Here is a 72,089-nt window from a genome sequence, read left to right on the forward strand (position 1 = left end):
GTCCGAGATTTCGTCGCAGGTCCAACGCATCGGACGTTAATCTCAAGTAGGTTATCTCTGCCCGTGTTCTTCATGTTTGTTGTTTAGTAATATGTATAGGTGTTTGTTTGAAATATAATCCTAGTTCATGCGGATAGTATGTGAATTTGCGCGAGACATATATACATGACGATTGCGAATTGCTATTTTTGATAATTAACTCCGTATGGTATTGAAATTTGGCCGTGAATGTCTTTTCCGTTGTTTCGTTATTTTAAGTAGCTATTTGCCATTTTGTTTCTTCGTGTTAAATTGTTGTTATCCAAATATTTGTCATAATAGGGGTTTGCACATATTCTGAAAGGTGTTAATTATTTAGTTTGTCTTAATAGTTGTTTATACATGTGGTAGTAATGTTGAAATTATAGTAGCAATTTTAATTCCGCGGAAAAATACTCGCTCCATCAAATAAGTTCAATTTATAACCTATGATCTCGCGAAGTAGCAAAAAACATAGTTATTTTAGCCTTGTCCTATTTCTAAAAGAAAAAAAAAGAAAAAAAATAAATAAATAAATAAAAATGAGACGAGCCTCGCCAAATAGAAAATACAAGTTGCGGGGCCCTCAAAATGTATATATTAAATACTTAGATTCCAGGACGGGCCGTTTAGCAAATTTCACGGCCCCACCCAAAATAATAATGCGCCAGTTGCTTTAGGCGCGCCTTTAATAATGTCATCTCCCTAAACTCGGGTGCACATTTATGTGACCCAAATCCAAATCTCAACGAAATCGAAATGTGTCTCTAATCACGGGTACATTGACTGTGACGTGGTCTGAGATGCATTTCCATGACGTTGCGAATTCATTTTAAAATAATAAATGGGACGAGCCTCGACAAACAAAAAATGCAAATTGCGGGACCCTCAGTAAATACTTTTTTTAAAGTTATTTAGAATTCAGGAGGGCCGCTTAGCGAATTTCGTGGCCTTCCCAAAATAATAACACGATAATCTCTTTAGGTGCGTGTTTAATAATCTACTTTCTTAAAACTTGGGGTGTGCATTTCATGCGACCCAGATCCAAATCCCAAAACATCAAATAAAATATGTTCCAGATTGTGGGTGCATTTCATGTGACGCAGTCCAAAGACATGTTTTAAGCGATGTTCGCATTCTTTTGAAATAATAACAATAAAGCGGTAAAAAGTTAAAATTGGCACATTGGTTCATAATTGTATTTAAAATCAGATAAATAAGCCGAATATGACAGTTGAGCGACCGTGCTAGAACCACGGAACTCGGGAATGCCTAACACCTTCTCCCGGGTTAACAGAATTCCTTATCCGGATTTCTGGTGCACAGACTGTAATACGGAGTTATTCTTTTCCTCGATTCGGGATTAAAATTGGTGACTTGGGACACCCTAAATCTCCCAAGTGGCGACTCTGAAATAATTAAACCAATCCCGTTTCGATTGTCCTTTAATTGGAAAAAACTCCCTTGCACCCTCTCGGGTGCGGAAAAAGGAGGTGTGACAGCTGCTGCCTAAGAATTTTATGACTTTCCATTCAAAACTGAACCGTAACCTTACACACGCAAATCTCAATCATCCACAACATACCGCATATACCATACCATCCTAGGATAATATGAGAACTTCATCTCCCTTTTGAGCGACAAACATCTACGTACTCCACTAGTCAAGGACTTTCCATTGATCCTATCTAGAAGGAAATCACTATGCATCCCATGCTCCTCATGCCCATAGAAAATATACATCTCCAACCGAGGTAGAAACCATCAAGAACTCTCTGAGTTCCCTTTGCAAAAACCAGACCTGCCAGGACTAAATTCTTCTAACTCGACCAAGCTACGCAAGCCATCAAAACCTAAGAGCATTACCGCGAAATACCTATAGGAACTCATAACCCCGTACACACCCAAGGAACTAATTATATCCTTAACATAACGATCTGGCCTACTGTCACGACCCTAACCCCGAACCCGGTCGTGATGGCACCTCTCTTGAAGACAAGGCCAGCTAGTCTAACCCAATTCATCTTTTAAAGGAGTTAATTAACACAAATATAGATAATAATGTGGAAGTCCAGCCCGACACAACCCTAACCGGGGTGTCACAAGTTACGAGCATCTATAAGAATGAAATTTCCACTTTACAGTCTAGAAATACACTGAACAAGAATAATGAATAACATAGAAAGACAGTGGTGCTGCGAACGCTGGCAGTCACCTCGCTAAAACCTCTACAACTCTACCTCCACGCAGCCAATACCCGCTACCGGGTGAATAAATACCTACAACTGCATGCGAGGTGCAGGGAGTAAAGTGAGTACTCCAACTCAGTGAGTAATAAAGGTAAATAATAACTGAGCAGCAAGAAATCATGTAAAGCAACCAACATGCTATATAGAAGCAGTGTAAAACTCCTTGAGAAAAATCAGTGAAACTGTGAATTCTTTAGAAAATACCTTAGCTCAATTTTAAACCTCTTTTGAAAATGATCTTTTCAATAGTTGTGAAATAATTTCAAAACAATTAGTGCCGCTATGCATAGAAATCCACCCCTCGGGCACAAATACCACAGTTAAACAAGTAAAAGACAAGTGAGTATGCAAAATGAACATATAAACCTCGCCCATCGGGCAATCATATAGAATAGTACCAGCCCCTTGGGCACAAATTAGTTCCTGGTCAGCCATTTTTACCTGACCTCACGGTGTTATTCCTGGTCAGTCATTGTTACCTGACCAAATTGCATCATACAGTGTCATTGTTACCACTGTCCTGGTCAGTCATTGTTACCTGACCAAATTGCATCATACAGTGTCATTGTTACCACTGTCTCAAGTCACATGGGTACCCGCGCTCACTGTGGGTGTGCAGACTCCGGAGGGGCTCCTACAGCCCAAGCGCAATAATAACATAAGGCCTGAAAGCCTTCTCACTTCACTCATAAGGCCTGAAAGCCTTCTCACATCACTCATAAGGCCTGAAAGCCTCCTCACATCACTCATAAGGCCTGAAAGCCTTCTCACATCACTCATAAGGCCTAAAAGCCTCCTCAAATCACTCAAGCCACCGCGTGGCATAAATAGTAACTCAGGCCCTCGGCCTCATATCACTCAGCATATCCTTACATATGGCCCTCGGCCTTACTCAGTCCGAAAATCATCACAAGGCCCTTGGGCATTTGTAAAACAGTAGTTCCCAGCCCAAAATATCATTTAGAAATATCATTTGAGTTTCAAATCTGTATAAAAGTGGCTGAGTTTGTAAAACAATAATCATCAACAGGACTGAGTTTAAATATAAGTCAAAACAGTGAAGAAATAGTGATAAAAATTCCCGAAGGATTCAAATAATTGGCACGAAGCCCAAATATGGCAAACAACCAAAATCATGATGATAACAAATCAGTTTCAATCAAATATGCAGTAAAATCATCAATACGAGATGGACCAAGTCACAATCCTCAGTAGTAAAGGACCCCGCGCTCTTCATCCAGCGTGTGTCTCACCTCACCTCAATATAGCATTATGATGTGCAATCCGGGGTTTCAAACTCTCAGGCATCATTTACACTCATTACTCACCTTAAACCGGCCAAAGCTCTAGCTCGTATGCCCTTACCTCTCAAATTAGCCTCCTCGTGCGACGAATCTGCTCAAAATCACAACGAATATGTCGCATTATGCTAAAGGGACAATACCCAATCGAAAACACTCGAAAAATATCAAAATTAACGAATTTGGCAAAACCTGAGCCCCGGGTCCACGTCTCGAAACTCAGAAATTTTTACATCAATGGGTTCCTTGTCTCCCCACGAGTCTAACCATACCAAAATTATCAAATTCCCATAACATTTCAACCCTTAAATCCTCAATTCTATCCGAGAGGGTTTCTAAATTTTCTCGCTAAATTCACGGATTTAATGCCAAAATTTGTAATAGATTCGAGTAATCTAACCAAAATTGAGTTAAGAATACTTACCCCGTTGTTCTCCCTGAAAATCTCTCGAAAAATTGCCTCACCCGAGCTCCAAATCATCAAAAATGGAAAAATCTCCCGAACATAACATTATGTCCGGTACTGTTCACGGGTACTGTTCACAGGTTACTGTACATGGCACTGTTCACGGGTCACTGTTCATCCTGCACGGTTACTGTTCACTGGGTACTATTTCTGCAATTTTTTTCCAAATTTTCCTAAGTCCGAAATCACTCCGAGACACCTCCGAAACACTCCCGAGCCCTCGAGGCTCCTAACCAAACATATGAACTAACTCAACAATATCCTACGAACTTAACCGTGCGATCAAATCGCCAAAATAACGTCATATACCATGAATTAAGCTTTAAAATCCAAGAATTCCTTCAAATTTCATAAAACTTCAAATTTTCCATTTTGAGTCCGAAACACGTCAAACGACGTCCGTTTTCAACCAAACTTTACAGAAAGTGCTTAAACCATATATAAGACCTGTACCGGGCACCAGAACTAAAATACGGGCCCGTTATCATCACTTTCTAATCAAATTTCATTTACATTTTCCTTAAATATTTTCAGAAAACAATTTTACTCAAAAATTCATTTCTCGGGCCTGGGACCTCAAAATTCGATGATTCTTGTTCCTATGAGTCACAAATAATGATACAAACATAGCCTTCAGTCAAAACTCAATTCGGAGCTCATTTGCTCAGTTCAATACCCATTTCACTCGTTAAACAATTAACTCATGTTTCGTGTGAAAAACCCAATCGCGACTTGATGAAATTAGACCAAACTTTCCAGATCAGTCCTATGATTCATTACCAAAATTCCAGAAGTCTCAAAATCAAATTTCGATCTCTAGAACTAAAAATAGACCTTTGGATCATTACATGCTTATGCTCAAAACGGCAAAATCTTCCAAAAACTCTTCCAAAACTTTTCTGAGCCTCATGGGACCCCGACCAAATATGCCAACACACCCCATAACATCATTCAAACTTTTTTCAATCAACAAAACACCTCAAACAACATCAAAACCATCAATTCACATCGAATTCAAGGCTAAGTTTTCCAAAAACTTCCGAAACACGCATTTGATCAAAAACCCGACTAAATCACCTCCGAATGACATGAAATTTTGCACACACATACCAAATCACATAAGATACAGAAACTCTCGGAATTCCATTCCGACCCTTGGATCAAAATCTCACCTATCAACCGGAAATCGCTAAAATACTACTTTCGCCAATTCAAGCCAAATTCCACACCGGACCTCTAAAACCAATTCCGATCGCGCTCCTAAGTCATAAATCACCTAATGGAACTATATAAATCATAAAAATTCCGATCCGAGATCATTTACACATAAGTCAACTCTTGGTCAAGCCTTTCAAATTCAAACCTTTCAACTCAGACTATTCTTCCAAATTCATTCTGAATAACCTGAAACCCAACACCAATGATTTACATAAGTCATAATACACCACACTGGGCAAGTAATGCCCAAGAACTGGCGAGCTAAGTGCAAAAGCTCAAAACGACCGGTCGGGTCGTTACACCTACTACCCAGCTATCCCATCTATCCGAGTTTCCTTCTGATTTACCTTCAACTTGGTATGCCCTCTTGATGTAGCACCATAATTCCTCAACCCAGACTTACCACACAAGACTCAAGCATAAACCACATTGTCTAAGGCTCATAAGCTGCTGAGTACTTTCTTAAATGTTTCCAAAAGCACCACGTTCAAAATACCTTCCCCGAAGGGACTTCCTGCGAATCTGGAACCATTACCTTCCTAATACTGATATATAGAATCCCATAGTTAATGTAGAAAGTACCATAAGTCTTGACATCTTCCAAATGAAAACTCAGTTCCTAACCACATATATAACTTTAAAATACCCAATTGTTACATGTAGAATCTTGAACACATTAGAACCATTCTCGAGAGTCATTCACTCCACTCAAACTGCAGTTAGTCTGATCAAATGAATCGAACAACCCGTGCCTCATTGGCACTTCGACACCGCAGAACGTAACCTCATCCCAATACAACCAAGCAACTTCCTGCTCCATGCACTGAGCATTCTTGCCAAAACAACTCAAGATATCTCGTGATTCTCACACACCTATGAAGCATAATATAATCTTCGTCAAAATTTTCCTTTACCCGAGCCATCCTCGGTCTCAACCTCTGTAGGCCATAACTGATTCACCCGAACGTCTCAAACCGGAACCAACATAGCACATAATCGTGCAATCACTTAATCAATAGCAGACTCCCCCACTTGGCTCGGAGTCGTAGACCAAAACACATACAATAACTCATAACACATATACTCTATTGCTTCCACAATACCATAGTGAGATTAAACTCAAACCTTGCTCGTGAAATACAGACCATCTTGTACCTTGAATCTTCTGCAAATCTCGCATTCATCCTTGCAACAGTCAAGCCCACTCTATTAAGCGACTCAAAATTCAAATTTCGACACTTATATTTCACTTGTAAATGAGACCTTCTAAAAGACACATAAGGATCACACAACCTCAGAACACTTCGCAGGAGATAACCCACCTGCCTTGTCTTCAACTAACATTTCTGTATACCTTCCACCGTCACAAACATTACGCAGTCACTTAGCCTTCCTAAGTCTGAACTCATACAACAACATGAAATTTACTTCACTCCCAACTAGGACATATGAAAAGACTCTTCGCACACCTATAACTCGGGGCTATACCTCAAATCAGGATGAAAATCAGGCACCTAATAATTCTTCTATCCTCCAGCAGACCCTCCTCGTCGCTTCCAATTCATAAGAATACATCTCGCAGTAACAACATACTCATCACATAGCCATGCAACCATCATTTCCATTAATAGGGACACTATCGAACATATCAGTTTGTAGACACTTGCTCACACAATCAGCACCTTGGTGCTCAATCTATAGGCAAAGATCCGGCCTCAAGTCATCCAGACTGGCCCAATATCAACTCACAAAGATCACGTCTCGCCCCTCGATCGGAGAATCACAAGCCATCTATGCACATCTGATACTGAGCTCTCATGCACGCACACGAACGCATGGAAGGAATTCAAAGAGTTACATTTCAAGCTGAATCAAAGAACGCACGATAAGAATTCAAGAATGTGAAGTTTTCCTAAAGTTTTGCAGCCTCTCGAGGATAAATACAGACGTATCTGTATCGATCCGTGAGACTCTACTAAACTTTATCATGACTCGTGAGACCTATGTAACCTAGGCTCTGATACCAACTTGTCACGACCCTAACTCCGAACCCGATCGTGATGGCGCCTCTCGTGAAGACAAGGCCAGCCAGTTCAACACAACTCAACTTATAAAGCAGTTAATCAACATGAAAATAGTCTAAACATAATTTAAACAATACTAAATAGCAAAAATATCGATAAAAATGCGGAAAGTCCAACCCGACACAGCCTTAACCGGGGTGTCACAAGTCACGAGCATCTCTAAACCATAATACTAGTCTTGTAAAGTCATAAACTAATACAGGTGTTTGAAAGGAAACAGAAATGATAGAGAAGTAGATACACGGGGCTGTGGACGCCAACAACTACCTCGTATTCTCCAAAAAACCGCCTGGAACTGGAGGAATCAGCACTCAGGAGCGGTACCAGCTATGCCTGAATCTGCACACAAGGTGCAGGGAGTAAAGTGAGTACTCCAACTCAGTGAGTAATAATCATAACTAAAGCCTGAATGGTAAGAAATCACGTAAATCATATCAAGATGTTGTATAGAAGCAGTTCAAAAACCAGTAAGAAAGCAGTAAAGCTGTAAAAATCTCTTAAAATATCTTAGCTCAGTTTAAACTTCTTTGAAAATGACTTTTTCAATAGTTACGCAAATAAATGCAAAACAGTTAGTGCAGATAAGCACAGAAATCCGCCCCTCGGGCACAAATACCATAGTTTAACAGGTAAATGACAGGTAAATATGAAATATAAACACATAAAGGTTTGCCCCTCGGGCACAATGTCAACAACTCCGCCTCTCGGCCCATATCTCAAAACAATACCAACCCCTCGGGCAATCACATAGAACGGTACCAGCCCCTTGGGCAATCACATAAAACAATACCAGCCTCTCAAGTTATGACATAGAACAATATTAGCCCTTCGGGCTATATCTCACATCACAAGGGGTATCCGCGCTCACTGGGGGTATACAGATTCTGGGAGGGCCCACTTACGGCCCAAGTGCAATATCAAGCCATCTCGTGGCATCAAATCTAGGCCCTCGACCTCATATCAATCAAGCCACCTCGTGGCATATATATGTATCTCAGGCCATCGGCCTCATAGCAGTATCAGTGTATCCTCACAACTAGGCCATCGGCCTCATAGCAGTATCAGTGTATCCTCACAACTAGGCCCTCGGCCTTACTCAGTCCGAAAAATCATTACAAGCCCCTCGGGCAATAGTAAAATAGTCTTTCACAGCCGAAAACATCATTTAAAATATCATTTAAATCTCAAAACTGAGTAAAAATGGTTGAGTAGTAAAACAATGGAAAATAACATGACTGAGTTCAAGTAATAAGTCAAAATAGTGAGGAAATAGTAATAAAAATCCCCGAAGGGTTCAAGTAGTTGGCACGAAGCCCAAATATGGCAATCAACCCAAATCATGATGATAGAAAATAAGTTTCAGTCAAATACGCGGTAAAATCATCAATCGGGACGGACCAAGTCACAATCCCCAATAGTGCACGATCCACGCTCGTCATCAAGTGTGTGCCTCACCTCAATATAGCACTACGATGTGCAATCCGGGGTTTCAAACCCTCAGAGCATCATTTACAATCATTACTCACCTCGAACCGGCTAAATCTCTAGCTCGCGACGCCTTTGCCTCTCAAATCGGCCTCCACGCGTGTCGAATCTATCCAATATCAGAACGTGGACGTCAAAATATGCTAAGGGAACAAAGACCAAGCGAAAACAATCAAAATATGACACAATTCCTAAAATTACCAAAATCCGAGCCCCGGGCCCACGTCTCAGAATCGGGTAAAATTTACATTTTCAGAATCCTCATACCCTCACGAGTCTAATCATACCAAAATTATCCAATTCTGGTACCATTTGGTCCTTCAAATTATCATTTTATATTTTTGGAAGATTCCACAAATTTTCTTCCCGAATTCCATCCCAAATCATGAATTAAATAATAAATTCAATGATAGATTCATGTATTCTAGCCAAATCTGAGTTAGAATCACTTACCCCGATGAATTTCTTGAAAAACCTTCGAAAAATCGCCAAAATTCGAGCTCTCTATGTCAAAATATTAAATAAAACCCAAAACCTCGTATTTATAGAGTACCCCACAGATTTCCACCTCTGCGGACCGCACAAAAACGATCGCAGTCCGCACAAAACCAGTGCGGTCCGCACAAAAACAACTGCGGCCGCACAGGTTTTCATCTGCAGTGACATGCTTTAGTATTTTAGCCATATCTTTCACTATAGATGTACAAATAGCGTATCTTTACCTTTCTGGAAACTAGACACTAAGGGCTATAACTTTCGCTTTTGAATCATCTCAAAATACCTTGTAGATCAAAAGATATGATCTTCCGAAATAGGACTAATGAAATGTTCCCCACCGCGACCGCACTGCATTTTGTGCAGTCCGCACAACACCTACCACGGCCGCACTTCATTTTGTGCGGACCGCTCTGGTGGGTTCCGAGGCCTGCAACCCTTCTGGACCTGCTATAGCTATGATATTCGGCCTAAAACATCCCGGAACCCCCAGAACTTCAAACCAATTGTACCAACACATCCCATGACATCGTTCAAACTTGTTCAAAACTTCGGAACGCTCACAACAACATCAAATCACCAATTTAACATAGGATTCAAGCCTAAGAACTCCAAGAACTCTTAAATTATGCTTTCGATCAAAAAGTCTATCAAATCTCGTCCGAATGACCTGAAATCTTGCACACACATCCGAAATGACACAATGAAGCTACTGTCACTCTCGGAATTCCATTCTGACCCCTATATTAAAATCTCGCCTATCAACCGGAAATCGCCAAAATATCAACTTCGCCAATTTAAGCCTAAATCTTCCCTACAACTTAAAACCCAATCCGATCGCGCTCCTAAGTCACAAATCACCTAACGGAGCTAACCCAACCATAAAAATTCCGATCCGAGATCATATACAAACAAGTCAAATCTTGGTCAAACCTTTCGAATTTCAAGCTTCAACTGAGAACTGTTTTCTTCCAAATTCATTCCGATTACCCTGAAAACCAAAACCAACGATTTACATAAGTCATAATACATCACACGAGGCAAGTCATGCCCGAAAACTGGCGAGCAAAGTGCAAAAGCTCCAAACGACCGGTCGGATACGCGCGTGGCGCGTGTTTCTTATCTTAATAAATTATTTTTTGTGAGAAAATTACATATATATATTTAAATTATATTTGAATTATAAAATAAAATATAAGCTTCTGAAATTGATGAATATTGATCTTATATAGCTAACTCAATAAAGGAAAAAGCTTTACTCATAGAAGTCCTCAATCATTATTCAATATTCACCTTAAAATTTGTTCTAATTTATAATTTTATCGGTTGAATTTTACAAATTATTGTGCTTCCTTTTTAATTTCAATAAAGCGCATAACTCTTGAAGATTTAAAAAGTTTTCTAAAAATATTTTTCATAAGTGATTCTCAAGTTCATTCATGCAAGAAGAAAAAGACATGATTAATTAGTTGTACTTTTATTATGTTTCTTTAAATATATTCAAATAACATAAATTAAAAATTGAATCTTATGTCTTCTTTGTATCCCTTCGAAGGTTTCAATGTTATCCAAGAAGTGAGGGTCTAATTGATAAGATAAGAAGAAAAAAGAATTTATGAGTTACATAACTTTGTCAAAATATGTGGGCAAAAAAAAGCATTATTAAACATGAAATAGATGAAAAAAAACATAAAATTTATTAGGGCAAACAAATTATAGTGAAAAGTTATTGAATCCATTAATTGTGTATGTACATATTAATTTAGATATTTTTTTATATATATCATCCATTTTGAAGATCTAAACACTTGCACTTTCTACATAGTTTCAAATAAAAAAAGATTTAATAAGTAAACTTTTATTTAATTTGAAGTCCTAAATATTAATAAAATCTTTAAATTATATGTTATTCAATATAAAATTTATCTATATAGGTAAAATGTCAATTAACATTTTTTTAGAGATTTTGTGTTTTTATAATATAGATTTAGGCTTGTACGGTTTAGTATAATTAAATATACTATCAAATAATTATTTTAGGTACTTAATTGAACATGGGTTAATTAATTGTATGATTAAAATAAGAATTTTTAATGCATATTTATTAATTATAAAAGAAAGATTTCGCGTCAATCAGTATAAAATATATACAAGAAAAATAAATTATTACAATATCTTCTTAACATACAAAGATGATGAATTTAGTTGAATTAGTTATATAATATTTGTAATTATAATATCTTGTGAAATAAGATAATAAATATATCATATTGTTGTATCTCGCCTAACATCTCTTTGGAATACAAGTAATACAAATTTCGACTATCAATTAGACCAATGACAATATTATACAAAATATTATAAACCTAAACTACTGGATATAAATATTTTAACTGATTGTTTATCCTGTAGATGCGTCGCTATATCTCAAACTTATATCTCTTGAAATTCTAATTTACTAAATAATATAATTTTTCATAAAACTCCAGTCACTTAATTAGGCCAGTCTTGAGGAAGTTGTTCTTTAAATAAATTTTCTTGCATCTTCATCCAATGATATTAATTGAATAGTTATTATTTTTCTTAAAATTTAAGAGCTTGAAAAGTTAAATAATAACTTAAATTTTTGAAAAGGAGATATAGTGTATTCCTAAGATCACCTTACAAGGAAATAATAACATTTTTTATTAATTATCAAATAATGAATACAAAAAATAATTAAGCTTTCAAATTAATGGCAACTTTTTCACAATTAATTTATCATCAAGATTCTAACACAAATATTTTATGTAGAAAAATGAAGGTAAGCTACTTTTTATAACAAATGAGATTATAAATTTAAAAACTTGCTCAACATAAAAAATATGTGATATATGGTAGAGAATTATATATTTAAATATTGATTTTTCTAATTCAGAGGAAGGTTTAGTAAACAATATTTATTATGATTATATATTATAAGTAAGTATAATCAGTTTTTCATTTCCATGAAGAATAAAAAAATAGAATCTAATTTAATTTGTCAAGATTCTAAAATAAATCTTTTATGTAGGAAATAAATTCAAGCTATTTTTTTTATATAACAAAGAGATTAAAAGTTTAAAACGTGTTTTGGTTTTTCTTTTTGTCTCGGATCGAGTCTTTTCCCCCTTGATATCTATATGTCTATTTTTAACATGGTGATAAAGTTCGTTTTTATTAACCAAGGTACATAATATTCGTTCATATAGACTCATAACCTTTTAAACTTTGTATCAAAATTAAAAATAAACAAAAGCAATTATCTTGTCTTACAAGATATGGCAAATAGAACATGGTTATATCCCATTGACACATAGAATATGGTAGTTGAATTTATTTTTGTTAGACAGTTAAATCAACGTATAATGGTTGATTTTAAATTTTTAGTTAATTTAAAGGTCCTAAATCTTAGGGAGATAATTAAATGACCTTTTTTTTAATCTAATGTGAGCTCTAATTTTAACAAAGTAAAAAAGACAAACATATTTTGATAAGGACCTTCGTGCTTTTAATGTAGTAAAGATATAAATTTTTATGTGTAAGATTTACATACAATAAACTCTTAATATCTTTAAAGGTTTTAAACTTTTTACATAATTTAAATAAAAAAAATTAATAACTAAAATTTTAATTAATTTTAAACTCATAAACATAGATTTGTATAAAGTAAACTCTTAACAGTTTTAAAGTTCTAAATGGTAAGACTTTCTGCATAATTCAAATAAGAAAGATTTTTAATGCGTAAAATTTTAATTCATTTAAACTGTTTAATATTAAAAAATAATTAACTGACTATTCAGTAAATTATTACTTATAGTACTTGACTACATTCCAAGGACGACTGATTTTCTTTATTTATAAATGAGACAAAAAACCGTTAGTTTAAGTTCCAATCTTCTATTCTAGGTAATATTAATTCATTGGTAGTAGTATTTTATTGGTACTATAAAATTAAATAAATATATAATAGGTAATGTATTTCTTGTTAATGAAAGGATAGGGGAGAAAACGTGGTAAAAGTATATTAAGTTAGTGGTTTTTTTTAAAGTGATTGATATAAGGTAAAAGTTTAATTGATTTTAAAGTTCTAAATATTAGGATTTTCTATCTAGTTTAAATAAGGAAGGATTTAATGCATAAAATATAGCAATTAATTTTCAAGTCCTAAATATTAGGAAAATGATTTAAATGACTATTTTGTCTAGTACAAAACTAATTCTTAAAGGGTAAAAAAGGCGAACGACATTTTGCTAAGGGCCTTCGTACTTTTAATATAGTATAGATATAGATAGATATAGATATAGATAGATAAAAAATTGTCCTTAAAATCTTAGTTAATTTAACATTTTAAATATTAAGCAAGCGATTTATAATTTAGATTTCTTAATTAGGAGCTCTTACCTAAATCAAATAATTAGAAAATATTTAGTTGCCAAAACACTTTAGCTAATCCCTAAATAAAGGATGATACTTTTTTTTAAAAATTACAAATTAGAGACGTAAGTTATGCATAGTTCTTCCATTTCAATTTGTTTTACAAAACAAATCATAATAAGCGTCTAAGAGAAAGTCATATTTCATTAAACGGATATTAAAAAAGAGTCGAAATTCAGTTCCTAAATAAAGGAGTTAGAAGGATATCTTTCCACACACAAAAAAAAAAAAAAAAAAAAAAAAAAAAGAGCAAAAAGGGATGCTTTTTTTTTTTTTTTTTTTTTTTACTTCGGAGACTAAGTTGTGCATATCTTGCATTTAATTTGCTAATAAATAAATCTTAATAAGGGTCCAAAAAGAAAGAATATTTCATTGATTTTCTATAGAAAAAATAATTTAAAATTGGTTAAATACCTCTTCCTTTGTTTTTTACTTCTTTGATTCATAGCCCGTTTGGCCAAGCTGCAAAAATCAGCTTATTTTGAGAAGTGTTTTTCTCAAAAGTACTTTTGGTGAGAAGCAGTTTGTGTTTGGCTAATTAGTTTGAAAAACACTTCTGAGCAGCAATTAGTGTTTGGCCAAGCTGCAATCAGCTTATTTTGAGAAGTGTTTTTTTTCAAAAGTGCTTTTCTCAAAAGTACTTTTGGTGAGAACAGTTTGTGTTTGGTTAATTAGTTTGAAAAGTACTTCTGAGCATCAATTAGTATTTGGTCAAGCTTTAAAAAATTGCTTCTAAGTGTATTTTTCTCAAAAATGTTTATCAAAAAAGTGCTTTTGGAGAGAAACTATTTTTTTCTGCTTCTCCAAAACTGCTTCTGCTCCTCCTCAAAAACACTTTTTTTCCTTCCAAAAGCTTGATCAAACACCTCAATTTTTGGCCAAACAGGCTATCAATGTGTCTTTTCCTTATAAAGACTCCTATGCCCAAACAGAGTTCGAAATACTGTTTCTTACCTAAACTTAAAAGAAGGAATTCTAGAATTGGAAGGAGTTAGAAATAGCTCTACATATTAGGAGAATAAGTAAATGACTACTCTTAAATATAAGAAAAATAATTAAATGACTATTCCTGCATATTAGGAAAATAATCAAATGACTATTTTGCTTAGTATAAATTTCATTTTAAAGGAGTAAGAAGAACGAACGACATTTCGCTAAGGACTTTTGTGCTTTTAATATAGTATAAATATAGATAGATAAATATAGATTATTTTAATATCTCTGGGATGATTTGCTTCTTTAAACAATGAAAGCCATCAATAACTTAAGTTTGTGTACATATCAATATAAAATATCGTAGCCAAATCTTCTACCATAAAGGAGAATTGTTCCTTAAGCAATATGCGAGACGCCTTCAAAAGCAATTCGTTTGTCGTCTTTTATTTATTTATGTTTATTAGAAATAGGAACCTTACACAAGAAGCCAATTATCCGAACGGTGGCTTTTAAAGTTTGACCTTTGAAGCGTCACTTTGTTTAGCTATGTGGGTTATATCAATTATAAGCTAATCGACACCAATTAATTAATTTCAAGTTGAAATTCAATTAATTATTTAAAAGGAAAATTTAATAATTTAACTTTTAATTTAAGTACTTCCGCTTTTAATATAGTATATACATAAATATAGATAGATGTGGTTTAAATTATGGCCCCGGTCACTGCTCTCTGGCTCGTTCCCCATGAGATGGTTGATAAAGACATTTGTTGAGAAATTACAAAGAAATTTGATAAGTTTGTCTTTTTAGTTCCATTAAAATTTCAACTTGGTATTAAATTATAAAAAATAATAATAATTAAAAAAAAAGAAGTTGGCAAATAGAAGACAATGTGACAGTATCTATTGAGTATCTCACTCGTGACTTATCTTTACTTTCTTCTTACCAACCCATGCTTTTCCTTGTAGTTTCCAGGCAAAAGTGTTAGACTTTCCAAAACAAAAAACAAGAAACAAATTGGAGCTCATCTTCACTCTACCTTCCATTTTGTTCAGAAAGCACATCAATTTCACCAAAGCAACGGACGTGATGGTTGGTTTTAATGAAGAAACTGAAATGCTTATAGAGCAACTTGTGAGAGGACATCGACAATTAGATGTGATCTCAATATTTGGAATGCCAGGACTCGGAAAAACAACCTTGGCTAAGAAATTGTATGATCATGAAACAATTTCCAATCGTTTCGATATTCGCTTGTGGTGTTGTTCTTCTCAATCTTATAATAATAGAGTTCTCTTGTTTGAATTATTAGGTCATATTTGTGAGCTTGATGATATTACTAAAGAAAAAAGTGATGATGAGTTAGCTGAGAAGCTTTATAGATATTTGAAAGGAAAGAGATACCTTATTGTAGTGGATGATGTGTGGAGTCCTAATGCATGGGATGATATAAAGAGACCGTTTCCCGATGATAATAAAGGAAGTCGAATTATTTTAACAACTAGACTTGAATCAATCACCACGTATGCCATGATCAATTCGAGTCCTCATCATCTTCGCTTGTTCACAGAAGAAGAAAGTTGGATGCTACTGAAGGAGAAGGTATTCAAAGAAGACAATTGTTATTGTCCTCAACAACTCGAGGATATAGGTAAGCAAATAGCGACAAAGTGTGGAGGATTACCCCTTGCAATTGTATTGGTAGCTGGTGTTCTTGCAAAAAATGATAAGGAAATAGTTCATTGGCAACAAGTAAGGGAACGTTTGAAGTTAAAAATGCAAGGTTGTATGGATATAGTTGAATCGAGTTATCAACACTTACCCGTTCATTTGCAAAATTGTTTTCTCTATTTTGCTTCATTTCTAGAGGGTAAAAAAGTTCCTGTTCAAAAATTGATACGACTATGGATCGCAGAAAATTTTGTTGAAGCTAGTAGTACTACATTAAAGAGCTTAGAGATGGTTGCAATGGATTATTTGATGGATTTAATTAGGAGCAACCTAGTGATGGTGGCTAATATAAATTCCTCGGGGGAGCTCAAAGCTGTCTATATTCATGATGTAATACATGAATTTAGCTTGAGGAAAGCTAAAGTTGGCAACTTTTTGCTGAGGATAAATGACCAGCTGTAAGTGAATTCAATTTAATTATGTATCTAGCTTTTTGAAGGAGAGCCTTGGCGTAACTGATAAAGCTGTTGCCGTGTGACCAGGAGGTCAAGGGTTCGAGCCGTGGAAACAGCCTCTTGCAGAAATACAGTGTAAGACTGCGTACAATAGACCATTATGGTCCGGCCCTTCCTCAGACCCTGCCCTATTTTTATGTGTCTAGTTTTTTGTTGTTTATTAGATATCAATTTACTTATGTATCTCCTTCTTGAACCAGTGTTTATATACTTCCATCTTCCAAAGGTCGCTCTGGACGCATATATATCTTAGCACCTTCTGGACGAAATATCAACACCTTACGATTCCTTCCCAGTGTAAATTCTCCTTGGGTTGATTTAGATTTGGCTAAATCCTGGAAAAACCTGAGAGTATTAGATTTGAGTTCCGTAAAGCTGCATAAGACTCATGCAGATGCATTGAGATATCTGATTCATTTGAAGTATTTGGAGCTGCAGTTGCCTTCTGATTACACTTCATATACAATATGCAACCTGAAGGAGCTAGAGACATTTATAGCGACCGGAGTCTATCATAAATCCTGCATTCCAAATTCCATTTGGGGTATGACAAGCTTGAGGCATCTGCATATAAGTACTCTATACACCTCTCAAATATTAGAGGATCTTGACAACTTAAAAACATGTTCGAATTTGGTTATTGATGCTGGGGTGTATTATCAGAGTTTTATGAAAAGATTACCCAATCTTGAAAAGCTCAGTTGTCGATTATGTGGCTCAGGAACCCGTTTTTACAAATACTTTCCTGCTTTCGGATCTCTTGGTCAACTCAAATCTCTCAAGATCGATGTCACTAGGTTATTGACATATCCCTATGGTTTTGAAGACTTTACATATCCGTCAAGCCTCAAGAAATTAACTTTGGCATATCTTGAGCTCCCTTGGAGTAAAATGTCCTACATTGGTAGTTTGTCCAACCTTGAATTTCTTAAATTAGAAGGTAATGGTTTTAAAGGGAGGTGGGACGTTAAGGACGGGGAGTTTTCTAACCTTAAAGTTTTGAAATTAAAGAAACTAGGACTCTCGGAATGGACTGCCTCTGATGACTCATATCCCAACCTACAGCGAGTACTGGTGCACGGGTGTTGGAAACTAGAGGAAATTCCTTATAGTTTTGGGAGTAGTTGCTCAATGCAACTTATTGAGGTAAGATCATGTTGTGACTCTGCGGTAAATGCTGCCCTCAAAATTAAAGAAACACAAATTGAGGAGATGGGGAATTCTGAATTCAAGGTTATTATTTGTAAGTAAAGTCACAAGTCTGATTCAGAAGGATTGTTTAATTAGGTTTCTTTGTCATATTTTTTAATTAAATATATGTAAATGAAATGCTACACATGTTATGTAAGGCCATCCTATAATTGCTTGATCTAAGAGTCTAATAAAAGAGTGTTTCTTATCAGACAATGAATAACTTCCAATTTGTCTTTAAATTATGTATTTGATTTTAGTAGTTTGAGCTTTGTCTGCAATTCCCCAGTTTTATGTTCCAGCTTGGACATTTCTTGGTTCATCTGTTTTGCAGCAAGCTCGAGACGTCTCAACGTCTAGCAGACACCATACATAGTGTGGCCAGGTATACTAAGTCCCCAAATAGATTGAGTGGCCTCCTTAAAGGATTCTTGCTGCAGTAGGACAGTTAGTAATCTGAAAGGTATTGGGAGTGATTGACTGTCCCCAATTAATTAGGGACAGTTACTAAAAAGGAGAGTCCGGTGCACTAAGCTCCCGCTATGAGCGGGGTCCGGGGAAGGGCCGGACTATAAGGGTCTTTCTGTTGTATCACCAAACTTGACCAACTAGCTCGTACTAGTTGATAACTTTTGAGGGTAATTAAAGAAGAGAAAAAGAAGTCGATAAAGTGATAAGTTTTTTTTCTTATGCAGAAAAAATAGAAGGAAGAATAGGTAGTGAATTAAGGCATTTGAGAAGCAAAGTAGAGCATAGGTGGATCTGAAGTAGTTTATAAAAACACAAAAGAAGCTTAAGGCTACAACGACTAATTGGTGAAGTAAAAAAGGTAACAGTTGCCGACTGCTACTGAGAACCTAACAGAACTTTTCACTTAGATGGCGCCTGGAATGGACTTTTATAATTGAATGAAACAAAAGAATATCCAATCCCTGCAAAAAGTTGGGATGGATATAATCCCTCTATAGAACAGAAGTCATCAGAGGTTTCTGCAGAATTTCTTCTCTATATAGCAAGCGCCTTTTTGTTGAACCATAGCACGTGTAGATAATGCTCTCAAGGCAATGCCTTATGCATGAAACATCATAAGTCTCAAGAAACCTCAGGTCTGTTTCCCTCCACTTCGCGCCAGCAAAATGCTTGTACTCCTCCATCACAGAAGACAAACACCAACTCTGCCATTTCCTTAGGCAACCGACAATGCAACCAGTTCGATGCTGCAGGAGAAAATGAAGTATGTGTTATGTCTTATAACCATAGCGCAGTGATTGGTAATTGAAGCAGCAATGTCTAGATCCAGGAGGACCAGCAAATCCAGAATTTAAACTTGACGATTCAACCTTTAAGGTTCTTAGAACTGAACACATTATATTTTTTAAATAATGAGCTCAAAATTTAATATCTGTCAAAATTTTCGTGGTCTTATACACACGCATATATGTTCTGTGTCGAACTATTGAACACATTGATAACAAGCTGCATCCTCATATAAGGAGGACGAAGTAAAGAAAGCATTCAGTTCATCAGTACTCGAAAGGAAATACAAATAAGACTCAATTGTAAACATCCAAGCGGAGTCCATGGTCCATCTGTAAACTCTACAACAAGGAAAGCATATGTTTACTACTACTGAAAGCCAAGAAATCCAGACTATAAAGAGAAACCAAATGTTTCAAGCTCCACCAGATACAGAAAGCTGGATAATAGGATGCTGGAAATAGAGAACGAAAGGGAATGATATTTCAGTTTTGCAAACAAATTAGACAATGAATCAGTACAAATTCAAATGAAACTCGAGAGAGACAAATGAACACCTACTGGAATATAAGTTCAACATTGTGCAGCAAAAAATATGAGGATTGTATTAGCAAATCAGCAGGCACAAATTGAACTACATAGAAAGGTACCAAAACAGATAAGCATAGACAACAAAACCAAAAACTGCAGAAAAAATGCACATCTAAAAGCTGCCCAAGTTAAATCGAATCAAGTTAATGCACCTTTCCGCGCTTGCAGTGGATAAGAACTGGATGATTTCTGACATCTAAAGACAAAAAGGAAAGAATGTCAACATTTATGTACTGAGATTATAGGCCTAAAAAAACTGATAGAGAGAATGCTAGAGATTTATACCAGTTAGCACTTTCACAGCCTCTGTTATAGCACTCCTGGACATAGCTGATGCCTCCTGGAAGGGGAAAAAACTAATTGAGGTAACTAATGTATATCATTTCAGTTACCACCATTTCTCCCATTTCCATCATATCATAATCAGAAGCCGGATTATCGAGACCAAACATCTATCAGTCAACTACTCTCAGTCGCAAGATAGTTGGAGTCGGCTATATTAATTCGTATCTTTATAGGATTCTTCAAAATTAGATTATTTTACTATACTCGTTAACTTACCGTAACCTTCCTCCTCAATACCAACCTTGGAATCTGCTATATACGCAGACTTTTCTATAACAACTATCTTTTATAACAACATTTTGCTGTAACGGCCGAGTTTTCTTTGGAACCAATTTTTCTTTTCATGTTATGTTATATTATATGTTTTCTACAACAACATTTCGTTATAGCAGCCAAAGAATTTCCAGACGAGCACACTATTATAGAGATGTTTGACTATACTTGCAAATCTCACATAGAGAGACTTGATAGAACCCAATATAATAGCTAAATTTGCATATTATTTGCTAATCTGCCTCAAACAGAAAAACGAACAAGAAAAGGTGAAATATTCTTTGAGAAAACAAAGAAGCATTCACATAATTTTGGTTATATGTGAAGTGGTTTTACATTTTTTTTTTCAACCAAGAAAATGTAAAATCATTCATGAAACAATAGCTAGACCTAGGATTAAATTCTACAGAATAATCCAGAGTGATATGCTTAAAAAACAAAAACTTGAGTTAATTGATTATAGCAAAGTTTTACAAATAAAAGAAAAAACTGATAGAAGAACAAGAAACTACCTTAGTGCCATCCATTCCAAATTGGAAAAGCTTTATTTTGTTAAATCGAAGAAACTCCAAATTCTCTTCAGGATAAGGCTCTGGACACAAACATCTGCAGACAAAAAAAATCTCAGTTCCCCACAATAAGAAGGACAAACTCAGAGAATCTTGAAAAAAATTATGAGAAATTAATATTCAAAAGGACCCTTTCTTTTTTCCTTTCTTCCTCTTTTCTTGAGAAATTTATCAGACTTGATACAGAAAGTTGGCTATTGTTATAGGTCAACTTAAATTGACAGTGCAAAAAAACTTTTTCCAGTGTCACTAAACTCAACAACAACGTTAAACTGCAGTACCAAACAAGTTAGAGTTAGCTATATGAATCCCCACCGACTATATTTCCATTTAAATACATCTCACGTCAACATAATATGAAATAAAAAAAATTTTAAAAGCACTAGAAGTTCTCTTATGTTTCCTACTGAAATAAGAATCTCTAATAGCTAACAATAGAACATAAGCTCAATGAAAAAAATAAAAATAAAGAGACTAACATGATAGAGCTCAGATTGAGTGTCTTCAAAAATGGGAAATTGGAAGGCTGAGGGAAGCCACTTCTGTAAATGCAGTTATCTTCCACTAGTGAGAAATTTGTAGGTGGCACTAAAATACCATCATCTTCTTGCAAAATCAACTCCATTTGTATTCTTTCTTTTTTTGTTGCTATTTAATCTCGAATTTACAGAAAAAATAAATATAATAACAATTACGTCTTAATTTCAAGAAAGTTGGAGTAGACTATAGGAATCTTCACATGAATAATGTTTCAACTGAAAATCAAGAAAAGGTTTCAGTAGTCAATGTTGGATTCTTGGATAAAGATTTTTCTAATAATTCAGCTAAAAAGGCAAAAAGGTTCATGTTTGTTGGGAATCTAGTGGATTTTGTCCAGGTTTATATAGATGATTATTAATATGTCTATTTACATACGTTAAAGGGCGGCCCTTACACTATCCAAATGTTTTTGACCTTTCAAACTGCTAAAATTATGTTTAATTTCTTTAGGAATTTTCATGTCCAAGAGAAAATGTAATGTATATGATGTGTAATTTTTGTTTCCAGATATGTATCAAAAATGAAACAAAAAATAATTGAGCAGTCACAATCTGCACTTTTTGCTTGAATTATTTAATTATTTAGTTTTATTTTGTATGAGAATTTGATTTTTCTGAGGTCACATTTATCAGAGAAAATATTCAACAAAAAGTTCTTTTTGAGTAAGATACTGAACAAGTCAAATTAGATGTAATATGCTGGTATTGCTTGAACTTGTCAACCTCGAGTGTATGCAATTTTCTTTTTGGTTTTGATTTTCAATTAGGTGTGCGATATCCGCTTTAGGACCTCAATTAATCTGAATTTGCACCGCGTAGCATCACTAAAGAGAGAAGTATTTTATACCATAATATTTTTCATTTCCAGAACTCGAATCTGAAATCTCTGATTAAAAATGAAGAGATTCTATCTATCATCACAACTCTTGAGGGTGTCTATGCAATTATTAAGGCCGTATGCTATTGTTGTTGAATTTGGCAAAGTCCCACATCGGTGGGTTAGCCATTGGGAAATTTTCCCTATAAAAAAAGGCCTAATGTTTAGTATTTAAACACACCTCTCATTTGCCTTCTCATCTGTTTAAGGCATTTGTATCTTCTCTCTTTAGTATTATTTCACTTGTATTTTTGGAGTGGAATAAAATATTGGTTGTATCCGAGGAGTAGGCAAAATTAGCCGAACCTCGTAAATTCTGGTGTTCCCTTTATTGTTGCTTTATTGTCTTATTTATTATTTGGTGGCTGTCATAATTTTTTTGGTATAGTAGTTGTGACTTATTCACACTATATACATTTGGCTTCCGCAACAATTGGTATCAGAGCCAAGGTACTGTCTAAGTATGCTCTGTGGTTGCAGCATAGTCTGATCTTCCACATCAGAAAAGATTTATCTTGGTAACTGAGTCAAGGTTCTGTCTGAGTATGCTCTGTGGTTGCAGCTTAGTCTGATCTTCTACATCAGAAAGGAAATAATCTTGATTTGTGTCGTCAGCTATTAAATAATATTTGTGTCAAATATGGGAGACAATAAACAAGAAGAATCTACATCAAGTGTCAACAATACGTCATCATTGGCATCTTCGCTTATGACAAGAATTGTGTCAAATGCGAAATTTGCGGTAGAAATTTTTGACGGGTCCGGGCATTTTGGGATGTGGCAAGGCGAGGTTCTAGATGTCCTTTTTCAACAAGGGCTAGATCTGGCCATTGAAGAAAAGAAACCAGATGTTATTGGAGAAGAAGATTGGAAGATTCTCAACCGTGTTGCTTGCGGTACCATTCGATCCTTCCTTGCTAGAGAGCAGAAATATCCATACACAAAGGAAACTTCTGCAAGTAAATTATGGAAAGCACTGGAGGATAAATTTTTGAAGAAAAATAGTCAAAATAAATTGTACATGAAGAAGAGACTGTTTCACTTCACCTATGTTCCTGGTACCACGATGAATGAACATATCACCAGTTTCAATAAGTTGGTCACAGATTTGCAAAATATGGATGCAACTTATGATGATGGTGACTTGGCCTTGATGTTGTTGGCGTCACTTCCTGATGAGTACGAGCACCTTGAAACTACTCTACTCCATGGAAATGACGAAGTTTCTCTTAGAGAAGTTTGTTCGGCTTTGTACAACTATGAACAAAGAAAGCGAGAAAAACAGAAGGGCGGAGAAGGAGAAGCACTATTTGTGAGGGGTCGTCCTCAAAGTCAAACGAGGACAAAGAAGGGAAGATCCAAGTCAAGATCCAGACCCAGCAAAGATGAATGTGCCTTTTGTCGAGAAAAAGGGCACTGGAAGAAAGACTGTCCGAAGTTGAAGAATAAGGCCAAACATAACAATGGAAAGGCCATTATGGATTCAAATGTAGCTGATTGTGATGATTCAGATTTCTCATTAGTTACAACAGAGTCATCAACATCATCAGACATATGGTTGATGGACTCGGCTTGTAGCTATCATATGTGTCCCAACAGGGACTGGTTCGTGGAATTTCAAGAAGGAGAATATGGAGTCGTCCACACAGCGGATAACAGCCCTCTTACCTCATATGGCATTGGTTCAATACGATTAAGGAACCATGATGGAATGATCAGAACATTAACAGATGTTCGATATGTACCGGATTTGAAGAAGAATCTCATCTCTGTGGGAGCCCTGGAATCAAAAGGGTTTAAAATCATTGCAGAAAATGGAGTGATGAGAGTATGTTCCGGTGCACTAGTGGTAATGAAGGCTAATCGGAAGAATAATAATATGTACCGCTATTGTGGCAGTACAGTTATTGGGACAGCGACAGTGACATCCAGTGACGACAAAGAGGCAGAAGCAACCAAGCTATGGCACATGCGCTTGGGACATGCTGGAGGAAAATCCTTGAAAACTCTATCAGATCAAGGATTGTTAAAAGGAGTCAAGGCTTGCAACTTGGAGTTTTGTGAGCATTGTGTTAAAGGGAAACAGACAAGGGTTAAATTTGGTACAGCGATCCATAATACTAAAGGCATTTTGGATTATGTACACTCTGATGTTTGGAGTCCTTCCAAAACACCTTCATTGGGTGGAAAGCACTATTTTGTAACTTTTGTTGATGATTTTTCCCGAAGAGTATGGATGTATACAATGAAGAGCAAAGATGAAGTGTTGGGAATTTTTCTCAAATGGAAGACGATGGTGGAGAATCAGACAGGCAGGAGGATCAAGTGTATTCGCACAGACAATGGAGGTGAATACAAAAATGATCATTTCAATAAGGTCTGTGAAAATGATGGCATCGTCCGACACTTCACTGTTAGACATACACCACAACAGAATGGAGTGGCAGAACGTATGAACCGGACCTTGCTGGAGAAGGTACGGTGTATGTTGTCCAATGCTGGCTTGGGCAAAGAATTTTGGGTTGAGGCAGTTACATATGCATGCCACCTCATTAATCGCTTACCATCTACTGCTATTGATGGCAAGACACCATTTGAAAAATGGTATGGAAAGCCTGCTGTAGATTATGACTCTTTGCACGTGTTTGGCTCAACTGCATATTATCATGTGACAGAGTCAAAATTGGATCCAAGGGCAAAGAAGACTATATTTATGGGAATTACTTCTGGAGTCAAAGGATATCGCTTATGGTGTCCTATGACAAAGAAAGTAATATTCAGCAGGGATGTTACCTTTGATGAATCTGCTATGGTAAATAAGGTAACAGAAGATACCAAACAAAATAAAGGTGTTTCTAAGCAGGTGGAGTTTGAGGGAAAATTTATTTTTCCTACACAAGAAGCAGAGGAGGAAACAAATGAAGATTATCCTCTAGAAGGAGAGTCAGTAGAAGAGATTCCAACTCAGGAACCTCAACAACAACTTGAATCAATAGCAACCAGCAGGCCAAAAAGAACAATAACGAAACCTGTTCGTCTCATAGAGACGGTTGCTTGTGCAACCTCAATTGTAGCTGATGATGTTCCTACTACTTATAAAGACGTTGTCCAAAGTTCAGAAGAAGATAAGTGGAGGATTTCCATGAATGATGAAATACAGTCCCTTCATCAGAATCATACATGAAGATTGGCCAATCTCCCAAAGGGAAAGAAAGCAATTGGGTGCAAATGGGTATTTGCAAAGAAGGAAGGATTTCCTAACCAAGTAGATGTTCGCTACAAAGCAAGATTGGTGGCCAAAGGATATGTTCAAAAGGAGGGAATTGATTACAATGAAGTGTTTTCTCCAGTTGTAAAACATTCCTCAATTAGAATTATGTTGGCTTTGGTAGCACAATTGGATTTGGAACTAGTTCAGATGGATGTAAAAACTGCGTTTTTACATGGAAACTTGGAAGAGGAAATCTACATGACTCAGCCAGAAAGATTCAAAGTTGCTGGAAAAGAAAATATGGTGTGCAAACTTGAAAAATTATTGTACGGATTGAAACAATCTTCTAGACAATGGTACAAGTGATTTGACGAGTTTATGTTGCGGCAAGGGTACAAGAGAAGCAAATACGATCATTGTGTGTATTTGCGCAAGCTTAAAGATGGTTCCTTTGTATATCTTCTTCTATATGTTGATGATATGTTGATAGCTTCCAAGAATTCGGAAGAAATTGATAAGTTGAAGATTCAACTGAAGAAGGAGTTCGAGATGAAGGATCTAGGTGAGGCAAACAAAATTCTTGGCATGGAGATAATAAGAGATAGACGTTCAAAGAAACTCTGTTTATCTCAAAAGGAATATTTGAAGAGAGTACTTCAACGTTTTGGCATAGATGACAAGACTAAACCAGTTAGTACTCCACTTGCTCCCCATTTTAAGCTGAGTACTACTATGTCGCCAAAGGATGAAGTTGAACGAGAGTATATGTCAAAGGTACCATACGCAAATGTTGTTGGTAGCTTGATGTATGCAATGGTCTGTACGAGACCTGACATTTCACAAGCTGTTGGAGTTATTAGCAGATATATGCATAATCCAGGAAAGGAGCATTGGCAAGTTGTGAAGTGGATTCTACGGTATATTCATAATACTGTAGATTTCGGGTTAGTTTTTGAGCAGGAAGATAATCAGTCTTAATTGGATATTGTGACTCAGATTTTGCGGGTGATCTGGACAAACGAAGATCAACTACTGGTTATGTGTTTACTTTTGCAAAGGCACCAGTTAGTTGGAAGTCTACTTTGCAGTCAACAGTTGCTTTGTCTACAACAGAGGCAGAGTATATGGCTATTACAGAGGCTGTGAAGGAGGTAATTTGGCTTCAAGGATTGCTAAAGGAGCTTGGTGTTAAACAAAAAGGTATCACAATTTTTTGTGATAGTCAAAGTGCTATTCAATTAGCGAAGAACCAAGTTTATCATGCAAGGACGAAGCACATTGATGTTCGGTATCATTTTGTACGAGAAATCATAGAAGAAGGTGGAGTCACGGTGAAGAAAATTCATACTACAGAGAATCCTGCTGATATGCTGACAAAAGTGGTGACTGCGGTCAAGTTTCAACATTGTTTGGATTTGATCAACATTGTTGAACACTGAAGATTGAAGATGAAGACACAACCAAAATTTGTTATTGAGAGAAGATTGAAGATGTGGAATTTTGCCAAGGTGGAGATTTGTTGAATTTGGCAAAGTCCCACATCGGTGGGTTAGCCATTTGGTTGGGAAATTTTCCCTATAAAAGAAGGCCTAATGTTTAGTATTTAAACACACCTCTCATTTGCCTTCTCATCTGTTTAAAACATTTGTATCTTCTCTCTTTAGTATTATTTCACTTGTATTTTTGGAGTGGAATAAAATATTGGTTATGTCCGTGGAGTAGGCAAAATTAGCCGAACCTCGTAAATTCTGGTATTCCCTTTATTGTTGCTTTATTGTCTTATTTATTATTTGGTGACTGTCATAATTTTTTTGGTATAGTAGTTGTGACTTATTCACACTATATACATTTGGCTTCCGCAACAATTGTAATATTTGAAAGTGACAATCACTTCAAAATTTGAAACTTGAATAATTAAAGTTAGATGTAAGATAATACTCCATAAAAGATATTACTAGTATATTTTTAGAATCTTATAATAACATACAAAAAATCATGATCAAATTAAAAGGTAAAACTGTGAAAACTGAAAAGTATGAATGCCTTATATAATTTGGAGTAGACTCAGCAGCTTTATTTCTAAATGTCATCCCCATTTAAAAGAATTCATTTTTATTGTCAAAGAAATAACTGGGAGCATACGACATTTTGATTTTTGTGGACGCAGTACGACGTACACATGTAGTTCTAGTGATTTTTTATTTTTTTATTTTAAGAAAAATGGTTATCCTTTTTCTAAACTGGTAACAAGTAAAAGAACTGAGGTCCCATTGGTATACTTCCTTCGTCTCAATTTATGTCATCTTAATTTATGTAACGATATTTGACTGAACATGAAATTAATTCAAGAAGATTTTTAATTATTTATGATTAACTCAACCTAAGAAACTGAGACGAATGTGAAATGATAAGCAATGTGACTAGGTTAACTCAACCTAAACTGAGACGAAGTTAGAGTATTGCTGAAATAGTCTCACATTGTGAAATGAGTTGCCTTATGGTTAACTCAACCTAATAATTAATGATAAGCATTGTCCTAAGAAACTATTTCAGTAATGTGAAATGTTTCCCCAGAATTAAACAAGTTGATCTCTAATTTATTTAGAGGATATATGAATCAGCAAAATATTAAATTGCAAACCCAGCTAGCTAGTAGGAAAAGTAAATAAGAAAGGAAACAACTAATATTTAATATTGGACAACAAAGGAAGAAGAGAGGCCTGAAAGGAAGTGAGAGAAATGATGTTTTTCGCTGTGTGTAATTAGCTTAAGGAAAGACCCTTTTATAAGCAAAAAAAACTTAAGGCTTTTCTTGCCATTTGTCAAGTCTCTTGCCATTTGTCAAGTATGATTGTCATGACTTGCATGCATCTTGCCACATGAATAGACATTTGTCCACTTTACTTGCATGCATCTTGCCACATGGATAAACATTTGTCCACCTTTTTGAAAATATTACAACAGTTCCCCCACATATTTTAAAAAAATTCATAAAAGAGGAGTCAAATTTGTTGGATTTGTATGGTCCAAATGCAATAGATTTGGAGTGTTCTGGACTATGAACCAAACTTAGATAAAAAAAAAATTTAACTCACAGAATTACTGGTAAAATATAATATTTCTATGAACCAACAACTCTTATTGTAAGTCAGATATTGTATCAATCACATTTCGACCCCCGGTAATTTTGTTGTTCAACATGGTTTTGCGCCCAATAGGCCATGTGCATGCCTGGTTATTCATGAGAGCTCTAGAGGCTAGGCCAAAATCTCATAGGAGCGGCCCACTCCACTCTCTTATAAGTGAATTCATCAAGTGTATACTGCTTTTAAATACATCATTCATAAGGACTATGAATTTCATTAAGAGTTATAACTCAGCCTCTCAATTAGTAGCAGTCAAGCACTCTCTTTTTGTGTATCAGTGCCAATATTGACTTGTTATTACCCATATGAACCTACTTCATGGGATATCCAATCACATAGGTTGAGTTACCATCTGTATTGACAACATTTCGGCCTTAACCCCATCTCTTTTGAGGTTTGAATAATTAATTTTCTTCTCACGGGTTTAGTTAGAGGATCGGCCAAATTTATCTCTGACTTCACATAATCAATGGAAATTATTCCATCTCTCAACAGTTGTTTTATGATATCATGTCTCAATTTTATGTGTCTACTTTTACAATTATAAGATTTATTCTTTGCAATAGCTATTGTCGCTTGACAATCACAATGCATAGACACAGGAGGCAATACGTCCTTTATTAAAGAGATATTAGCTAAGAAGCTTCTTAGCCACTCAGCCTCAGAACCAGCTAACTCCTGAGCTACAAACTCTGATTCAATAGTCGATCTAGCAATGATCGTCTGTTTAGCTGATTTCCACAATATTGCACCACTACCAAGGGTGAATACATAACCATTAGTGGATTTTGTCTCATCTGAATCAGAGATCCAGTTTGCATCGTTGTACTCTTCTCAAGTAGAAGGAAATCCACTATATAGGATACCATAATTCATGGTTCCTCTCAAATATTTTATTAGTCTATCTAATGCAGACCAATGCTCTCTGTTGGGATTATGAGTATATCTTCTCAGTCTACACATAGCATAGGCTATATCAGACCTTGTAAAATTTATTAAATGCATCAGACTCCCAATAATTTGAGCATATTTAGACTGAGTAACTGGGTCACCATTATTCATTTTCAACTGAGAGTTAGCATCAAAAGAAGTGCTTACTGGTGTGACATTAAAATATTCAAACTTCTTAAGTAGTCTCTCAACATAATGTTCTTGTGACAGCATTATGCCATTTTCACTCCTTATAACTTTAACTCCCAATATCATGTTTACTTCGCCCAGATCTTTCATATCAAAATTAGCAGACAGAAATAATTGTGTACTTTACACAATATTTAAATTTGTACCAAATATAAGCATGTCATCAACATATAGACATATTATCACATAATCATTGTCTACCACTTTAGTATAAACATATTTATACACCTCCACTAAAAAAAATATTTCTTAGTAAGACTTGTTCAAATTTCTCATACCATTGCTTAGGAGCTTGTTTAAGGCCATAAAGAGATTTAATTAATTTACAAACTTTATTTTCTTGTTCAAGAATGACACAACCTTTAGGTTGAACCATATAAATCTCTTCTTGTAAGTCACCATTTAGAAAAGCAGTTTTCACATCCATATGGTGGATAAAAAGCTAACGGATTGAAGTTAAGGCAATTAAAACTCGAATAGAAGAAATTCTAGTCACTAGTGCAAATGTATCAAAATAATCTATATTTTGTTTTTGAGAAAATCCTTTTGCTACTAACCGAGCTTTATATTTATCTAAAGATCCATCGGGATTAAATTTCTTTTTGAAAATTCATTTACAACCAATAGGCTTTGCACCAGGAGGTAAATCAGTTAAAATTCATGTATTATTTTTCTTAATAGAATTAATTTCAACTTTTATTGCCTCTTTAAAATATTTAGCATCTTAAGAAGATATAGCTTCAAAATAATTTGATGGTTCATTATCAACAAGAAAAGTTTGAAAATTATTTCCATATGAAAAATATTTTTTTCCTAGGCCTTTTGCTCCTTCTCAGTTCCTCATTAGAGGTAATTTAATTATTTGTTTCAACAGGTGTATGAGAAATTTTTCAGACGGTGGATAAATATATTCAAAGAACTCAGCTTTCTTTGCCTCAATTATAGTAGTGTAATCAAGCACATCACTTTTTAAAACAATAAATCTATATGCAATACTATGTTCAGCATATCCAATAAGCATACAATCAATAGTTTTAGAACCTATTTTCCTCTTTTTAGGTTCAGGTAAAAGAACTTTAGCAAGGCACCCCCACACTTTTAAATATTTCAAGTTAGGTTTATAACCCTTCCACAATTCATACAATGTTTTGCCAGTTCTTCTATGTGGTATTCTATTTTATAAGTGACATGCAGATAAAATAGTTTCACCCCACAAATTATCAGGAGCATTAGAACTAACTAATATAGAGTTCATCATCTCTTTCAATGTTCTATATTTTCTTTCAGCTACTCCATTTGACTCAGGTGAATAAGGCGAAGTTACTTCATGAATAATTCCATTATTTTCACAAAATTCATTGAAAGATAAATATTCTCCACCTCTATCAGATCTAATTATCTTGATTTTTCTACTAAGTTGATTTTCAACCTCAGTTTTATAAGAAATAAAAGCATTAAAAGCAGCATCTTTATTTCTAAAGCAAATACAACTTAGTATATTTAGAAAAATCATCAATAAAAATCACATAATATCTTTTACCACCTCTAGGCATAATCTGTTTTAAATCGCCTAAATCAGTGTAAATCAAGGATAATAATTTAGTTTCTATATTTGTCACGAACCAAATCGATGGGCCGCGATAGGCACCCGACACCTTACTCAACCGAGCACCAACGTAACGTATCTTTCTTATCACATCATCATATACACGTGAAATACAAGCCTAATAGGCCAACATAATCATTTATAAACTCAAGACATAGGCCGACAAGGCCATACAATCTTTCACGTACACGACATATGTCTACAAGCCTCTAAGAATACATAAATGCCATAAGGGTCGGGACAGAGTCCCGCCACACTAAACAATACACGTCTAAATAATACTAACCAGACGAGCAACTCCGAAGTAAATGGAGCGCACCAACATCTTCCGTTGAGCAGATAGCGTACTTGGAGGGCTCTCGATCTGTCTATCAGGACCTGCGGGCATGAAACGCAGCGTCCCCAGGCAAAAGGGACGTCAGTACGAATAATGTACCAAGTATGTGAGGCATGGAAGCATAAACAAGAACAGTAATGTAAAGAGAGACAGATGAGATACAACCTGTAACATTTGAGTGCCTCTGGGGGCTACTGATATGAAATGCATAATACATATATATACATAAACTTTTTTTTAAACATTCGCCTCTATGGGCATCATCATCATCATATCGTACCCGGCCTCAAAGAGGACTCGGTAAAAATGTACCCGGCCATCAAAAGGCTCGGTAGAATCATACCCGGCCACGTGGAGCTCGGTAAATCCAACTGATCAGTGGTTGCACAATAGGTGCCGTATCCGGCCGACTATAGCGTGGCTCGGTAGAGTAAAATATATACATATATATTCTGAACCTTTCGGAGTGATGTAAGGTCGATATTTTCCGTACACATTATTATGAATAACTCTTGATCAAGAATCTTATAAGAATTAGAAGTACCAACAACATTGATAACATAAGGATAAGAGAAGCAACATCAACATTAATCGCTCCATAAGAAGGGAAACAATGTAAGTACTGCTAGCTTCTAAGAGTAGAGTATCTTTGGGAGCTCGTTCATTACGTTATGTACAATCGGAGTTGTGTAAAATAAGGAAATGAATAGTAGTAGGAGATAATAGACGATGAAGCATAAGTTAATGACCTAAATTTTCAAAAATATATTAGATACCTTAGTATCTGATCATTGTCATGGTTAAGTTGTGATCCTAAATAGATGGGAACACACAGATTGCTATTAAACTATGTCCATGAGACAAGCATAATAGATGCTATGGAAATATCTTACAACAAATCATGTACCAAAGGCCATAAGATATAGTGGAACTCCAAGAGAAAACGAACAGAATAAATTTCAAAGCCAATGTCTTCATACGTACAAGTAGATAACCTTTATTAAAAATGCAGTACGGATGGAAATGGACTATGTTGCTCGTTTAGTTTGTATCGTACAGATCATGCCAGAATGAAGAAAGGACATAGCCTTAACATACCTGGAGTAGGAACAATTCCGTATATTTATCCCGTTGGAAACCTTCGTGGAGTGAACTTAGACCCAAAAATTAGATTTAGGCTTCTGCGTTTTCAAACTTGTGGAACGAAATTGGCCTGATTTTTCTGAAAATTTGGACGAAAATTGCTTCAATTGAAGCTTTTGTTTGAAAATGGAAATGCTTCTGCTTTTTAATTATTCTTGGCATCTAAAGTCAAAAGCAGATTGATAAAGAGACCAAAGAAAATGATTTTGTCTTGCTTTTCAATTTTCAAGATTTGTACGTGTAGATAGGGAATCTCATGCCTAATGACTCATCAAGATTTTGTTTCCACTTTGGCTTAGATTAGTGCCAAGCGACAGCCCAAAAAGGATATTTATCCACTTAATACTAATTAATTAGATAATGTCTCGTTACCCGGTAGTTAATCAATTACCCGCAAAATTTGAAAATTATTCCCACTTACTTAAAAGATTACTCTCTTTTAACATACCTTGTACACCTTAGTAGCATGGCCATGTAGTACCTTGTATGGTACTAGTTCATAAATATCGGGTATTTTAGCTCGGGCCGTATTTTATTCCAAAATACCAAACTTTGACAAAATTTGTTTTCTTAGACTTGCTCTCCCTTTCCCCTTCATGAATTTACTAATAACTTGTAAAATAGCATAATCCTTATAATTCCCAAATAATCTTTTCCTTGGACTGATGTCAATTATCTTACAACAAATTCAATGTAAAATATTGTAGGGTGCAACACCGTCGTAACTTATTACCACATAGCATAACATTGTCGTAATATAATATTGCGGGACATAATATTGACGTAATATTGCAGGATGTAACATCATTCCCCCATTTGGAACATTCGTCCTCGAATGTTGACTGACGTTCTTATCATTTTCGTAACGTACAGCTCTTGTGAATACATTAATACTCTTCTTGTCGTTCAAGCAGTTGCTCTGTGAATAAATTCCAAGTTTAGGGTATTCACCCCTTTAGTCCTTTTTGCTCGATACTTTGTAGAACTTGCGAATATGGCCATATCTTATTTCATATATCTAGTTACCCATTCACATGACTTTACTGCATTTACGTAGGTTATACTATGCCATAATTTTCACTTCAACCTACCTTTACTGAGGTACGCTTACCAAGCTCCCAGTTACTTTTGTTGCATATCTCTTAGGTATAAATATCAGTCCTTTAATGCTCCTTCATTACCGTCCGTCTTAAGAACGGCGGCCTAATCTCATCTCATACTTGTGAATTTTGTCCATCCATTATTTATTTGCCTCAATATTAATCTACAATATACCACTATACCACTAATAACTTGACCTTTTAGGTGTAACACTATCGTTAGGGCCCATGTCTCATCAGGACATCTGAAATGATTAGACTGATCCACATGGGGTTATACCAGGCATTTATAACTGTATCTCATATCATCCCAACGTGATTCATCTTATGTGGGTATTTTAATCCCGTATAATTCATGAAATCCTCTTCAAATCTTTACTCAATCGAAGGCCCAAACTTCATCCTTTATCTTTCGCAAATATACCTTCATTCTGTTACCAGGGCAGCATTCTATCTCGTCTAAATGCTATTAGTCTTAGACTCTTTTGAGTTCATTCGGGTTATACTGAGCTTTCTATAACTTAGAGAAACCATTATCTCTCTTGTTTCCATGGACTTAATCCTGAGGACTTTATCCATTCTCATCACCTTCTCACTTGCCTTTTCTTATCCTTATTCTTGTCTTCCAGAACTCTGTCTCTTTACTATTCCTTATCTTGCGACCTACACATATCTGTTTATACTACTCGCAACTTTTATTCAACTTGCTTGCACCATCGATTTCCTTATGTTATTCTGAGTATCAGGCAAAACATTACATCATTTCTCACTCTTCTTTACTCTCTTAATTAGGTTTCTCGATACCGAGAAACCATAGGCTGTGAGATATGCCACTATCATTCCTGGATATTGAATCCCAACACATCTAGCCTTTTATCCGATGTATGGACTATTCACATATTCTGCCTTTGAGTATCTCACACGCTGTTCACCTCTACCTTCTTACCTTAAAATCTCACATTGTATCTTCTATCTCTTTCATGACCTCCCTTCCACATAGGTACAATTCACGTCTATACTTGAAGCTCTATTATAATTTTTACACCTTTGGTGCATACACAATCCGGTGGGAGCTTCGTACCGACTTCTGATGAGGCTAGTACTCTTCAGTTGGCTTCATCATAGAGCAATTATAAAATGTCACTATTGTACTATCTTTCTTATACTTCTGCTACTTAAGAGTGATCCGGAGGTCTATAATTCGTTTGGTCCTCCTATTTTGCTTAGTCGATGTAACTCTTTCATCTCCTCTTTTTTCTGATCAGCCTCTATGTAGGCTTAAGATATCTTCTAACATGCTGCTTCTAGTATTAGTTATTTTGTTTATCCTTTCATGGGCATTGAGGAATATGCATGATACAATCCTTTAACAATTTAATCCTTTGTTTATGACCTAGGCTCTTTTAACGTATACCAAAATCTTCTACGGCTGTATATGCTGCATATATAAAACTCCAAACCCTTAAGTGAGTTTGTAATGTAACTAACTCTGGATCATTGATCGAGTAATTCCCCCTTTTTTCCCATCTTAGCTCTCCTTAAACATAAGCTATTGTTTTTCCTGATCTTTCTGCCCCGTTGTTGCGTCCATACTTAGCTTATCCTAGTGCCCATATATATTGAAATTCCATACAACGCATATGATCCTGAATATCACTTCTGATTTTACTCCTTGTTCATTAGCCACTGTAGGTGCCACTTTCTTAGGGAGTACATATAATTTTATTTTGAGACTGTTGTCACACGACCATTTTCTCTTTAGGTCGTTGTACTGAGGTTGAAATCTCCTTCCTTATTTCAGCTAGTCTTTCGTCGTAGTACTTAGGGAAGACCCTCTAACGCTTGTAAAGATGTGAGCTTATTATATCGTATTCCCGATAGATTTTTTTTTTGATGTTCATGCTCACTTGTAATTATCCTTAGTTACTTACCTCCATACTCATCTGCTCGTACGGCTACTTCTAAACTGAAGTTTTGACTGTCTTCCTAGTGTAACTGTCTTTTACTTCTGTAACACTCATACGGTACCTTTAACTACCCCAACTCCTATTTGAATATTTCTCAAGTATTATAATAATATTCCCCGAGGCTGAATTCTCCATGTTGGGTTCTGCTATGTTTATTTTACACGATCTGATGACTGTCTGTAACTTCATGTTTAGCCATAACTGGGATCCTAACCAATTACTAACTACTCGTTGGCCCATTCTCATGTCAATATTCCTCGTAATCTTTCTTGTGTTATTTCCTTTGTCTTAACTTGCGTCTCGCACTGGCTCCAGATTTACTAATAACAGCTCGGATATGAACCTTTACTCCCTCTCTTTGACGTCATGCTTGCACAATATTCTTGAATCGTAGTGTATCTATAAGATTTGAATAAGTGTCATCTTATTCATGTTTCATTTATCACATTTTTCCTTTACCATTCCATAGTCACTAGAACTACTTAATGCTGACTTAATGCCACATCACTCCATATTCCCCCCTTTAGGGGTGTACTAAAAGTTGAAGCCACGAGGATCTACCTATAGATGTTTTACCTCTTCATCTTTGGTGTCGTTTCTCAATATCAATGATCCTTACTCGCCTTACGGCAATTCTTCTGTACCAAGGATGACAAATTCCCTTACTCGCGAGGGTGGCACTTAGCGTAACTGGCACATACAGTCTCTTAAACTTAACTTTGCTTACATTGCTTGCTCTAGGGAAGCGTCTCCCTGAATGACTATTCTCTGAATTCATTATGAATCTTCTTCTGTGGTCCCTTCTATTATCGCCGGAACGAAATCCAAAATTCCCATGACGCTTAGTATTTTCCAATCATTCAGTCCCTAATTCATATTTAGTTTATCTTGTTTACCAGTCCATACTAATTTCTGTTACTCTAGAGATTAACTCTCCCCTCTGGTAGTCGTGTTGGAGTCTCGAACTTATTTCTTGATATGAGGATATAACCTTATGGCCTATACTCTTTCCTTGTCTTAAGGACCATCACCTTTCGTCTCTTTCTTCATTTGACTATAGGTTCTGTAACACTCTACCGTTTGCATCCATGTATCACACCTTATTTATAATGCTTCCTTATCTCTCTTCTCATTATTCTACTAATATTTCTGCATATCCCTTTTCTTGTGAAAACTTCAATACGACATTCTCAAGTTACTTCACGTTCTCGCTTTACTAGGGACACGAGCCACACTAAGGTAATATTTATTCCATCAAGGCTTAAAGTGCATGTCTTTGTATTACTCATATCTGGCTGCGCTATTTTGGAGTGGACCATCTAGGTGTCTCATAAAGAGATCTATTAGCACATTTGCAATATTCTTCGAAAATGTCAACTGACACAATCAATTCATCCATCATATCTTCTTATACTACTTTTGTTAACCCCCATAGGGCATGACTGAGATAGGTGTGGCCAATTGTACGTACATCTGTTATTGTTGAAGGTAACTCAAAATGCTTATATCTTCCTTCCTGAATGATAGTCTTTATTAACTGGGTGCCTCGTACCCTTCTTCACCTTTCTTATTTTTCTTGCTGAAACTTGTGTCTAACTTCCGATTCCGTTATTCTTTTTTTACCGTAAGAGTGGATAAGTATTCTTGCCATAAAGCTCCTCATCAAGAACCTTATACGTCTTAGCACATACATGATCTACTAAAGATAGTACATTTACTTATCATATGCATCATGAAAAATCGACTTCCTTTTACTCAACTCTTCCACAACTATTTCTCTTCCCAACCTTCTTTCTGGATGTAGGTATCGTCTTATTACAAATAATAAATAAAAAATAATAATTTTGGAATTTGACTTCTTATAAGTGAGCTCTACCACACGATCTAGAGTAAGAAGAAAGAGTGACAACCCTAAATGCCTTGTAGACTCCTGCTTATAAGTGTGGTGCACGACACACCCATAAACAAGACTCTACTAGACACGGCTTGTAGACGTTCCTAAGAAAGAACTGCTCTGATACCACTTTTGTCACGACCCAAATCGATGGGCCGCGACGGGCACCCGACACCTTACTCAACCGACCACCAACGTAACGTATCTTTCTTATCACATCATCATATACACGTGAAATACAAGCCTAATATGCCAACATAATCATTTATAAACTCAAGACATAGGCCGACAAGGCCATACAATCTTTCACGTACACGACATATGTCTACAAGCCTCTAAAAATACATAAATGTCATAAGGGTCAGGACAGAGTCCCGCCACACTAAACAATACACGTCTAAATAATACTAACCAGACGAGCAACTCCGAAGTAAATGGAGCGCACCAACATCTTCCGTTGAGCTGATAGCGTACTTGGAGGGCTCTCGATATGTCTATCAGGACATGCAGGCATGAAACGCAGCGTCCTCAGGCAAAAGGAACGTCAGTACGAATAATGTACCAAGTATGTGAGGCATGGAAGCATAAACAAGAACAGTAATGTAAAGAGAGACAGATGAGATACAACCTGTAACATTTGAGTGCCTCTGGGGGCTACTGATATGAAATGCATAATACATATATATACATAAACTTTTTTTTAAACATTCGCCTCTATGGGCATCATCATCATCATATCGTACCCGGCCTCAAAGAGGACTCGGTAAAAATGTACCCGGCCATCAAAAGGCTCGGTAGAATCATACCCGGCCACGTGGAGCTCGGTAAATCCAACTGATCAGTGGTTGCACAATAGGTGCCGTACCCGGCCGACTATAGCGCGGCTCGGTAGAGTAAAATATATACATATATATTCTGAACCTTTCGGAGTGATGTAAGGTCGAAATTTTCCGTACACATTATTATGAATAACTCTTGATCAAGAATCGTATAAGAATTAGAAGTACCAACAACATTGATAACATAAGGATAAGAGAAGCAACATCAACATTAATCACTCCATAAGAAGGGAAACAATGTAAGTACTGCTAGCTTCTAAGAGTAGAGTATCTTTGGGAGCTCGTTCATTACGTTATGTACAATCGGAGTTGTGCAAAATAAGGAAATGAATAGTAGTAGGAGATAATAGACGATGAAGCATAAGTTAATGACCTAAATTTTCAAAAATATATTAGATACCTTAGTATCTGATCATTGTCATGGCTAAGTTGTGATCCTAAATAGATGGGAACACACAGATTGCTATTAAACTATGTCCATGAGACAAGCATAATAGATGCTATGGAAATGTCTTACAACAAATCATGTACCAAAGGCCATAAGACATAGTGGAACTCCAAGAGAAAACGAACAGAATAAATTTCAAAGCCAATGTCTTCATATGTACAAGTAGATAACCTTTATTAAAAATGCAGTACGGATGGAAATGGACTATGTTGCTCGTTTAGTTTGTATCGTACAGATGTACAGATCATGCCAGAATGAAGAAAGGACATGGCCTTAACATACCTGGAGTAGGAACAATTCCGTATATTTATTCTGTTGGAAACCTTCGTGGAGTGAACTTAGACCCAAAAATTAGATTTAGGCTTCTGCGTTTTCAAACTTGTGGAACGAAATTGGCCTGATTTTTCTGAAAATTTGGACGAAAATTGCTTCAATTGAAGCTTTTGTTTGAAAATGGAAATGCTTCTGCTTTTTAATTATTCTTGGCATATAAAGTCAAAAGCAGATTGATAAAGAGACCAAAGAAAATGATTTTGTCTTGCTTTTCAATTTTCAAGATTTGTACGTGTAGATAGGGAATCTCATGCCTAATGACTCATCAAGATTTTGTTTCCACTTTGGCTTAGATTAGTGCCAAACGGCAGCCCAAAAAGGATATTTATCCACTTAATACTAATTAATTAGATAATATCTCGTTACTCGATAGTTAATCAATTACCCGCAAAATTTGAAAATTATTCCCACTTACTTAAAAGATTACTCTCTTTAACATACCTTGTACACCTTAGTAGCATGGCCATGTAGTGCCTTGTATGATACTAGTTCATAAATATCGGGTATTTTAGCTCGGGCCGTATTTTATTCCAAAATACCAAACTTTGACAAAATTTGTTTTCTTAGACTTGCTCCCCCTTTCACCTTCATGAATTTACTAATCACTTGTAAAATAGCATAATCCTTATAATTCCCAAATAATCTTTTCCTTGGACTGATGTCAATTATCTTACAACAAATTCAATGTAAAATATTGTAGGGTGCAACACCGTCGTAACTTATTACCACATAGCATAACATTGTCGTAATATAATATTGCGGGACATAATATTGATGTAATATTGCAGGATGTAACAATATTTATAGGAAAACAAGTCTTTCTAGTACTTTTAGCTTCAACACATATTTCACACTTGTTAATATTATTTGAGTTTAAACTAAATATTAATCCTAGCGACTGCATTTTCTTTATATACGCGACATTAACATGTCCTAGTCTAGCATGCCACAAGGAAATTGACTCAACCATATAATCAGAAGAAGATACATTTTTATTGCTAGTATCAGAAGTATTAAGTATAAATAAACCATGGTTACAATATCCATTGCCCACAAAAATATCATTTTTGGTCAATACGACCTCATTATTTTCAAATAAAACATTCACTCCAACTTTTCTTAATAACCCCACAGAAACCAAATTGGTTTGGATATTAGGAACATGCAATATATCACTCAATGCTAGAGTTTTACCAGATGTGAGTTTGAGAAGAATTTTTCCTTTCCCAAGAACACGAGTTGTTTTTGAGTCACCAAGAAAAATAGTTTCTTCTCCTTCCTCAACTTGGGTGTAAGACAAAAATTCATTTTTGTTTGCGCAAATGTGCCTAGCAGCACCAGAGTCTATCACTCAATTTCTCATATTGGTCACATTATTTATTTAGAAAATATCCGCAACAATTATATTATTCGCTTTAGTCAAATTTAATTTTGACTTATCGGGATTGTCATTTATCCCAACTCTTCTATCACATTTAGGTGCATTTTTCTTGAAGGTTTTAATATTAGCATTGGATATGTAATCATGCCCATTCACATACCTGTGTTTTGACATTAGTGTTTCCCAAAGCTGTGGATGCAATAACGTATTTGCAACACCATGGATATCTGGCAGGACAGTTGGAACAGTAGCAGCAGAGAAAATACCAAAATTGGTAGCATCATAAAAAATTTCCGTAGTAGTATTACTTGCCATAGTTTCTTAGATTGTAGGGAAACTACATAGGAAAATAACAATAATAATACTGCAATAATATTATTTGTAAGCAGATACACGAGTTGGCTTGAGTCGTGCTAGGCATTGTCTTAAGAAACTATTTCAGCAATGTGAAATGTTTCCCCAAGATTAAACAAGCTCATCTCTAATTTATTTAGAGGATACAGGAATCAACAAGATATTAAATTGCAAACTTAGCTAGCTAGTAAGAAAAGTAAATAAGAAAGGAAACAACTAATATTTAATATAGGACAACGAAGGAAAAAGAGAGGCGTGAAAAGAAGTGAGAGAAATGATGTTTTTCGCTGTGTGTAATTGGCTTAAGGGAAAACCCTTTTATAGGCAAAAAAGCTTAGTGCTTTTCTTGCAATTTGTCAAGTATGATTGTCAAGACTTGCATGCATCTTGCCACATGGATTGACATTTATCCATTTTACTTGCATGCATCTTGCCACATGGATGGACATTTGTCAGAGGCGGACCCAAAATTTGAAAATAACGGGGGCACCATTAAAAAAATTATAGCAAGCGGGTTTTGAATAGTGATTTCGATCACTTTTCCACCCTTATTACCTCGGCCACCCTTATCACCACAACCCACACCTTATTACTTCGTGTTGCGGCGCGCAACTCGATCCCACCGAACAATCACAATTCACAAACAACACAACAACAACAACAACAACAATTCATAAAGAACAACAACAACAACAATTCTCAAAGAATTTCTAGAGCCATCAATACTATTTCCATCATATTTAACAACTCATATGTATTTTATGTCACCGCGATAATTGCCAATACAAGCCATATATGTTATTACCACAGTTGTTCCAACTTCATCATTTACGATTTCCTTCCATCATTTGTTTCTCAACTCTTACCACATAACACATTCACAATCACACATTTGGTTTGTTGCCAATTACGTACACAATTATATCAGGAGACTTAACCACGAACAATCAAATCATACCATTCACAAGAATTCCACAAATAATCCACGTAGATATCACATACCAAATATTCGTACACCAAACAAAGTGACTTTACAAAGGTCAAAGTTAGCCATACATACCTCGTTTGAGCTTTCCTTAAGTTACTACGGCGTTTCGAAAATTCTAGCAATCCCAATCTACTTGAGACATAACAAAATTAACACAAATTAAGAAGGTATTCATGGTTTCAGCTCATTTGAGCATTTTATCAAACACTAGTTGAGCATCTTGATTTTAAATTCCTTTTACAAGATTTTCTTCTTTCCCCAACCCAATCTTTACTTATTTATATTCATCAATCTTCCCACAAACCTAATTTGTACATGCATGTATACATAATACTATTACCCCAAGAATCATACCCCAATAACCCACCTCACAATCTCTACAATACCAACACAACCTAGGTTAGGCACCTATGACTTCCAATCCCCATCCCATGAGTTACAATACTTAATCCATACTCATATTTCCATAATAACTCCATATATGTAAGTCTAAGGTGTAGGATTACCTCTTGTAGACCAAATCTTGAAAGACAAATTTGGGGTGTTCTTGAGATTTTGAAGAAACCCTATGAAACCCAATCAAAATCATGTTGTAACTAGTGATTGAGAAGTGAAATCACCATGAAAACACACTTAAAAACTCACCTTAGGTGTGCAATTGGATGCCTTGGTCGAGTTGGGGGTGTAGAGGAAGCCCTAATCTTGAGAAATGACTCAAATCTCTTATTTCCGGTCTTTAGGATATTTAAAAACCTTTCAGGCGCACGAGCTCGCGCTATGTTCGCGCACGGGAGGCAGAATACTAATGCGCGACTTCGCGCTAATGTTCGCACTAGAGACACCTGCCCAGTACAATGGTCATAACTTTCCGTATACACTTCCAAATGACGAACGATTTGTTGAGTTGGAAACTAGACTCAAAGGGCTTTAATTTGATAGGTTATGAATCACACAAATCCTTATAGAACTGGAGATATGATCGTTCAAAGTGAGGTCCTGTGCGCACTCATTTACAGATTTCGTCTAATATGAAACTTTCCTAACTTGGCTTAGACTTAGGCCTCTCCTTTGACCACAATTCACCTCTAATATGACTTATACACTTCTTAACATATCCAATTGATATCCATAATATCCTTAATCCTCATTTGCACGCAAGATAAAATATTTGGCCTACCTTGGCACCACGAAATCTTAAATTACTAAGCAATTTTTTTCTGGGGATTTACAATATGGTCCTGCAACAACAGTACAGAGAGAAAGGTTTCAAGAAGTACTTCTGAGTTGATTTCTCTTCTCCTTGTGGCTGAACAAAGCAGCGATTTGCTCATGAGAAATCACGATAATCGACCCACTGGGTCTACACCATTGCCTGAAGTGGATGAGGTGTATTCCCATTATGCTAAGCGTGGAAAAGGCCGTGACTCTAGTCGTGGTAATTGTTGTGGTCGTGGCCGTAGACAAGGAAGAAATTTTTCTGGTGTTAATCATCCTCTAAAGAGAAATAACCACCGAAAGTGGAAAGGGAAAGATGAGAAGCCAAAAGCAAATGGTTTAGAAACTGAATGTTATTGTTGCGGTGGAAAAGGGCATTGGGAAAATATTTGTCGTGTATCAAGACATTTGGTGAGCTTTATCAAGCATTTCTAAAGAATAAAGGCCCTGCAGACAATTTTGTCTCTGACAATGATTTTGACCTTACCCAGTTGGATGTGGCAGACTTCTTTGAGCATCCTGATGGAAAAATAGACCATTTAATCGGTGATGGATATGTGGTTAAAGATAATTGAGTAGTTTTATTTTTTATTTTTGCCTATTCGTAGTAATGAATATATAAAGATCATGTAATCGTAGTCTTTACATGAGTATTGGTTTTTCGATAAGTATTAATTAGTTTAGTTATAGTCGTTTATATAATAAAACTTTCGTTCTGTTTGATTTTATTTTGATTAATCATTGTATGTTATTGGTTTTGGTTTACTTAGCATTTCTGTTGAATTGGTTAAGTACTAATCAGACAAATGAGGCTAGTAGAAGTGACGAACATCAACACCAAAAAAAAAAAAAAAGAGCTTAATGTTCTTTAGTAACGTTTTGTTTGTTATTGAAACGTTTTGTTTCTGGGAACGTAAAAGCATCAATTTATAATTATTTTTTTCAGCCTTATTTGTTTGTATGACACCTTTTAAAATTTTATTAGATAATAAGTATATTGTGTCATTGATTTTTACTTTATTTTCGTTTTCTGGACACTAATAATATTTATTGTGTCATTTTTATGTTGTATTAGTCATATGTATTGTACTTATGATTGTATTACTTTTAGCTACATAATTATTTGTATCATAATTAGAGCTCTTTCGAAATTGCATTAAAAGTCAATATTGAGTTATTCATTTAACTTTGTTTCTTTTCCTTTTTCTCTGAAAATACTAATTTTTATTCGTATATTTCTTTTGTATGTCAAATTATGGGAAGCAAATATGGATACTTCACAAAGCAAACTTGGATCAATGTTTAATTGTAAAAATATTTGTTTAGTTGATTCATGTACGACACATACAATATTTAAAGAGAAGAAATATTTCTCTCATTTAAGTATATGTAAGGCAGATGTTACTACAATTTCTGATAGTAGTTGTCACATCAAAATGAACTGGGTCGTTTGGGAAGATTGGGTATTTTTTGGGCTTATAGCTTGAATTTGAAGAAGAGGCCCAATTCCGACATTCTTTATTTTTTGCTCTCTTTTCTTCTTTTATTTTTCTAAAACTAAATTATAAAAATACTTAAACTATTATTAAGAACTAAATTAAGTTAAAAAAATGCAAATTAACTCCCAATAACAATTAACGCATAATTAAGTAATAATTAAGCATAAAATTGTATATTTGGACATTAAATGCTAAAAATGCAAATGATGCCTATTTTTTGTAATTTTTTGTTTTTTTGTAAAACAAACTTAGTTACTAACAATTGTATAATTAAATCCTACATGTGAAATGCGACATATTTTTGTATTTTTAATAATTTAACAAATAAACATGCACAGACAAACATACAAATAATTACACAAAATAAAATATCACAAAAATTGCACACCATGAAAAATTATTTTATTTTTGAATTTTTTGGGAGTAATTCTCAGTATAGGGCAAAAATCACGTGCTTACAGCTGCCCCTCTTTGCCCGAAGACACGAAGGGTTTTCGTGCAAAGATAAAGCGAGCGATTTTTGCCCATCCGAGTACTCCGTATGAAGCATTTTTTCTGAAAAAGATTTGACCGAACCTTTGCTTCAGAGGTTTCCTACATATCCTGGGCTAAACAGGAACCAGGTCAATGTAGTTTGGGAAATTTTGGTAGCTGGGACTATCGTGGGACTGCATTGTTACTGTTGTTGCATGCTATTACTACTGCTTACCGATCTCCTTGTTACACCGTTGCTTAAAAGAAAACAAGAAGCTAGATAGACTGCAATTTGTTCTTGTTGTCTTGCTTTCTTGTCTGCTTGCATTTTTTCCGGTGCTTTTCTTCTTTTTGACACATGCACTTGAGTTTTTGCTGGGACCTCTTGTTGCAACCTTCTGCTTCCCGGTGCCGGGGAATTTTATTGTTTTCTGCTGGGGATTCCTATTGTAACCCTCTGTTTTATTGTCCTCTGACTTGATCTTGAAATGTATGCCTCTGTTGTATGGGCGGGCTCCCAACTTCAATACTTGAAAATTAAAGACTGAAATATATGCCTCTGTTATCTGGGCGGGCTCCAACTTCAATGCTTGAAATGTAAAGACTGAAATGTATGCCTCTGTTATCTGGGCTGGCTCCCAACTTCAATGCTTGAAATGTAAAGACTGAAATGTATGCCTCTGTTATCTGGGCGGGCTCCCAACTTCAATGCTTGAAATATAAAGACTGAAATGTATGCCTCTGTTATCTGGGCGGGCTCCCAACTTCAACAACAACTTTAAAAATAAACGTCATTCCTCTCTTCAGGCGGGCTCCTGACTTCAACAACAACTTATAAAATAAAATGCCTTTCCTCTCTTCAGGCGGGCTCCTGACTTCAACCAATCAATCGCCATTCTATTCTTCAGGGGGGCTCCTGACTTCAACCGATAAATCGCCATTCTATTCTTCAAGGGGGCTCCTGACTACTTAAAACTTGAATTGTATTCCCTTATTCTCCAGGTGGGCTCCTGACTGCTGATACTTCAACTGTTTTCCCTTATTCTCCATGTGGGCGCCTGACTGCTGATACTTCAACTGTATTCCCTTATTCTCCAGGTGGGCGCCTGACTGCTGAGACTTCAACTGTATTCCCTTATTCTCCAGGTGGGCGTCTGAGTGCTGATACTTCAACTGTATTCCCTTATTCTCCAGGTGGGCGCCTGACTGCTGATACTTCAACTGTATTCCCTTATTTTCCATGTGGGCGCCTGACTGCCGAGACTTCATCTGTATTCCCTTATTCTCTAGGTGGGTGCCTGACTGCCGATACTTCAACTGTATTCCCTTATTCTCCAGGTGGGCGCCTGACTGCCGAGACTTCATCTGTATTCCCTTATTCTCCAGGTGGACGCCTGACTGCTGACATTTCAACTGTATTCCCTTATTCTCCAGGTGGGCGCCTGACTGCTGATACTTCAACTGTATTCCCTTATTCTCCAGGTGGGCGCCTGACTGCTGATACTTCAACTGTATTCCCTTATTCTCCAGGTGGGCGCCTGACTGCCGAGACTTCATCTATATTCCCTTTTTCTCCAGGTGGGCGCCTGACTGCTGACATTTCAATTGTATTCCCTTATTCTCCAGGTGGGCGTCTGACTGCTGATACTTCAATTGTATTCCCTTATTCTCCAGGTGGGCGCCTGACTGTTGATACTTCAACTGCATTCCCTTATTCTCCAGGTGGGCGCCTGACTGCTGATACTTCAACTGTATTCCCTTATTCTCCAGGTGGGCGCCTGACTGCCAAGACTTCAACTGTATTCCCTTATTCTCCAGGTGGGCGCCTGACTGCCGATACTTCAACTGTGTTCCCTTATTTTCCAGGTGGGCGCCTGACTGCCGATATTTCAACTGTGTTCCCTTATTTTCCAGGTGGGCGCCTGATTGCTAACATTTCAATTTTTCATCCTTGTTCTCTAGGTGGACGCCTGATTGCTATTTCCTTTCTTCATTCTTGTTCTCCAGGTGGACGCCTGATTTCCATTTCAATTCTTCATCCTTGTTCTCCAAGTGGACGCCTGATTGCCATTTCAATTCTTCATCCTTGTTCTCCAGGTGGACGCCTGATTGCTATTTCCTTTCTTCATCCTTGTTCACTAGGTGGACGCCTGATTGCTGTTTCCATTCTTCATTCTTGTTCTCCAGGTGGACGCCTGATTGCTATTTCCTTTCCTCATCCTTGTTCTCCAGGTGGACGCCTGATTGCTATTTCCTTTCTTCATCCTTGTTCTCCAGGTGGACGCCTGATTGCTATTTCCTTTCTTCATCCTTGTTCTCCAGGTGGACACCTGATTTCTTCTATTTTCGTTCTTCTTTCTTTGCGCTGCTTTGGGGATAATACCACTGTGGGAGTCTTCTTTTTTCCCCTCCTTCAAATTCAATTTTTTTAAATTTTTTTTTCTCTCAACACTGCTGGGGATAGAAGTGTTATCTTCTTGGGATAACGTTGTTGAGGATAACGCTGCTGGAGAATTTTATCCCTTCAAATCGATGCTTCATTCTTCTGGAAGCTGCTGGGGACGATAATGACTCTTTGCTTTTCTAAGCACAAGTGTCATCCCTTTGTTCTATCTGTTGGGGATAACTTCCTTCATTGAAACTTATTATGTTGGGGGCAACATTGGTTCTAAGACCATTTCCCTTGAGATTGGTGTTATCTTTATTCTTCCCCGAATGGGTACCTGACTTCCAGAAAATTTTCTAAATGAAAGGAAAATTTTCTGCCCCAGTTTGACAATCTTTCTTGTGGCATGCCCTTCCGTTATAAATGCCATTTCTTTTACCTGTTTCAAATCAAACAAAATTCGTTAGTTTAAAATGCGGTGGTTGGTTGTGATACTTCTACCGGGGATGGCTTTCCCTTTCTCCTTCCTTGCTCTGTGTTCCAAAACTTGTTGGGGATGATTTTATTTGCTGGGGATAATCCCTTTCTACTGGGGATATCCCTCATCTTTTGTGGCATAGCTCGGAAACTGGCATTTCCCCGACCCTTTAGTCTTGCATGAGTTTTCCAAATCATGCTCATTGCTCTCCTTAATTTGTCCACAGGCCTTGGCCTTGAGGTTTATAACCTTTGATTTCGGCAAGGGTATCCCTCTTGACACTCGTCAATCCTTTTGTCAATTCCCTTTTGCTGGGGATATCTTTCTTGACATTGGCCTTGCACTTGTTTCTTGCTGACTATACCGCTTGGATGTACTAGCCAGATCTCATCTTGCATAATTGGAAAGCTGATGGCCTATTTTGAAGTCATTTCCCACTAGTTTTGACCAAACAGACTCTACTGGGGAATTTTCTATGAAAGGAGAAAGATAAAAAGGAACAGAATAAAAGACAAAGGAAAAAGATGACTCTTTAACAAAAGAAACTATAAATAAAAAAACTATCACACGCAGACACCGACTCTAATGGTCATGACATGCATATGTGGCCTATCCTCCGTCATCAATCATCTTTCAATATCTTCAATTGGCAATTCCCCATCTGATTCTTAATCTTATTCGACTTGTAGTGCTCGAAGAATTTTCACTATCAAGCCTCTCTCATTTTGGGTTTTTCTCTCAGCTTTCATCGCCTTATGGTGTCCGTGAAGATTTTCACCGATAAGACTCTCTCATTTATATCACTTTCCAGCTGGGGATTTGGAGTGTTGCCGGTATGACTTTCTGTGCTGGAGATTAGAGTCCATTCTGCTGTGGAACAGAATGTTATGTTCGCCGGTAAGACTCTCATTTGTCTGACTTGACATCTTTTGCAGACTGATCAGAAGGTCTTTCTTTGGACCGTAATGTGGGATTTTGGATAGCTTTAGAAAGAAAGGGTATTAAAGGCTCAAAAACAAAATAAATTTGGGGTTTAAAATTACAACCTTCGGAATCATATTTGTTTACAACGAGCACAACTCTTGCCCCAGTTCATTGCTTGGGGATTATTTATTTACTTAATTTTTTTTAATTAATACCATGCACACCATGCACACTATGCACTCTATGACCGAGCCGTGAAGCGCCTACGTATCCTCTTTGAGGAATCAGGTCAAATGTAGTTCCCAACTCCTCTTTGTCATTTGACTTTCTTTTGTTTTATTATTTTTTTTGTTATCATTTTTCTTTTCTTTTCTTTTTTTTTTCGTTTTTTTTTCTTGATTTTTTCTTTACCTTCCAGGCTCGTATTTCCTAGTCGTTGCTATTGATTCCGAATGAGGGGTATGAAAGAAAATAAATAAGGCTCAAAAGGGGTAACGAAGGATAAAGTGTTTAGGTAGCAGAACAAAATGCCTTCGTCATTCCAGTCTTTAAAACATGCCAAGTGCAAACAACACAATTGAACATAGATTTATAGTCTCTTCCGATGGTGTTGGACTTGACAATTATGTTAAACACTTGCTTTTTCAATTGTCATTTCTAAAGCACTGCTGGGCGACACTCTCATTCTCATGAACGATCCTCATGCCAATTTGGCGAATCTTGCATTTAACGGTTTTCTTTAAGTTTTACTTGCCCCAGTTCCACATGACTCGGGCTTCAAATAATCTCAAACTGTTCTTATTTCCCTTAAATGCTTTGATCACCTCTCCAGGGTTTTATGATTAACTTTAAAGACCAGGCCCAAACTGTGTGCACATGTCATGTCACTAGAATCGGCGTTGAATAAAAATGATAAAAGTACTAAACAAAAAAATGACTGGAAACAATAAAAGACCGGCTTTTGTATTAGACTACCGGCGAAATGGTTTGAATAATAAAACAAACAAAACAACCAGAATAAAATCCTAACACAGCCTTGACAAAACTTAAACAAATTGATATGACAAACTGGAAAGATAAGAAGGTTTGACAGAAGACAATATTCAGATTACAACCCTAAGAATAATCTGGACAACAGAAATGACAACAAAATAAGACACCACCAGCTTCTCTTTTGCTAACCAAGGAACGGAGCGTCCTCCCACTTTATCAAAATTGGCATCTTTAGCCACTGAGCTTTGCATCAGTACTGTCCAGACCATTTCCAACTTCGATATCATCAACCTTAGTCAACAAGTCCCAATAGGATTCGAGTGCTTCTGCTATCAGGCCTGATCCCCGCAAAGTGTGCTTCTAGGTCTTGTATTTCCGGCTTACCACAAACCAACCACCTAACTTTCTTTGTGATTCAAAGCAAAACAGGTTAGAATGGACTCAGGCGGTCCTCATTATTAACAACATCTTTCCCTTTTTTTTCTTCATTTTTTTTTTATTTTTTTTTTGTTGTGGTCGAATCTTATGGAGATTGCCTACGTGTCATGACCCCGCATGAATCTGACCTTGCGTAGTTCGAACCAATAAAAGATAAACAATACTAATCATTTTTTCAATTTTCATATTAAAATAAACTGGGAAATCAAACAACCCACATATTCTAATTAAAGATTTATAACCTCGAAACAAAAAGGCCAGCTTCCTTTCCCCGTTTGACAAATGCAACCAAACGGCTATTTTTGCAAATGTGGCCCCTTCCAAATCTCACATGAATTTTGAGGCCGGGGAGGATTATTTTGACACTTTACAAACTTATCCGTTCTTTTATGAAAATAGCCTTTCGACAACTGAAAGATACTCTAAGGCTATTTCGGCAAGAACGGTTTAAGACGCGCCCGAAGCTGGCTCGGCTTATTTTGACCAAATATCCAAACGATATTCACCTGACCGTTGACTCTTTGTTTTTTTTTAAAATTGCAATAAAAATCGGGTGTTGCAAACACGATCCTTCAGCGCCTCGGGGCGAAGATTTGTTTAAGGCTGTGTGGGTCAACTGGACCAAAAGCCTAAACATGACCCAAAAGGTGGCTGTTTATGCAAAGTCAGCCTTCCGGCGTCCCTTTCGGGAACATTTGGCTATGTCTTGATAAAACAGCGTCACCCGACTTCTTTATGACTCTTTTTAACATTTTTCAAATATAGAAAACTCGACATTGCAAACACGGCCTTTCAACGCCTCGGGAACGAAGATTTTTAAGGCTGTGTGGGTCAACTGGACAAAATCTTAAAAAAAAATGACCCAAAGGTGGCTGTTTGTGCAAAGTCAGCCTTCCGGCGTCCCTTTCGGGAACATTCGGCTATGTCTTGATAAAATAGCGTCACCCGACTTCTTTATGACAAAATTAAAATTTGACATATTTTTTTTGGCTATTTTTTAGCAAAAGAGGAGGTTGGACACCGCCCGACTTATTTATGACAAAATTAAAATTTTGACATATTTTTTATTTATTTATTGATTTTTGGCTATTTTAGCAAAAAAGGGGGGTTGGACCCGATGAGGGTTGCCTACGTATCTCACATCCGGTGAGAATCAAACCCGCGTAGTTCGGGCCAATTAACCGAACTATTTTAAAACAGAATTTTTTTTCTTTTTCAGCAACAAATAACAAAACCACTTTCAAAGCACGACTCTTTTCATTTTCATTTTGGCATTTTCAGAAACAAATAAAAAACTATTTTAAAATATAAAACTCTTTTTTTCATTGTCATTTTTCAGGGGAAGACAAACTATTTTCCTTTTTATATTTTTTTTATTGATGTTTTTTAAAAATAAGACAGAACGACGACTTTTTTTTCTTCTATTTTTCCTTTGATTTTTAGTAAAACAACCTAATAAAACAATTTTTTATTTTATTTTCTCGAAATTTCGGTAGAGTTTTGACAATATTTGGGCATTGGGGTTTTTTTTTTCAAAAATAAACAATCAATTCCCTAACCGCTATTTTTTTTCCAATTTCAAAATATTATTCCTGATATTCAAAAGTCAGTCAACATACAAGTCCGTATCAAATAAATGCGCATGTAGCAGCAAGTAAGATGCATCAGGATGGTCATTTTCATTTTTGGGTACACCTGTCCTAGATAGACCCAACCCCAGTGTTGAGCCTCCAAAGTCAAATGCACGTGATGCAAACAAACGTTCCTACTAGGGATCCGGCATGTAGTTGAGTTATTCTAAGTGAAAAACCTGAGGCATATTATTCTAGCCCTGGCTTTACCCAAGTGGACAGCTTGAGCCGAAGTGGGGGCAACGTACCGGGAGCACGAAAGTCTACCCGGCCTAGTTACTTGTCCCAACTTCGTCTTATTTGGTATGACTTCTAACAGAAAGGTGGGCCACGCGCACGTGTACACCATAAATTCAGAAGACTCAGAAAGAAGAAGGGTTTCGTAGCAGTTTTATATGCACAATTCAGATAATATTAAAGCGGTAAAAGCAACATTTAGCACATTAAGCATAAACATGTAAAAATCAGATAAAAGCCAACTATAACAGTTATTTTAAGCTCGAATTCTTAAACCCTGAACCAGTGGTTCTGGGCCAAATCCCCAGCAGAGTCGCCAGAGCTGTCACACCTCCTTTTTCCGCCCCTGCGGGGGGCCAGTGAGTTTTTCCAATTAAAGGACAATCGAAACGGGATTTGTTTATTTATTTTAGAGTCGCCACTTGGGAGATTTAGGGTGTCCCAAGTCACCAATTTAATCCCGAATCGAGGAACATATTCGACTTTCCAAATGAAGTCTGCGAACCAGAAATTTTAAGTAAGGAATTCTGTTGACCCGAGGGAAGGTGTTAGGCACCCCCGAATCCCGTGGTTCTAGCACGGTCGCTTAAACTGTTGTAATGGTTAAAATATCTGATTTTAATACATGTTCAAAAACTATAGTGCAATTTTGACTTTTAACCGCTTTTATTGTTATTATTATTATTTTTACAAGAATGTGGACATTGTTTAAAACATGTCTTTGGATTACGTCACATGAAATACACCCACAATCCGGAACACATTTTATTCAATGTTTTGGGATTTGGATTTGGGTCGCAAAAATGCGCACCCGTGTTTAAGAATGTATTATTATTAATATCGTGCCTAAAGCAATTAACGTATTATTATTTATGGGTAAGACCATGGAATTCACTAAACAGTCCATCCCGAATTCTAAATACTCAATTAAACATTTATTGAGGGCCCCGCAATTGGTGCATTTTATTGGGCGAGGCTCATCTCATTTATTTTTAAAAGACAATCCTAAAATGCCTACATTATTTTCTATTAAATCTGTCTCTACAAAATAAAATAAAAAAAAAATGTCTTAATTTATTTACATGCTGAAATTAACCAATAATATTTACTCTAAACAATATTTCTACCAAGTTCCTACTAGATGGCCTATTCATTTGATTTTTGACTCGACGAAGTTACTACACCATTTATTTATTTAGGCAATATATGCAGATAGTTCAACTGTTAAGCTATCGTCGAATGTTCCACTATGTGTATTAAATAGCTACATGATTCTGATTTTTTGCAAGCTAAATAATTTGTACATACAAATAAAAATCAGAATATAATTAAAGCTAATTCAGAATTTCAACTCTTCATTTTTCGTATTCATGCTTCATATTCGGATTACAATAACCAGCTTTTCAGTTGTGTACCTGATATTGGAAGCAAAAGAAAATGAAGATGAGAATCAGCAGCAGTAATAACAGTACAACACAGCAACAACAACCCAGCAATAGTAACAACCCAGTAACAGACCGGTGGAGTAGTAATCCCAAAACAAATGCTTCCAACTTTTATGAAACAACAACAATTAATGCTGATTTCAAACAATGAAAGAAAGCAGAATATTTTTTTGTTTTTTGTTTTTTTTTATTTGAAGGTTTGAATATTTTTCGGAATTTTTCTCTCTCTTAAATATTCAGCTCTTTTTTTTTCTCTCTTTGTGTTTTTCTGCTCTGTCTCTTTTTATTCTCTTATTTCAGATTCGTCCCTCTATCTGTTATTCTCTCTATCTGTGTGTCTTTGTTTTGTGTTCAAGACTTCCTATAAATAATCCCAACCCTTTAATCAATTAAAATCAATCCCTTTCCCCTACCAAACCCATTATCTTCCCACTCATCCCCATTACATTAAATAAATATATCATCACCACCCCATTATATTTTGTCCCCCATGCTTCACTAAACAAATACAAGATTCCTCCCCACTAAATTTTGTCTTGTCCCCCCTTTATATTAAACAACTATATCACAACCTACCCCAATACATTTTGTCCCCCATGCTTCACATAAAGAATTCCAAAATGTTTTATTACCAAACTACCCCTCCGACCTTATTGCAATTACCATTTTACCCCTGAACGTACTACAAATTACCAAACTACCCCATCAGCTATAACAATCAATTAATCAAACTTAACCAAAATATAGACAATATGATCAATTTCTAACAATGTTCAAACAACAAATCACATGAACATGATTTCTTCAATATTTAACAACAAATCACATGAACATGATTTCTTCAACATTTCAACAACAAATCACATGAACACAAATTGAACAACAAAGAACAACTAAAATTTGATTGAACAATATTTTAGCAACAAACAATACTAATTTCGGATTCAACAACAACAACAACAAGCTTTATTCAAACTTCGAATTAAACTTAAACAAAACAAATAAACATATTCAAATCACTAATCTTCAAATAATCAATAAAATCAAATCCAACAAAATTATAACAAAGATACATGATCCAAAAATTAAAACTAAAACATAACTTCACATTAAATTACTAAATTAAAAGCGAACTTCAATCAAAGATGAACATGATTTAAATCTATTTTAAACAACAAAACATGACGGATTCACATGATTTAAACCTAATTTAACAATATTGAACTTAAACTAATAATTCTCTTTTTACAACTAAATTCTTTTAGACAAATAACAAAACAAAACCTAAGAAGAAACAATTATGAATTTAAACTTGAACTTAACAATATTAACAATTTCTGAAAAATACATAAAATACATGAAACAAATTGAAGAAATAATTAATTAAACTTCAATTTGTATCTAACCAACATTAAACTAACAACTTTTACCTAAACAATAAACAAGAACGATAAAACAAACATGAAACAAACTAAAAAATTCACAAAATAATGAGCGAAACAAACATTTAACGATTTCGGATCCGAAAAATATCAAACAAAATTACGGACAATAAATGAGATTCAAAAACCAACTAACCGGAAATGAAACGACGAACAACGAAGAAGATGAAGCAACCACAACTGGGCTTCTTTGTCCATAGAAGAAGCAGCAAGAAAACAAAAGCGTGAAGGCGACGCGGCAAGCCGAAGCAAAAACGTGAGCAGCTGTGCGTGCTCGTCCATGGCGGAGAAGCAGCAGCTCGGAGGAGAAGAAACAGCAGCGACGCAGCAGAAGCTTCGACGAGCAGCAGCAGCAGTCTTGAAGTGAGGAAGAAGAAGCTTCATGAAGCAGTAGGGGAGGTCGACAGACAACGAACCAAAATCAGCAGTTGGACGCAGCTGAAACAAGCTGCGAATGGAGATGCATCAACGTTATTTGGAGCAGCCATGGCTGCTCGTAGCAGCTGGACGCGACAAAGAAAACTGAAGCAATAGCAGCTGCTTAGCAACAGTAGCAGCTGCGTGAGCGGACAACAACATGGTGGAAACAGTGATGGCGATGAGCATCGTGACGAGGAAGATGAAACAAAAACAAGAGCAGTAGCGGCTATGGATGTCGAGCTCAAGCTTGAGCTCGAAAAAGAGGACGAAGGAAGACGCGGCGAGAAGCAGCTGAAGCAGAAATGTGACCAGCAGCAGCAATGGTGAAGCTGAAGACGCAGCGACGCAGCAGCACGACAGAGCAACGATGGTGGACATGAGGCTACTCCAATGGTCGTTTGGTTTCGACAACGGGAAACGAGGGGGGGAAAGCAGCCATGGCTGCTCGTGTTGGGGTCGATGGGACGATGGAGAATGTCGTGTGTGTGTGTGCAGTGAGGAGGATGGAGGGGCAGCCATGGATGGAGCTTTGAGGGGGAGCTTGAGGAAGATGAAAGAAAAGAGGGGGGGTGGCAGATAGCTTAGTCTTTTAGGGTTTTTCTTTGGTTTTTTTTTTGTTTTGTTTTGTTTTTTATGAAAAATGAAAGACAAAAGGGGGTTTGGGTCTTTTGGGTTATGGACTGGGTCGACCCAGTTCAAAATGGACTGGGTCGTTTGGGAAGATTGAGCCATTTTTTGGGCCTGTGGCTTGAAATCGAAGAAGAGGCCTAATTCCGACTTTCTTTATTTTTTTGCTCTCTTTTCTTCTTTTATTTTTCTAAAACTAAATTATAAAAATACTTAAACTATTATTAAGAACTAAATTAAGTTAAAAAAAATGCAAATTAACTCCCAATAACAATTAATGCATAATTAAGTAATAATTAAGCATAAAATTGTATATTTGGACATTAAATGCTAAAAATGCAAACGATGCCTATTTTTTGTAATTTTTTATTTTTGGTAAAACAAACTTAGTTACTAACAATTGTATAATTAAATCCTACATGCGAAATGTGACATATTTTTGTATTTTTAATAATTTAACAAATAAACATGCACAGACAAACATACAAATAGTTACACAAAATAAAATATCACAAAAATTGCACACCAAGAAAAATTATTTTATTTTTGAATTTTTTGGGAGTAATTCTCATATAGGGCAAAAATCACGTGCTTACAGTAGTAAATTAATTGAAGGCTCTGGAACAGTTACTATACCTCCGCCTAAGGAAACAATACTTATCATAGAGAATGCAATGTTCTCCTCCATGTCCAAGAGGAACTTGTTGAGTTTTAAAGATATCGGCCAAAATGGATATCATATTGAGACAATAGATGAGAATAATCTTGAATATCTCATCATTACCAAGAATGTCTCTGGCAAAAAGAGGGTTATTGAGATTGTAATTTATCCCAAAATTCAATAAGAATTTCTCTCTCTCTTTCCCTGTATTGGACAAGAATTAGTGCAATTGAGGCACATTCTATAGTAAACCAAAAGGTTATTGATTCCAATACTTTTGTACTTTAGCATGATCGATAGGGACACCCTGGATCAATTATGATAAGACGAATTATAGAAAATTCAAATGGGCATCCATTGAAGAATTTAAAGATTCTTTTAAATAATGAATTTTCTTGCACTTCTTGTTATCAAGGTGTGTATGGTGAAATCGGGGGAACCCATCTCCCACCCTTGAGGTATATTCGGAATGTCGTGATAGCACCAAAAGGCTGTGGGATCGTGATCGGGCCTCTTATCTCGAGGATCATCAGCGGTCCCGCAGTGGCTCCGAGGTTGAAGGATCCGTCCGCGACCCAGCAAAGGTTACAAAGACGGGGGACTACCGAGGCAAGCAGCTAGAATCAATAGGTCCTGGTGTCTTGTTTAGCCGTCTCATCCTCGTATCTTTACATTTAATGCACTATGTACCATGTCGGGTTCCCTCGCCTATATAAGAGGAGACCATACCGTTTTGTAAAGGGCTGATGTTGCTCCATTTCTCCACAATTGCAATAATCTCTCTCTCTCTCTCTCGCTCTCTCTCTCTCTCTCTCTCTCTTTTCTTCTAAGTGGTTCATCCTCGCAGGTTCGAGACCTCCTTAGTATTTATCATTTTCTTACTTGTTCTTCACCATATCATTTAGTATTGGCAATATAGAACTTGCTTAATCATACCTCTAACTGTTATCCCATCCCCGACCATCCCCGATAGTCCGAGATCGATACCAACGCCGACCCCGAGGTCCCATAGACCATCATGCGAGCTCGGGCAACAGGCCCCTTTGGTTAGATTACTGCCTCGCCTTAACTCGCAATTTATCTTTATACTTCACGCTCTTAGCATTAGCTGCTTTAACAACTAGCTCGGGAATAAATCACGTATTTTTAGAGTCTTATTTACAAATTTAATTATAGCTACCATTTTTGCGGTAAACAGTTTAGTGCCTACTGTGGAGCTAAAAATAATAGTGATTAATTTCTTGTTGGTTTCGTCACACAAACGCACATTATCTTTCACACCTTTTCTTGTCCAAGATCCTTTGATTTCAGGCCAAAATGTCCGGCTTGGTAAACGGAGTTGAGAACGACAACCTCGAAAATCATGGGCAAAATGGCGTGGCTATCCCAGCCGTTGGAGCACCACCGTGTAGTACTGATATCGCTCCCGGACCAATCCTAGTAAACACAGATTCACAAGACGCATAACGAGTCGACGAACCTTCTCACACCAAAAGGAAGCACAAAAAAACCCGGCCTGGTAGAACAGGAAGTTAGTCTTCATGTTATTTTTGAAATGTTGCTGGCACGACAGTTGGCTATCGCTCAGCTGCAAAGCTGCCCAGAGACACCCCCTTACAATGATCTAGTACCCAAGGGATCAAGTAACGATGGGTCAGCAACCGACCCCACCGCAGTGAGGATGCTTGGGAATCAGGTTCGTGGAAGCTCTTACAGCAACCGTCTCCTGAGGAAACAGTCCCAGAACTCGCTTCGCAAAAACTCGGAACACCGAAACTCCCTAGGTACGAAAGGACCTTGGATCCCTACGGGTGCACCACCGCTTGCGCATGCTCGTTCAGAGGCAGCGATACCCGAGGCAGAGAAAGTTCGATGGAACTCTTTCGAGAGGAACCGTGATGCAACACCATTGCCTAGCACCTGACCTCACAGACTCGCTTACTATACCAGCGTGGTCCTTTGCGGAATCGCACGCCAGTGCCACCAAAGCATTACCGAGAAGGCCCGATACACTTGAGGCCGAACAAAGAAGAAATGAAATGCCGCGGGAAGCCGCACCCTATCCCCTGATAAGACATATAAAATCGCTCCCGGTCTCGGATAACTGGCCAACACAGGCCCTCACCCGAAGCCCAACGACTCTGGGACATTTCGACCGGAGCCCGATCAGGTACCCAACCGAGGTCCGGTTGGATACCCACACCCGGTGTTGCGACCAAAACACTCACGCAAGTGTATGCTATCGACAAGTAATATAGTAGTAAGTAAAGTATCGTTCCCACGAGAAATTATAATTAACTTCTTGACTGATATTAACTCAAATAATTATCAATTTATGCTATATTATTACAAAATATTTAAAGAACCAATTTACAACTTACTTAATAATTGCACAATAATTCAACACGAAATTACTACACCAATTTCACAATATGTTTATAACAATTTGGATAAATATATTCCCGGGTCATGGACTTGCTAGAAATTATGCTACTATTTTAGCTTAAAATGGATTTATTGAATTATCCGGGTTATTGATTATAGGGTTAATAATATTCATAAGAATCTTTCGAGTTCTTATGCATCTATTCAAGTTAAACTAATACCTATATGCCTATGGTATTAATATTAGCAAGAATGCATTTACAACTCCTATTTTTCAACCAAACAAGGCAATTAAGTATATGTCTATCTTAATTGCGAATTCTTCACCCGATGCCCGAGATTCAAAACTTGTTCTATTTGATTCTATATGCAACCAAGAATTTTCTTTGTCAAGTTTAATTCAAGATTCGTAAATAATATTTCACTGTTAGCTACGCAGTAAAATAATTAGAAGCAGAATCAAATAAACAACTCATAACAATAAATTCAATATCTTCAATCTAAGCTTCAAATAACATAATTATCTAACATCCATGACCCAAGAATACTAGAGTTTTTAGCTACTCATAATCATACAAAAATCAACAATAAAAGTTTTAAACATAATATTAACAAGCAACAAGAAGAAAGTTTGAAAGAACTCTTGATCCAAAATGATGTTTGTCCTTCTCTTTCTTAGCTCCAAGCTTGATCTTCAATGGCTTTTCTCTCAAGGATGAATAGTATTTTTGCACTTACTCCCCTCAAAATCTGATTATCCTCCATAATGGAACTTTTACTTTATGGTAGTTTAGTGGATTACTCCCAAATTGACCAATTTACCCCTCAATAATTGCTTTTTCCGGACAGGACTAGCGCGGGAGCGCATGACCAGCGCACATCCCGCACATATCAAGTTTCTTTCTGTCCAAATCACTGAATTAGCGCGGGAGCGCATGACCAGTGCATGACCCGCGCTAGTGGGGTTTTCTCTTGTTAAGATGTTGCTGCTCAACTTTTCGTCATTTGACTCCATTTTTCACTTGATTACCATCATAAATCCTCATTTGTTTATTGAACTCCTGTGAGACATTAAAGTCATGATTAGAGCCAATTTTTGCATTATTTGAACATTTACAATAGTAAATCATCCTTAAGTTGAGCTAAAACATAGGCTATATTAAACAATTTAGCCTATTATCAACACCCCACACTTAGCTTATTGCTAGTCCTCGAGCAATCCACTATATTCTTTTTAGAGAATTCTTCACTCAACCATTTCCCCTCACGCATTACACCTAGAACATTGTACATACTTAACACCTAGCAGTGAACAATCCTAGCCTTAAAGTTGTCTCTCAAGTGCTATGCAATATTCAAACTTTCTCAACTTACTCTTCACAGAAGTCAAGATTTGCTTTTCTGTCACAAGTCATATGCCCTCACCATCATGCCAACAAGAAATATTTGGTAATTACTCTGCACATTCAAGTCATATACTTATAATAATCAATTAAAGCACTCACTCTCACAAAAGAGGTCACATGCATGCAATTGGTACCATAAGCTTGCCCTTAATGTAAATCTCTACTAAGGTAGGCTAGCTCGATTCAAAATCAATTAGGAATTTTTCATGGTTGTAATGTGGGCTAAGGGACGGGTAGGATGTATTTAGGCATAGTGACTCAACCCCTAAGCACTTTAACACATCACACGAGCAATTTTCAACGCAAATTCTTTAACCCATTTCTCATTAATACGCAATATCATCCCACAAATACGCCCTTCTTCTTTAAGCACTCTATTAATTCATTTTCACTAGCTAGAGCATGACACAATGTAATCATCTCCCTTTTTTTCAGTTTATTTTGCTTGTCACTCAATTTCTGTTAGTGGTGTATTCGTTTACAACATAAGTGCACCTTTCATCCTTTTATTGGTTCCACTCAAAGGCCACCCCACACTTATTTCCTTCTTACTTCTTTTAGCGCTCTTCTCACAATTAAAGTGCTTTAAGAGGTAAAAGGATCAAAACAATATCAATTAAGAACAAACGGGTATAGACTTGTAATGCGGGTGCCAAACAAAAAGTCTGAAGGCTCAAAAGGGTTAACTAGGGACAAATTTTATTTTTAATAAGCAATTAAGCTCAAAAAGGTCAAAGAAAGCCTAACATCATTTTTCAAACCGAGCATCACCTCAAATTCCCCTTCAACTCACATACCGGACAAGTTCTAGACACAAGTACAATACATGGACTACACAAATACTCACCACACATGGCATATGACTCATTCCAGATCAGCTCATCAAGACACTCTATTACGAGCAGTCAATTCAGTAACAAACATACAATTTAAGGCACTTTCCATGAGATTCAACAATTAGGACTAAGTGTTACACTTTAGGGTCTATTGTGTTCAGGTGTGTCAACGCTATGGGTTCACTTTTCTATAGCTTATAACTCCTTATTTTAGTCTACAAATAAAAATATAAAAACAGAAATTAAAAACTACCTATGCCCGGTTCAAGATAAACCCTTGGAAAGAACCACGGTTTAAAGAAAAACCAAGGGGGAATTGCTACACTACCTTAAAAAATAAAAAAATAAAATATTTTTGTCATTTTCTTTAGACTCACTTCCCTCAAGAAAATTCGTCTAAAAGATCCACCGTAGGGAAAAGTCTAATTTTTCTACAATTTTAAATTTTTTTTTAAAAATCTCCTCTTTTTTTATATATATATAAAAAATTAATCTTCTAAGATACTACACAACTACGAAGAAAAGAAATAAGAAGCTAAAATACTAAAAAGCTAATTATCCAAAGGAATTCTCCCACCCCACACTTAAAAGAGTGCAATGTCCCCAATGCACAAATAAAGCAAAAATAACAAGGGTGGACAAGAAACTCCCTGAAAGGCCAAAGACCGAAGCACTGACAGCTCACGGGGTACTCAAACTTCTCCCAAGGATGGTTCTTTGTGCGGGTACCTCACACTAGTTCCAACCAGCTGGCTCGCATTTGCACACTTTCAGTGGCTTTTCTTCTATCCTCATAATCCTACAACAAATGCTACAAAGGTAGAAAACTAAAATAAACAAAATAAATAAAAATAAAAGAAAGCAGTAAAGTTGGGTTGCCTCCCAACAAGCGCCTAATTTAACATCGCGGCACGACGTGAACCACTTTTTGCCTCCACCTTGAACTTATAAATTGAGCCCCCAATTTGGCTTCAAGCTTTTTGCTATGCTCTAGGGGTGGTGAGACAAATTTAACATGGTCGAGCAACCAATATCGTGTTCTACACTTTTTGGCTTTCAAATGAGGTATGTAATTATGTCTCTCTGGCATGATAATTCCAGAATATAAGCACCCAGGTCCTCGTACATTGGTTCCCCCAAAGGCTCAGATGACTCGATTTCCATGTCATCATCCAAACACAATGTTGAAAAATGTATGGAATGAGGAGCAGTACGCCCCAACTCTAGAATTGTATCACTAGTTACATCGTCATATGTACACTCACTAGAGTCTTCAAATATAACATTATCTACTTCTTCACATGGCTCTAGAGTGCTTTCCTCAACATGGACATCATTAATAAAAGTACGCTCGAATGATTGACTCTCCAATTTTAGCTCCTCGAATTGGCGTATAAGCTCCTTTTCAGTTTCACACAACTCAGAACTATTTTGTTGGGCATTGGACGCATCAACCTTTGCAATCAATTGAGCTCCCAAGTCATGAATAACAGTGCCAAATTTTTCGATCTCTTGTCCTATTTTAGCTCTTCCTTCTATTAGGCCTTATATCCCATCTGTAATTTTCTCACGTTGAGCCTCATATATCTCCAATCTTTCAGCTTGTTCCACCAGCCAGGTTTGACTCAAAATCTCCTCTTTTTCAAAATTTTCCTCTTGTTGGTACTCACTATCTTCATTCAATTCTTCTATATTGGCCTTCATTCTTGTGATTGTTGCCCTCATTCTTTTCATATCTTTTTTGAATTCATCCTGTTGCTCTGCTACTTGCTTTAAAATATCCCCAATATATGCATCAGGTTCCATATCTTGTACTTCATTGCCCCTATCAAACTCACAAACATTATTAGAATGATCATAATAAGGGCTCACAGAAGGATGAAAAGAATTAGGACAACCATCCCAGTGACCATCTTGACCACCACACATATTACAAATATTCCACTCAAAGGGTTGAGATTGTGTTCACAACTCATTTCCGGGAACATTCTGACAATTTTTCCACCAGTGCGGTCCTCCACAATATGGACAAGGATCATCAAAATAAGAATAACCATCATTCGAATAACTTTCATTCCAAGAATCCATGTTAAAATAAATAACAAATATTAACTAAACTAAACTAAAAAAAATGAATAAATAAAAACAATTCAATGTCTCATCTAGAAGAATAGTTAATTTCCAAGTCCCCGGAAATGGCGCCAAAAACTTGTTGCGACCAAAACACTCACGCAAGTGTACGCGATCGACAAGTAATATAGTAGTAAGTAAAGTATCGTTCCCACGAGAAATTATAATCAACTTCTTGACTGATATTAACTCAAATAATTATCAATTTATGCTATATTATTACAAAATATTTAAAGAACCAATTTACAACTTACTTAATAATTGCACAATAATTCAACACGAAATTACTACACCAATTTCACAATATGTTTATAACAATTTGGATAAATATATTCCCGGGTCATGGACTTGCTAGAAATTATGCTACTATTTTAGCTTAAAATGGATTTATTGAATTATCCGGGTTATTGATTATAGGGTTAATAATATTCATAAGAATCTTTCGAGTTCTTATGCATCTATTCAAGTTAAACTAATACCTATATGTCTATGGTATTAATATTAGCAAGAATGCATTTACAACTCCTATTTTTCAACCAAACAAGGCAATTAAGTATATGTCTATCTTAATTGCGAATTCTTCACCCGATTCCCGAGATTCAAAACTTGTTCTATTTGATTCTATATGCAACCAAGAATTTTCTTTGTCAAGTTTAATTCAAGATTCGTAAATAATATTTCACTGTTAGCTACGCAGTAAAATAATTCGAAGCAGAATCAAATAAACAACCCATAACAATAAATTCAATATCTTCAATCTAAGCTTCAAATAACATAATTATCTAACATCCATGACCCAAAAATACTAGAGTTTTTAGCTACTCATAATCATACAAAAATCAACAATAAAAGTTTTAAACATAATATTAACAAGCAACAAGAAGAAAGTTTAAAATAACTCTTTAAACTCTTGATCCAAAATGATGTTTGTCCTTCTCTTTCTTAGCTCCAAGCTTGATCTTCAATGGCTTTTCTCTCAAGGATGAATAGTATTTTTGCACTTACTCCCCTCAAAATCTGATTATCCTCCATAATGGAACTTTTACTTTATGGTAGTTTAGTGGATTACTCCCAAATTGACCAATTTACCCCTCAATAATTGCTTTTCCGGATAGGACTAGCGCGGGAGCGCATGACCAGCGCACATCCCGCGCATATCGAGTTTCTTTCTGTCCAAATCACTGAACTAGCGCAGGAGCGCATGACCAGCGCATGACCCGCGCTAGTGGGGTTTTCTCTTGTTAAGATGTTGCTGCTCAACTTTTCGTTATTTGACTCCATTTTTCACCTTATTACCATCATAAATCCTCATTTGTTTATTGAACTCCTGTGAGACATTAAAGTCATGATTAGAGTCAATTTTTGCATTATTTGAACATTTACAATAGTAAACCATCTTTAAGTTGAGCTAAAACATAGGCTATATTAAACAATTTAGCCTATTATCACCCGGCACCAGTCCCGAATCGGGGCCATGGACAACCCTACAGGAACCCCCTCGGGTTTGGTATATCTAAGCAAACCCCCGACGAAGGAGCTGATACAAAGCAGATGGAGGTATCATCCATGCACGACGAATGGAAAGAATGACTTGAGAAGAAACTTACCTCGTAACAGCTGGGGGATGGCCCGAGGACAGTACCCTCGAGGAACCTCCAAAGGAACCAGATTCAACAAGGCACAACTGGTAGGGAAACCCCGCCCAACCGAGCGTGATTTCAGATTTGATGTACCGAACATCGTGATCACCATAAATGAATCCGAAAATGCCAAGCGGCTCAGACCTGTTCAACCAAGACTCCTTCAAGAGAACTATGGCCCAACGCAAGAACCACAGGGAGTGCGAGATCACCAGCCTAAAAGAACAATAACCATGCTATTCAATAGAGGTCTCCACCAAGTATCATCGAGCAGTCAGGATCGAATCCAACTCCAAGGGAGGAAGGATATTGGGAAAAATGATGCCGACAAGCCACAGCGTATTGCCACGACAGTAGAGGGGCGGCGACACCCTTCAAAGATACGTAAAATGCAGAGAAAAAGCGCTCATCGCCAGGAAAAGGCAGGTCCGGGGAATATACCCAAAGGATACCCTTGCATCCAGGGAAAGGGACGCTGACACTTCGCCTCGGCCTCATATTCACACGTTGGTAACCCCTCCCTCATTTAACCTATTCCAAGTAAAGCATGTGTTTCAACCAACTACACCGACGGCGTCAGGCCAAAGCCAATAAGGTAGTTCGGACTAACGAACCAAATCACTTCCACACCTCAAATCCTTGATGGATTCCAGACGCCGATCGCCACAACAATCAGGAAGGCTGCTCCCTCTACACAGCTCGCTTGAGCTCGGACTGGAACGTCGAGTCCGCGAAGCACGGACGTTTTTATTCGGACGATAATGGGCACAATTCCTAGAGGCGATTTCGACCCCACTCTACAAAAAAGGTGAAATTCCCCGACAAAGGTGGGACTAAGGCATTCGACAAAAAGCTACACGCGACGAGAGGAAATCCCTCACCATGAAACCCATCGCCGGCATCAATGATTCCGCCCTCGAAGTGATCAGAGGGTAAGCAGAATCGCATCTTCGGCCGAGCCTAGTTTAATGCGGCAGAAGGTTGCGTTAGTGCTCGTACCTCGAAACGGTAGGAACATACCTGACCTAAAAAACATGTCCTACACACCCGCAACAGGGAAGAACTACTCTGCTCCTTTGTTGCTTCTTTCCTTTTACTAACCTACATGCAGGCAGGCAGCCAAGGCATTCAGAAATCCTAAACTCCACTCGGAGAACCGAGGCCTCCACGGGACCCGCCGAGCTCTCTCTCCTCGACAGGGTTTTTCAGCCTAAAGGTCTCGCCAGCAAGATTATTAGCGAAGCAACATATAAAAGGATTCGACAAGATTGCAGTCCTTTCTTCTACAGTCGGACGATGCACGGTGACCTCCTCTTAAGGGCACCATCTCCTCAGAAGGGCCAACAATTGGCAAGCTAAGTTCCAAAAATGGAATCATGTAAATGGATCAGATAATCAGAGGAGCCACACCCATGCGGGCCGAGCTCACGACAACGGGACAATATGTATTTACAACATATATTTACGCCAAGCAATAAAGAATACCCTTTTGACATTTCTTATTTCGGGAAGATTTTGACATATTCGCAACAAATGCTTCTCCTTTAAATGAGCCCGATATACTTGGAGACTCAGCATCAGCAATTTGACAACTTACATGACCTCAGGGTCGAAACTCCGGGCTCGTCAAGCCCCTGGAAGGCAACTTCGAGCTCACGAGAAGCTGTCTTCAAGCTCAAACAAACTCGATGACTCGGAGATTGCTGTTAATCGCCATACAACTGGAAAACCCGAAACTATAAGACCCCTAGCGGGCAGCCTCGGCGTAACCAGATCTATTCTACAAACTATAAAATCTCAATAGGCATGGCAAACTGTAAGGCCTCAACAGGCATGAAAAATCCCGAAGTTTAGGCTATACATCACATTTGTAAGAATCCCTAAAGGGCATACCCTCGATGTAGACGCCTAAACTATCACTTGGAATCAAAAATAGCTACGGCCAAACGCATATGACTACGGTCAAAATGGCTGATAAAGCCAAAATAACGCAACTCGGGGATGCCCGGCTATCGCTAAAAAATCACAGGCCACTACTCTGAATATACTTCGGAAAGAACTAGTTAAAACAGGCTTCCCTCCACAGGCAAAAACGAGCTCCGACAATGTCGGCTCCAAAATGCAAGAGCGTCGATCTACTCGACCTATGAGCTATGAACCTTATGAGGTGATCAAAACATCGCCGACAACGACTTGAAATCGAGGTTCCTCTGGGACCGACAACGGGTCAGGCAAAAATATTATAAAAAGATCTTAATGAGTGGAATCAAAGCCTACAAAAATCCCACGGGCAAAAACAGTGTAAGACCCATTGTCACCAGCTAAGCAAGCCTACGGGCCTCATATTGAAAGGTCTCTACGACCAAACAGCATAAGAGCCATTGTCGCCAGCTAAAAAATCTTGACAACTTGAGGATTAAAGTGAGCTTGAATCGTAACCCGATTCGGAGATCAGATAAAAAATAGTTAACTATGCAAAGCCTCCGGGCCACATACTAAAAGGTCTCATATGACCGAATGGCATGGATGCCACTATCACCGACCAGAAATTCAAGGCAATTCGAAGGTCGATTACAGCTCGGATTGCAACGCGACCCGGAGACTGGGCCCGAAAATTGCAAAAATGCCCAAGGGCAGGAAATAAAAACTATCATCGCCAGCCCGAACGAGCGCAAAACTCGAGGATATGTTAAGCTCGAGTCAGACCCCAACTCGGAAACTGAACCCGAAGATGGTTAAAGCATGCAAGCCTAAGGGCAAATCAGGGATCAAATCTACCCGGTAAAGACTCCAACAAGCATGAATACAGAAGATACAAGTTGCGTGGTTTCCCCTCTTATTACTATGTATTGATGACGAGGTGCAATCTCGGCCTGCGTATAATGAAAGCTATATATACACAACAAAGAAGGCAGGGAATATTCATTCCGGTAGCTACAGCCCGACGGTCTTTTCCTCATTATCCTCATCGTTAGATATCAGGAACTTGGCATCGAACTCCTCTCCTTTGGCTTGTCCGATCTCCTCCAAAAGATCAAAGCCTCTGGCATGAATCTCCTCGAGGGTCTCCCTCCGGGATATGCACCTCTCATATTCCCTATTGTTGTTTGCTCGATCGAGGGTCTTCTTCAGCTCAGCCTTAGCGGTAGCGGCACTCATTGAATGAGCCGCTAATTTTTGCCCCGCCCTGGTATTATTCATTATGACCTTGGCTTGAACGTTCACCACCTCGGTTTTTGCCCTTGATAGCCCGTATGAGAGTCTCGCAATCATCTTCGCCCCAGAAGAATCATTCCCACAAGCGGCCTGAATTTGCGCCACAAGAGCGGATGTCGCGGCCTGAGCCCTCTCTTTGGCTTCAGAATGGGCACGAACACGCGCTTGTAACTCAGTGAATTCATGTTTGGCTTTTCCGACCTTGCCCCAGAGTTGTTCCAGTTCCTCCGCCTTGTCCTCCAACTGAAACGGCGGCACGTCAAAAACAGCAGGACAAAAAGGGGAATACAGGCAAGCGCGGGATGCAGCATACCTGTTTCTCCAAGAGGGTCTCCCGGGCGCGGCTTCGGTCAGCTCCATGCCGTAAAAATACGAGCTCATTTTCCTTCACCGCACAAAGAAGTTTGAGGTATTTTTCCCTTTCTAGAGCCTCCCACAACGGGGCCTCACAACGAAGCAGCACAGCTTTGAGCCTATCAAAAACCTGAAAAAGGAAAGCCGGGTGAGTAAAGGGAAGAGAAAGGAGCAGGGGGCCAGAATATCCCTACCACAACCAAAAACTCACCACGAGGCCAAGACGATGAGCCTCACTGAGGGCCGAAACAACATCCAATGATGCATCAATCCCGAAAGCTTGTCGGCCGAACAAATCGCTTCCCCTCAACCACTACGGAGGAGGTGCCTCACCGCAAGCCTTCTCGCGCCACTAGACGCCTTTCCTTTTGCCAGCGCACTTCGATTCTTGGGCCAATAATCTCTCCTCCTCCTCCAGGGAATCCAGTCTTGCCTCGAATGAATTCTCGGCACCTGCGATAGAGGAATCAGGCGAATCATCCAAAAGGAAGCCGTCCCCAGAAAAGGAGGGGGAACTCCAGACACCTACCATGATGTTTCGCTTCCCATATCCCTTTTGAAAGATCTTGCCACCGGCGCCTATCATGAGCCTAGCAACCTGCCAGCCTACGAGGCCATTCGGCTAAATCAGGGACCTCCCCGGGTGACCAATGGGTTGCTGTAAATAAAGGACAGAAAAACATCGTTGTGGGGCCAGCTTCATATGAAGGGAAAGGCGGTTCGAACAGAATGCTTACGTACAGAGTTCCATTTCTCAAGGAATGGTAAAAATTCACAGAGAATAATGTCGGTCGTTTGGATTCGGATGAACTGAATCATCCACCCACGGTCCTTGTCCTCCTCGCTGCCAAACACGGAAGCTTGAGTGGACCTACGCTAAAGAGCAACTAGGCCCCGGTAACGTAATGGCCGGTACAACCTTATGAGGTGATTGAGGGTAAACTCTATCCCGGGCTTATCAGCAAAAAATCTCATCGACTGCACTATCCTCCAGATAAAGGGATGCATCTGCGCCAAAGTTACTTGGTACCATCTATAGAAATCAAGCACGACCCAATCCGGGGACCCCGGTGTAAGGACATGGGTGTACACGCTCAAAAAGCCCTCAATATGCGTCATAACACTTTTGTCGGGGGAAGGTACTTATAGAATCACACCTTCCTCCCATCCGCACTTTCTCCTGATCGCCCCAAGGTTCTCCTCGTTCACCGATGAACCAATCCTCGACACGTGTTCTCGATGGCCCAAAACATTGGGAGGCTTCCCCAGCGTGGCGACCCTCTTCGCGATAGCATACTCCTGGCCTCGCTTCCCCGATATCAGGAGAAGACTGCTAGCGCTAATCAAAGGTGGAACACAAGAAGGAACCCCCACATCCGGGGATCAGGTGTCGAAGTAGCGGCCACGACCATGACGGAATACAGAGAAGAAAAGGAGGGTTTAGGCGAAAACTCCCTGAAGCAAAGAAATTGAGGAACTCGCACAAAGAGCCAGGCTCTACAAAGGAGATAGGCTTACCAAACAACTACAAAATCGCTGCTTGAAGGGTGGATAGATAAATATATAGGGGCCAGGCAACAACTACTTAATTGCCTAAGAAGGCCAATTAATTCTAGTCGCGTCAAACATCACCTTCTCCTTGGGGAGTGCACGGGCAGAATCATCTCAGGCTCCCACATGACTCATAAAGTCAAGGGACCTCGGGAGACCTCCAACGTCGCAAGTATCGGTTCGGAAGAGCCATCGACTCAACCTCGGGACATGGCTGGTCTCGGGCCCCCCGACCCGTCCTACGAAAAGGCTCTGAGGGGGGAAGGAGAAAGGGAAAGTAGCAAGAAGGATTAGCAGAATAAAATCACCTTTCGTGCATTAACAAAAAGGAAAAATGCCTTTTTACACTATTAGTCTCCCTGGAGGGAGAGCATATGAAACAAAAAAGAAGGCATACAAAAAGAGGGGGGGGGGGCTCGGAGACTACTCCTCGCCACTATCATCTTCACCCCCGTCGAGGAAAATCAAAAGCACCAGCCTTCCCTCCATCACGCGATCCTCCTCCAGGTCAGCAAATAGCTCAAAGCCCCTAGCCTCGAGTTCTTCCAGGACCTCTCTCTTCGCCTTCGCCTTGGCATGCTCGACAGCTCGTGCCAGTTTCTGCCCAGCCGCCAGGGATATGTCATGAACCATTGCATGCGCTGTAGCCCCATCCTCCCTATAAGGGACAGCGTCTCGCTCGACCTCAGACTTAGCCGCAACCAATGTAGCAATCTCCCTGCGGGTGTCCGAGAGAAGGCCCTGGGATGTCGCCAATTCCCCGATTATTGTCTTGCTCCGATCCTTCAGCCCGGAGACCTCTGCTTCCAATTAACTAATTCATGAGTTACTCTGCTCAACCTACAAGGAAAGGCGAGATGGTGAATATGTAAATAACAAAATACGTATGGATACGGAGTAAAAAGGGCAGGTTTGAGCAAGGCAGAATACCTTGTCATCAAGAGCGGCCTTCTCCTGAAGAGCCGCCTCTAAAGAGGCCCGAAGCTCCCCCAATTCTTTATCTCTTCGGGCGCTATGAGCCTCCAAGTATTGAAGTTTCGAAGCAATGTTATCGCGCTCCTTCTCCTGGCCAGAAAGTTCCTCACAAAGCCGAAGGGTGGCATGATCATACGCCTCTTTACACTGAAGCACAATGAGAAAATTAAGAGAAATGACGAATGATGCTTGAAAACGAAAAGAAACATGCAAGGAAAAATTATCACCTACTGCAGGGACTTCTCTGCCTCTTTTATGGTGCCAGAAACGTCGAGGTCAGCTTCATCGGTTACGCCACCAAAAA

The 72,089-nt window shown here is 37.5% G+C and overlaps 2 protein-coding genes and 1 long non-coding RNA gene across 4 annotated transcripts; 1 reads left to right on the forward strand and 2 right to left on the reverse strand.

Annotated features, from left to right (window-relative positions):
• Positions 1–15,640: 15,640 nt before the first annotated feature.
• LOC107770750 (putative late blight resistance protein homolog R1B-16) lies at positions 15,641–18,298 on the forward strand. 2 transcript variants are annotated; one of them, XM_016590081.2, is made up of 3 exons: positions 15,641–16,836; positions 16,921–16,968; positions 17,094–18,298. In XM_016590081.2, exons 1-3 carry the CDS (start codon positions 15,797–15,799, stop codon positions 18,142–18,144), a joined length of 2,139 nt encoding a protein of 712 aa, XP_016445567.1. In that variant the 5' UTR covers positions 15,641–15,796; the 3' UTR covers positions 18,145–18,298. The 2 variants fall into 2 exon arrangements, with proteins under 2 accessions (XP_016445567.1, XP_016445569.1); XM_016590083.2 differs by lacking the exon at positions 16,921–16,968.
• A 546-nt stretch (positions 18,299–18,844) lies between these two features.
• On the reverse strand, positions 18,845–22,008 carry LOC107770751 (inositol diphosphatase DSP3-like). Its single transcript, XM_016590084.2, has 5 exons — positions 21,599–22,008; positions 21,063–21,156; positions 20,218–20,272; positions 20,085–20,128; positions 18,845–19,301 (listed from the first exon to the last, which is right to left on the reverse strand). Exons 1-5 carry the CDS (start codon positions 21,742–21,744, stop codon positions 19,047–19,049), a joined length of 594 nt encoding a protein of 197 aa, XP_016445570.1. The 5' UTR covers positions 21,745–22,008; the 3' UTR covers positions 18,845–19,046.
• Positions 22,009–31,622: 9,614 nt separating this feature from the next.
• Positions 31,623–39,641, reverse strand: LOC142166394 (uncharacterized). The gene is made up of 2 exons (XR_012696804.1): positions 33,074–39,641; positions 31,623–32,016 (listed from the first exon to the last, which is right to left on the reverse strand). It is a non-coding gene; the product is annotated as an uncharacterized LOC142166394 (long non-coding RNA).
• Positions 39,642–72,089: the final 32,448 nt, after the last annotated feature.

Source organism: Nicotiana tabacum, chromosome 11 (assembly GCF_000715075.1).
Source record: "Nicotiana tabacum cultivar K326 chromosome 11, ASM71507v2, whole genome shotgun sequence".
NCBI classification, from domain to species: domain Eukaryota; kingdom Viridiplantae; phylum Streptophyta; class Magnoliopsida; order Solanales; family Solanaceae; genus Nicotiana; species Nicotiana tabacum.

Coding starts and splice junctions, on each gene's coding strand:
- LOC107770750 (XM_016590081.2), top strand. CDS start 15,797: ATGGTTGGTTTTAATGAAGAAACTGAAATGCTTATAGAGCAACTTGTG. Junction 16,837..16,920: donor CTGAGGATAAATGACCAGCT/GTAAGTGAATTC, acceptor CCGTGTGACCAG/GAGGTCAAGGGTTCGAGCCG. Junction 16,969..17,093: donor GCCTCTTGCAGAAATACAGT/GTAAGACTGCGT, acceptor TTCTTGAACCAG/TGTTTATATACTTCCATCTT.
- LOC107770751 (XM_016590084.2), bottom strand. CDS start 21,744: ATGGAGTTGATTTTGCAAGAAGATGATGGTATTTTAGTGCCACCTACA. Junction 20,273..21,062: donor TTGGAATGGATGGCACTAAG/GTAGTTTCTTGT, acceptor TTCCCCTTCCAG/GAGGCATCAGCTATGTCCAG. Junction 19,302..20,084: donor TCCACTGCAAGCGCGGAAAG/GTGCATTAACTT, acceptor TTTCTCCTGCAG/CATCGAACTGGTTGCATTGT.